Here is a 72,089-nt window from a genome sequence, read left to right as displayed (position 1 = left end):
TAAGAGCACTAATAACATACTTTATTACATCAAAATGCCATCCTTGAATACATATTACATCTTTTTATTTATGAGAAACCCCATCCTTAATGCAATTTTCCAATCTAGGGCATTTTCCCTACAAAAAGCATGCTATAAAAACTAATTTTAATCAAAATATGTACAAACAAACTCCTGAAAAGGTGCTAAATAGGCTTGCACTCTTTATTTCATTAATCACATGGTACATGGACCTTTAAATGAGTCAAAAATCATAAAGAATAAGAAGATAAGAAGATAGAAGATTGGGATTATATAGAAGTCTCTAGCACTTATTTAGATGAGAGTTTGAGCTTGATTGTGTCTCTCTACTAGTTAGACCATCGCCAAAATGCATTTTTGGTCCTTGAAATTTTCAAAAAATGAAATTGGCAGTTAATAGTTGGTGTCACCACAACTGATCCCAGATTTTTGGTGCACCTACACACCCTTCAAAATAATGCACTTGTACACCTTTAGAGGTGACAGGACAAAAATTGGCAAAATTTGTCTACGTCTCAAAATTTTAGTTTCCAACATCTAGGGTTTCTAGACCTTCCACCAAAATTATGTCTAGATGCACCGCTTTGAACTTTTGGATTGAGATTGAGATTCATCTCCAAAAATATCCAAGCTAGCAACATTGTAATACTAGTTCACTTCCAAAAATTGATCTAGAGTCCTCTTCTTCATATCTTGAATAGCTTCATAAACTCTTATCATAACCCAATTACTATTTGCTATATTTTATATACAATGGTATATTTTATCTAATTCCTCCATTTTATATACATCTAACAATATCTAGTCTCTTTGACCCTTGATGGTCTGCAACACTTTCAAGTTGTTGGTCCAAGTAGCCATTTCGTCCAACAACCCAAAATCTTCGTCAACCACTATAAATAACATGTTATCATTATTATGGATATTGTGAAGTAGGTTCATGTTTTCTTCTATAATTTTCACACTTCTATCCTCAAAAATATGATGCTATGTATTACAAGCATTTGGAAATGAATTACTTTGTGTCAAGGTTGAAGCTCATTTCTTAAGGGCACCTGCTAAGTAATCTCGGGATGATTAGGATAAATAGGACCCACTATCTCCTTCACGTACTCACATAATAGATTATTTTGTTTCCTCAACTTCAAAAAAAATTCCTCATCCTAGTCTAAGTGTTGGAACACACACTTCAGGCCCATGGTACTCAAAACTTTGGTTGTGTCTGTAGTGGTCTTCCCTAGTACTTTTTCCTTCATTTGGTAGTCTTTAGGGAAAATATCTTCTATATCTATAAGTGGGAGAGGACTGGAGATATGTGCAATCAAATCATCATTCTAGTTCTCCATGATGAAGTTCAGTTACTTAGGATCCCTTGGATGGGCTTTGGTGATCTTGATGCCTCTATCAATGCTTTCAATCCTTCTTCCTCAATATACTCCACATACCTCCTTTAATGAGTTGTGACTTCTCATCTTAACCATGTTGGAGTAGTAGCCATAGGAGATATATAGTGACCAAATGATGAATTAATCTGTAAATCTTGTCCTTTTCCCTTATCTCTCATCTCTTGGGCCTTTTCTACTCTTAGTAGTTCCACCACTGAGTTGGCCACTATAGTTCTTGGAGTTGAGGGTACCTACTCTATCACATGTGGTGTATGTTCCCTCATCCCAACAATTTTCCCTTTCTCTAAAAATTAATTTGTATGGAGATGCACAAAGTTATCCCCTCCTATCATTTTACTTTTAGGCTTTGTAATTAGAGGAGACAATGGGGTAGCATCCCACTCTTATACAAATACTATAGGTGGCGATGGTAGATTCCTTGGAGGTGGAGGAGGTATGCCCAATGAACCTTGTGGGATTGGAGCTAGTTGATTCCAATCCTTTCCCAATTATTCTTGGTGTGATGTATTCTTGATATCTCTAACTTCCAAATGAGTCCCTATGGGCATGAAGGCTAACTCTAAGAGATTGAATACATCTAACCATTGCCTTTTATAGATTTATTCCACCCTTCTTTCTCTAGGTTGGTGAACTCTTCAAGTTGAATTGGTTCTTCTTAGGTGGTTGGGGGTGTCTATATTGAATTCTTTCCTTCTTTCTTAGCAACCCTTTTCAAATGGGTTCTCTCATTTAGGAGATATTCAATCTCTTCCTCTTGTTTTATTATTCTACAGCTTGGTTGTGGTCTCTAGAATTTGGGACAAAGGAGTTCTTTTCTTCTTCAATTTCCTCTTCACCCTAACCACCACCATTTTAGTTCTACTCTTCTTCAAAACTAATGGTGATATCTTTAGGTTGGGCTTCCTCCACCTCAATAGCCTTTCTTTTCTTCTTTCCCTTACCCTTGTATCTATACAAGTATGCCACTTCCAATTTATTCTTATATACTATCTTTCGCCTAATTGGGAACATCTCTTAATATGTGGGTACTATGACCTTGGTCCCTTTTCCCTTCTTGGACCTCATAGATCCCTGTAGGGTTGGCATTAGGTATTGGCTCCAAGTAGAAAGGTTTCCTAACTCAATCCTTCATAAGCTAGATGACATGCCTTGTCCAATGTTGGATGTCATCGTTCTCCTCTCTGCCAATCTTTGTATTCATTATGGTGTGCTCAAATATTGTGTCCCTATCATAGAGAGGGTCTAGTACATAAAATATTTTTTTGTTCCATGCCTTTAAGGGTATTCAGTTGATTTTCCTTTCTACTAGCAAGAGACTCATCCTATAATAGTTTTTTATTTGAGCATCATAGTTATCTATGGAGTTCATCCACTGATCTTCAATAGTTGCATCTAGTATGAAATCCTTCCATATGATATGTTGGACCATCTTGATGTTGTCAAAATAAGGGTGAGACACTAAGTAATCATCTAAGGTGCATTGGTCCCACTCTATTTTGAAGTTATAAATGTCTTTCTTTTTCTTCACCTCAAAAGGCCCAATGGTGATTGGTCATACCCATGTCTTCGTATTTATCTTCCTTACTCTATCATAAAAATCCAATTGTCTAGAAATATTCAACAATATCAATATATTTGATTAATAGAAAGGAAGATTATTAGGGCATAGCAAGGTCCCATCTACCCAGATGTATGTGAATATATTGAATTGGATGAAGTATGCACCCATCTACATAATTATGGAAGCAACCTCCATAGATATCCTCTTCACATATTCTCCTTCTAGAAAATAAATTTTGACAAAAAAAGAATCATTTACCATTATGTATTCTAGACTCCTATCTAAGAGCTTCATGTATGCCAACTGAGGATACACAACATAGGGCCATGCATTTGCATCTAGCATACTTCCCCTCTTCACTAGTCGGGGATAGTTTTTTGGTCTAGCTACCAAAAAGTAGACCACATAAGAGGTCATGTAAAACAAAGGAATTGATTTCACTAAGATGAGCTTCTCATCTAGAGAGTTGTTGATAATGGTGCCCTAGTCAATCTGTAGGCCTCTCTTCTTAATGGTTTCTATATAATGGGCCATTGATATCTCTAAATAACCTACCATCAAGAGCCCCATGAATCTTCTCAGGAGGACTATATAGTAGCCTATATCACCTATCATCTATCCTAGTTTCATGTCCACTTTCCCAACTCTTCTATTAGGAGGGTATTGGCTTCTAATTTAATAGATTTGAAAATAACCAAGAAACTAGACCAATACATCTAAGGCTAGCAAAATCCTATGATGGACAGGGATTACTTTAGCAGTGAATCTTTGCCTTTTGGCGATCTCATCTAATAGGTCAATTGTCATTTGGCAAATATTTATCATATTTGGGTCCAACCACATCGTTGAATATTTATCATATTTGGGTCCAACGCCCAGGGTGGTCGCCCATTAGTTATCACATGATTGGTCAAAAATATCGGTGCAATTGCCAATGTGATATACAGTTTGGATATATTTATTTTAAACAATTCGCTAGCCTTTGCATGCTGTTTCTTATTGGCCGACGTTATTTTTCCATTACTACAACCATATTAATTTTTCCTTGGGTTGGGTGTTGCCAACCATTTTACCAACATGTGTCAATCACTCGCCCCATTTAGACAACCATTTCCTACTATAGGCTTGCATCGAAAGGTGCATTTCACCTGCATTTGACATTCTTGCTTGTTAATCCCACCTAATTCACCAACCTAGATTGGAGTATAAGAGATTATTATTCTACATAATTCTCTATTTTTCTGGTCTAGAGACTAGCATTTCTTATTGCTGCCAAACTTTTAGAGTTCTGAGTGCATTGGCCATTGACTCATGGACCTATTTTTTGTAAAAGAAAAGTGATTTTTAAATTATTTTGTAAGTGGTACTGGTTATTTTTTTAGTTTCACTGTCCAGTGTCCACTGGTGACTGGACATCTCACATGCTAAGATAGCCTATAGGTATTAGGTTTGTGAATTATATTGGGTAGTACCGTAGACTGTAGTACCCTTGGGCCTTTTTTTGAGAATGAATCATATTATTTTTATTATATGTAGTCTAAGTAGTTAAGTCTTTTGTTCAACAACTAAGTTGATATTTTTTTGCAGCCTTTATCAGTTTGCCATGTCAAACAAGAGGGGTTCGATCCCTGAAATCCAAGAGAGGCCACCATTACCAAAACGTAGAACCATAGTAGAATATTTTGGTGGTGGAAATGTTGGCAACCGACAAGATTCACAAGTTAGATCTCAAGTGGTTACTGAAAAAGGAGATTCATCACAAGTTGGACCCTCAAACAGTATTGAAGTTCAAGTTGGTGAACTTGATATCTCAGTCGAGGAAGAACTTGAACAAGATCTAGAGTAACTTCCCCTGAGTAGGGAGTCACAAATTGAGATTATAGAGTTGGAGTCAGTCCTGGACTATTCGGTTGAGAAAACCAAAAATGATTCCATAAATCAGGTTCATGCACAAAAGGGGAAAAAAAGAAAATTGGAACCGAAGAAAGATCGATCTTGCTGGGATCTGTCCAAAAGGAATTTTCAATTAGAATGGGTGGAAAAGTACTAGTTCATTGAACTAGTGCCCAATCCAAATGATGGTGAGCCTCCTGCAAAATGCAGATGTAAGATTTGCACAGAAATAACAAAGAAGGAGAAGAGGCTGCAGCTTGAAATTGATACCATAGAAAAGCATGTCGGTAAGGTTTACAAGAAGGAAATTATAGATGGAGTTAAAAAATCTGTGCTAACTTGGAAAACAAAGGAGAACTGTTTGCATATCAAGAATGCTGAAATATATGAGTTACACCAGCAAATGTGGGAGAAGCGTTCTGCATTTAAAAGGTTCCATTGAAGATTTCATTGGAAAAGCAACGGAAGTGCAAAATATGGGAAAAGTAGTTCAATTAGGTGTGGTATTTTATATATTGAGTAGAGGATTCCTTATGATGGACTACCCTACAATGACTGCATTATTGTGTCTTTTGAAAACTTGAAACTATCCTAACAGTCACTGGTCAGTAAACAACGAGTGGGAATGGGCTAAATGTCTTACATAGGTTGAAATAGAAGATATGAAGGAATCGATAAAAAAATCAGATTGCATTGCATTGTCTCTAGATGAAGTTACAACAATTGATAATACTTCCTAGGTGTGCATGCATGTTTATACTGTAAACAATCTTTGTCATCAACCATTTCTACTATCTTTTGCTAAATTGAATCGTAGTGCGACAACTGAAAACTTATATGAATTATTAAAGACTACTGTAATTGAATCTAGAGGTTTGGATAGCATGGAGATTGCCAAAAAGTTGGTGTGTGTTGGAGCGGATGGTGCTTCGATTATGCAAGGTCATAAAGGCGGTCTTTGTAAAAAGATCAAGAATGATTTGGCACCCTATGTTATTCCCATTCATTGCATGGCTCATCGAATGAATCTAGCTTTTGGAATTGTCAGCAATTTTGGTTGTGTCAAAGTTCAAAATGAGTCTGAGAATTTCAACACTTTGCTGCAGGACTTACTGATGGGAGGAAGCTTCTTAAAGACAATGATACTAGATGGATCTCTTTGGATGGACGAGCACATCAAGTAATGTCTGAATACCCGTCATTGCTTGGACTAATCCACTCTGTACGAAACAGATTCGCTCGACTATATTCAAGCGTAAATAATATTAAGGTACTCTTAACTTTAGCAGCTATTCTCCCCATGCTACAAGACATGAGAAATATTATAAAAAAGGTTCAACAAAGAGCTATGTACATTGCAGAATATAATAAGCTGCATAAAATGACATGTAGTAGCCTGGATACTCTGTACCGATTATTACCATTAGATGAAACAAAGTTTGCAAAGTGGTTAGAAATCTTAATTTGAACAATCCTGGGAACTTTTTACATATTGGTGCAAACGATGAGGTATATGCTAGGGTACGTGGAGTTGACATACCAATGCAGTACTATGCCCGCATCAACCCCAACAAAGTAGGAAGTGAAGTTGAATTAGAACCAGAGAAGGTACTTTCATGTGTTACAAGTGAAGCCTTCAAGAAGATCAAAGAATCTATGCTTGACTCTATCAAGTGAGTTTGCTACAATCTATCGTCAGAAATCAGATTCAAATTCCCTCCAGAGGAACTGCTGGAAGCAATGTCAATTATTTTTCCACAATATTGGTCTCTAAACAGTCCAACTGATTTTTGAAGAAGGATGACGACTCTGATTTAGCATTTTTTCACAACTAAAGTAATCAATGGAGTCACCATAAATGAAATTTTAGATGAAACTCGACTGAGAGATTAATCATACTCTTTTGCAAACATAATGAGGGAACAATATGCTATTATGGAGAACCCAAATGAAGAGGGAGCGGTAACAAAGCTTTAGAAAAACCTTGGTGAGAACAATCAATTGAGAGAGGAAATAACAGAATATTTCAAGCTTACCAATTTATGTTTGACAATGATATTGGGTTTAGTGGAGGATGAGAGAGTTTTTAGTACTTTGGGCTTCCTTAAGTCAAAGGTTAGAAACAAATTAGACAAAAATTTGGATAATTGTCTGAGGCTCTATAATTCTAGGTATGAGGTAGAAAGTTTCCCTTATGATAGGGCTATCAGCATTTGGAGAAAGCGATGTCAAAGAAGAGGGATTGTAAACATTTCAAACACAAGTGGCAGTAGTAGTGGCGATGGCAGTGGTTCATATCATGATATTGAAATTCAAAGCAATGAAGATGATGTTGAATTTGGCATGCATAGTGAGTCTGACGCTGACAGTCAATCTGAAGAAAACACAACAAACAATGAAATGTTATATGCAATAAATGAGGAGGATTTTGATGATAGTGATGCTGAGCCGGTCTAGGCAGAATGGCATCTATAGCAACTTCTCAACCTTCTGCATGAGTCAAGTAGTAGGCTAGTAGCTCATATCTAAGACTCTACCTACTAATTAATTATGTAACATGTTTGTAGAAGTTAATTTATAGCCTTCATTCACTGTCCCTTTATAGATGCTTAATTTTATTTATTTATTTTTGAACATGTTGATGTTACAAACTTAGTACTTACATGTGGAGATTTTCATTGATTGCATTATTTTAAAATGTTGAGATTTTCATTGATTCTAGTTTTTTCTTTAAGAAATTGTAACATAATGCATTTAACAGAATAAGCTCCATTTAAAAAAAATTGTATTATAATTTATAATTAGAAATCAAGCTGTAACATAATACATTTAACGATTGACAATTACAAACCATTACAACCCTTTGCAAATGACTCAATGTCAAATTGCAATGACTGTGAATTCCCTTTTGCAAATACAAGGGAGCAAAAATAGCTATAGGTTGGTTTGTAATTGTATATATGATCAGATGTGCTAGCTCTTGATTCCTAATATGCCATAGTATGCTACTATGCTAGTGCCTGGCTACCCAACTATCTTAATATGCTGGCTCTTGATTCCTGTAACAATTAACATTAAACAAAGTTGAAATTAAATCCAAAATTTGAAATTAAAGAGCAACAAGTAAAAAATGATTATAGTTCTATCAATTACTAAGTTTTTATAGTGTTACTACTTAGTTCCATCAACTATGACTGCCACTGATAGCAACAGTAATAGTTTGAGAAGATGACCCAGTTTCACTGAATTTCTTTAGGGCACTCCATTCTACATCATTTGGAAGCCCCATTTTTTTGAGGTTGTAGCTAATTAGTTGTATTCTTGTCAACAAAAATTACTTCTGAGAGATAGAATCATATGATAGGAGGAATCTATCTATAGCATCACTCATTGTTGACAGTGGTTTGATGCAACTTACAATTCCCTCCAGAGTGAATTCCTTAGGCAATTCCCCTAAATGAGAATTCATCCTGCCCTGCAACTTTTTCATGTAATTTTTGTTTCCAATGAATGTGCTTTCTGAGTTAGCAAGATTTGGTAATCCAACATTCAACAAGTTCACTATGGTGTTATTCATCTTCATCAACTCTTTGGAAGCAGAATTGAGCGATTCACCAATTTGCGTTACTTCTTCACAATGTTGAGAGACATTAATGGCCATTACATAGGCATCCAAGTGGTTGTTTATTCCATGGTCAGCCAAATCCCTATCACTAGATCTCTTTAGTTTATTGAGAACTTGGTCAGAAAGATCTTTTAAGGAACTGGTGAAGATTTGTCTTTTACCCTGAAAATCAATTTTTACATTTTCAAAGACAACTCTGAGATTGCTATTTAAATCAAGCCATTCAACCAAACCATCGCTGTTCGTCATTATTTTTTCCCAAATTTCTTGTTTCATAAGCTTAACTATGTTTATTATAGTATCCTTCACATGATGGTCTTCAGAAGAGGTCATTCTATTTTCTGCCATTACATTCTCCACCTTTTTCTTCATTTCAGACATCTCTTTTTCACTCTTTTTCTGCATTTTCTCTAGTTGCCTTTGCCAATCAGTTCCTCTCTTCCTCTCATCCTCCAATTTCTTCTTCAAATCTTGGATTTTATTTGCAGTAGTTACCTCTTTTTTATTGTTTTCTTTGAGCTCCCTTTTCAAATCATGGATTGTCTTTGAAGTGGACTCCTTTTTCTTCGCACTATCCAATTCCTTTTTCAAATCATGGAGACTTTGAGTAGACTCCTCTTTCTTCGTGTTCTCCAATTCCTTTCTCAAATCGAGGTTTTTCTTTGTAGCTGACTCCTCTTTTTTCTTTGCATTCTCCAATTCCCTCTTCAATTTGTGGATTGTGTTAGTGCTTGCAGTAACACTAGACTCCATTTTCTTTGCATTCTCTAATTCCTCCTTCAAATCACTGATAGTTTTTGCAGTTGACAACTCTTTTTGTTTCATATTCTCCAATTAGTTATTCAAATTGTGGATTTTTTTTGTAGTAGACTCCTCTTTTTTCTTCTCATTCCCCAATTCCTTTTGCAAATTAAAAATCATACTTTCCCTAAACTCCATTTTTTTCTTTTCCTTCTCCCATTCATCTTTCAAAATTTTATTTTCCTTGGTAGCAGATTCCAGCTCAGTTTTCAATTGATTCGTGACCTGTGCACTACTCTCTATAGACTTGAACAACTGTGCAGTAGAAGCTTTTTCATTCTTAAGTCTTTTTTGGCACTCATCCAAATCTTTAGTCAAATGTTGCACTTGTTCATTCATCTTTTCTTGCTGGACAATTGCCTCTATAGGAGAAGATTTCTTTATCCTATTTTGCAATTCTTTGAACCTATTGTCTGTTGCTTTCTCCTTCGCCTTCACATTATCAAGGTCTGAATGTAACTTTTCTATTTTCTTTGTAAGCCTTTTTTTTTCCCTCTCCACTTTTAGAAGTGTAGAGTAGACCATTTTGTTGCTCTCTTTTGATATATTGATTTTGTCAATATTTTTCACTTTTGACAAATTCATTTGAAGATTGGTAACTTGTATATCATTATGATTTATTACATTTTGTGGTGGATTATTATCTCTACCCAGGGGCATAATAGCCATGAAGTTCATCATTTCATTGTTTGGATCATATATTGGAAATATTCTATTAGAAGATCCCTGACATTGGGCAACTGCATCACTTTTCAAAGTCTTCATAATTTGCCTATTACTTTTGCTTGTCTATTCAAACTTTGATGCAAACTCGTTCAAACTAAAATCCGAGTTTTTTTGACACAATTGAGTGTTTGAAAGGTGAATTATCAACTATATTGTTGAATGCTGATGCTCCTCCATCTCCAGCTAAACTTACCCACCTACAACTGTATTTTGAGGATTGCCAACATACTGAAGATGGCCCATTCCAAATCCTAGCATTTTAGGACTATTTTTAGGGTTTTGTACAGAAGCCACTGGTGCATACATTGCTAAAGTAATTGCTGAAATTTCTTGCGGTGTAATTGTCATAAGTATTTGCTTTTTTGCACAAGGTTCATCCATGCTAGTGCCAGTGCTAGTGGGATCAACTACAACTGGATTTGAAGATTTAACAAATAATGTTTTGGGATGACCTTCAAAAGTAGAAGTATAATGTTTTTTACCCTTTTTAGACGAATCATCTTCAATCTCAAAGCTTCCAATGATTGGTTTACTTCCTCTTTTGGGTGGGTCTGTTATTGGAACTGGATTCCAAATCCCATCACCACTTGCACCAATGGCCCTATACCTGCATAACCCATTTTTTGTATCATAGTTGCTCCTTTACCATACGTTTGTTTAGTAGAATCACTCATTTAAAGTTTAATAATATCTCTACCCTTGGTTGACCTAGAATCCTCAATACCTTGAATGTCAGCAATAGACTAGAGTTCCTCCTATCTTTGAATATCACTGTCACTGCAACCCTCAAGTTGATATAGTACAGTTGGATGCTCTTTATCCCAATAAGTGCTAAAAAGGTCATCCTCATCAATTTCCTCAAAATTTTACGATGTCTTTGGTTCACCCAAATTTTGCCTCATTTTCCAAAACTCAGTTATCTTGGTTTGACACCACATTTTAGATATGCATGCCTCTTTAATTGCTTTCGGCATAGACTTCTTAGAAGGTTCAAGTTCTTTCTCGTAGAAATTTAAGTATGTTAGAGGCCCTGATTTGTGTGACTCTGATATGTGCAATGTCATAATTTGGGATGACAGTTGTTGCATTGAAATATTATTCTCTGCTGCATGTTTCTCCATCTCTTTCTTAACCTCATCCCACGAATCCTTGTTTTTTAACTTTTCTATCAATGGAATCTCCTGGTGTTGATATTTGCTCGCAAAGTTCCCATTGGCAATAAGTCTTTTTTTATTATGTTCAGTGGATCATAATTCCAGTGAATAACAAAATGAAAGCAAAAAAAAGTTACCAAATCATTTGCCACTTTGAAAGCCTTTCTCTCAAATGCGAGGCCTCCAATTGTGAAAGGCAAGGAAGGAAATATCGTTTTCTTTTGTTGTCCACTGAAAAGTTCATCTGTGCTCTCCATCTGCCTTACATATTCCAGTGCAAAAACCCTTTCTGTAACATGCATTGGAAGTTTGCAGGGTTCAACCATTGAACCATAAAACCTTAAGATAGTGTACTCTTCCATGAAGAACCAGTCAGCCAATTGAATCTAACTTCCCAATTGAATGCAATCTTTACAAGACACAAACAATCTAGGCATTGTAGTGCTTGTGATTTTTTGGTAAATAGGTGCCAAAAAGAAGTCTACAAAATGGTTGTAGTTTTTATTGTTAGCAGTCATCCTCATCTTATGTGTCCTCATATACTGGACTTGGTGTCTCTAATTTCTTCTGGGTTTTCTCATCAAACTTATAGACCTCAATATCAAGCTTGTTGTTCTCTGTCTCAAATATTGGGCGATGCTTTGCTAAAAGAAGGTAGCAAAAGTAACTTGTGAACCTAAATGTCTTCATCTTGCCTATAGCTGTACTTTGTTTAATCATTAGTAATTGTTGTTGCATAGATTCAATAATGTATCAAACAAAATCATATCTTACTACTACATTGTCAACTGACTGACCTTGACAATGGATATTATAAATCATTTCAAAAACACTGGCCCCCACTTCCTTGTTACTGTCCAATCCCAAGCAAAATGATAACAAAGAAATAGTATTTTGAACCCATGGCACAAAAATATCATACTGATAAGGAGGCTTATGGTCTTTGTCCAGTGTAACAGTAACACTACTAGTGGATGCTAAGGGTATTAAACCCTTAATATATGAATCTTGAAAACTTCTTTCTAGCTTGTCATAAGCTTGAGCTAGTTTATCCAAGTCAATGCACTCATTAGAGCTTTCTGTTCTAAACCCTAACCCTAGGTCTAACAGAGCGAAAAATTCAGTCTCATTTATTGATAAAATTTCCTCCTGAGTGTTTTGGTTTACAATTGCCTTTCTATTTTCATCATAATTTTGAGCGCATAGCATTACAATTTCAGGGCAAGGGAATACTTCGGGTGCAATGAGGTTTGCTAATCCAGTAACTAGAGCAGCTAGTTTATTTGTATATGCACCAATACTACTGTTATATTTGTAATAAATTCTCCCCTTCTGGGGATCTTTCCACTTACTAAACAATGAATGTCTAATTTCCATGATTCCAGAATCTCCATGGATAACGAGATCAAAAATATCATGACATTCATCGATGAAACCTGGGGTTTGTAACACTTGTCTGAGTTGTATAATGGTGTTCTTTTCCTTTATGGGTGCACTCGTTTGGGAGGTTTTTGAATTTGTTTTTCCCATGCCTGGCTATTACTGGTTATTAGACTTTAGACCCTATTCAAAATAATTGTAAAGTGTAAACCTAAGACAATTAAAATCAAGATTTTTATTGCTGCAAATCGCAATGGAATTTTTTTGAAAAAAATTAAATACCTTAAATTGAGATTGGATAATTGGTGTTGTCGTCTGATACCCAAATTTCACACTTTCAGTCTTCAAAAACCAGAACACAACTGCCAGTCTTTGAAAATTTAAAATTTGAAAACCCTATGGCTATTCTATCAGACTCTCATCTAAGTCATCTTATGTTCCAGAACTCTCAACTTCATACTCTAAAAAGGTAATACTTGAAGTTGAATAGTTGACATGAAAGTAATAAGAAATTAATGGTTTTAACTTTTATGTACAATGTACATCTAACCGTGGTCCGTAATAAATTGTCAAGACTCAAAATTAATATTAAATAATGTAGTGATGTGCATAAGTTACACGTGTCACGATTTCAGATGCATCTTGGCAGATGGGAAAGCATTCTCCAAATTGGCCCAAAATTCATCTCGGGCCGTCGATCTATAGACTATCAAATGGTTATTAAATTTATTATTATTACTATATTAATATATAATATTATATTAAATAATATAATATAATGATAATAATAATGACCATCTCAATCTGATTGATCGAGATTCATCCCGGGCCGTCGATGACTCCAGAATTATTATTATATTATACCATATAATATTTATATCATATAAAATAATAATAATATTATTATAATATAATATAATAATAATAATAATGACTTGAGTCATCGATGGAATTATTATTATTATTATTTATATAATAATTATTGACTCGAGTTATCGATGGTCCGGGAGGAATTTCGGGCCGATTTGGGAAATCTTTTCCCATCTGCCTAGATTCATCTGGAATCGTGACACGTGTCATGATTCCAGATGAATCTAGGGAGATGGGAAAAGTTTCTCCAAATCGGCCCAAAATTTCTCACATGTCACGATTTCGAATGAATTTGGGCAGATGGGAAAAGATTTTCCAAATCAACTTGAAATTCCTCCCAGGCCCTCGATGACTCGATGGTTCTAACTTATTATTATTATTATTATTTATATTTATATAATATAATAATAATATTTATATAATAATAATATTTATTATTATAATTATAATAATAATAATATTAATGACTCGAGTCATCGACAAAATTATTATTATTATTATTTATATAATAATATAATAATATTATTACAAAAATATTAATAATAAAATAATAATAATAATAATTTCGTTGATGACTCGAGTCATTATTATTATTACATTATATAAATATTATATGGTATAATAATAATATTATTATTATTATTATAATAATAAATATTATTATTATTATTATAATAATAAATATTATTATTATATAAATATTATTATTAATAATAATATAATATTATATAAATAATGATAATAATTTCGTTGATGACTCGAGTCATTATTATTATTATTATTACATTATATAAATATTACATGGTATAATATTATTATTATATAAATATTATTATTATATAAATATTATTATTATATTATATAAATATTAATAATAATAATAAGAATCATCGAGTCATCGACGGCCCGGGAGAAATTTCGGACCAATTTGGGGAATCTTTTCTCATCTACCCATATTCATTCGAAATCGTGACATGTGTCATGATTTCGGATGAATTTGGGCAGATGGAAAAAGATTCTCCAAATCGGCCCGAAATTCCTCTCGGGCCGTCGATGACTCGAGTCATTATTATTATTATATTATATAAATATTATATGTTATAGTTATTTATTATATAATAGAACATATACTATAATATAATATAATATAATTATAGTCATATGATATAATCTTAACCATATAATAAAATATAAATATAACCATGTAATATAATATAATAATATAATATAATATTATAATATAATATTATAATAATAATAATAATAAATTTAATAAAATATATAATGACCATCTCAGAAAATAGACTCAATCTGATAGATCGATGGCCCAGGATGAATTTTGGGCCGATTTGGAGAATCTTTTCCCATCTACCCAGATTTATCTAGAATCGTGACACGTGTCACAAAATCCACAATTATCTAAGATGGTCATACTCATTGTTATTATTATTATATTATATAAATATTATATGGTTATAAATTATAATTATAATATATTATATTACAGTATAGTATAATTAATTATATTATATGTATATGATATGGTTATAATTACAATTTAAAAATATAGTTGCAAATGCTCTATTTTTATTCATATTTATTATTTAGTTTCAAAATTAAAATATAATATAGTTATAATATCTATAAATTATTAAAATTTAACATATATTGAAAATTGTGATAATTGTTTATAAACTATTCTTCATCATTTAAAAGATTTCATAATGAAAAAAAAGTTAGGAATAGGTGACAAGATAGGTATGAAATAAAAATTTGACACATAAATTTGAAACAAACTTACAAAGTCGTAGACTAAGAAGAACAACGATTTGAGATTCAAGAAGCCAAAAACTATTGTTTTCATTGATAATATTTTAGACTGTACAATGTACATAATATTGATTCATAGCTTACATATTCAAAATAGCTGATTAAATCACTAATTAGCCTGGTTTTACTATTTCGTAATTTACAAAAAAGGGTAGGGCCCAATCCAAAGAAAAATACAGAAATCTTGAAAACATTTTTTTGGCAAACTTTTGCCTTAATCAAAACATTTTTTTGCCCCAAAGGGCCAAGGGAACAAGGAACACTGAACAAGGAACCAGGGAACCAGGGAGGCTGGAAGCATGAGCAAGCTGAGGGGCCAAGGGATTGAAGCCTTTAATCAGAAAGGTCTTTAGTTTCGTTCGTGAGGAATCTATTGGAGAAGATGATGTCACTGAACTCGTCCAGCCATGTGAAGTTCATCTCGCTGATGTCATCATCCAACAACAACCATTTTCATAGAAAGTCCCTTCCAATCTGCGCCCACTTTTGATGGCGAGTCAGTTATCGTTCGTTCATGCCGAGCAAGAAAGGATGCTTATGTATAATGCACCTTATGCCTTCCTCCCAGCACTTGTCTGCTACATCTACAAAAGGGATGCCAATACTTGGCCCCGGTACCTGCTCGGCCAATACAATAATTTTGACATCATCCTCTAAAAATGTTTCTTTAAAAATGTTATGCAGAAGCATCAACATGTTTATTTGCTTGCCTCCAAGGTCGAGAAGAGACGTGAGGAAGCAGAAGGTAATATCCGTGGACACACAGTACGTCTTATCATTTCTCAAGAATTCATGGCCGAGTACCATGGATATAGCATGACAGATAAAAGGACTTCGGCCATCTACCTTGCAAACCATGGCAAGGACATTATCAGGCATTTTTCCCAGAAAGGGCTTTTCAGAGCCATATCAGTGCATTTCAGGCGAATTGGCGTATCCATGACTACGATTCGAGAAACTAAAAACTCTGCAAAGTGCAACTACAAACCAAATTCAGATTGAAGAAATTAGAATATGAGAAATGATATTGAAAGAGGAATTGAAGAGCCTATTTATTGGCAGACTACAGTTGCATCTAATTCTTTGGCGTTCGCGATCTTCCATATCTTATCTTTTCATATTCCTATTAATTTTCAAGTGTGTAAAACGTCAAAATGTGCTGACATTAATGTCAGATAGTCAATAGTGCCCAACATGATTAATGATTTCCATGTAAACTTTTCACGTGTCTCCATTCTGAAAAATTACGTGCGACTCCAAGTCTTTTCAAGCGAGAGGCCTTGAGATGCATCTACTATCGTTGATCTCTAACTAATCAACAGTTAATAAAACTATTGTATTTACTATTAATGTACCAAAAGTGATGATAGTCGACTTAGTAATTGTGACACTGACGTAATGATGTTACGATATTATTAATAACACACCTAACATAGTACACAAATTGAAACTTGAAAGCGACTACTCAGCAGTTAGTATAGTCACTAACCAATACATGTGCAAATTTCACTTTCAAATTAAACAATTTTTCAGTTTACCACTAAAGATTAGCCAAGACCATTATTATTCATTTTCCTATAAAACAAGTAATTCACCTCTGATATTATTAATTCATTTTAGGCAAGGGAAAAAATAGCCATCATTTATATATCTGTCAGTGAAAAAAATATTAATTCGCCACATTTAAAATAATTTTTGCTAGGGCAAGAAACAAATCGCCAACATATAATATTTTATTTCCCTATATGGAACAAAAAAATTGCCCTTGATATTAAAATTTTCCTACCCCCAAGATGTTGGATTCGCCAACATTTTAGGCTTTTTTTTTCGGGAGGGGTTTCTTAAAGTTATCCCTGATGATGGATGCACTTGACTGTAATCTTGGGCCAACTATAAGGTCAATTCCTTATTCTTCTTTAGTCTCTACAAGACCTAGGTGGGACAACCTCAGATTCTTTATATGGTACCAATATAAAGGCATATAACTAAATCTTAATAACAGATAAAACCCCTTAATCTTCTATGTTTATGCAAGCATTCATGGGTGAAATATCTAATAAGAGAGCACATGAACCTGATAAACCAAGTTAGGGAAAAATATTTCAACTCTTAAACATAAAGAGAAATATATTCGATTGATAATTTGGATGTCGTCATAACCAAGGTATGCAATAGCAAAGAACATGCACCATCCAAGTTGAGTAGTCCCTTATCCATTGGGCAACAACTAAAGCTTAACATACACATGGACACCTAAAGTATACTTGTATATTCAAACATCTGATCTATCTATATAACTTGTAGATAGACATCAATCTTCATAAAAAATCTCATACTTATGGTAATATACTCTTGGTGTAACCTACAATCCTATCAATGTAAACAAGAATTTAAATGTATCTTTGATCTAGACATACAACCTTAAAGGACTGCAAATGAATTTAAGCTCTTCATTCTTAAACACAAAATATTGTAAATAATAGAAAAAGGAGATGAGAATTAGAATGAAACTAAAAGAAATAAAGATAATGCATTAATCTCATTGAAACCAATACATCATCTGTATGTCAAAACTTAGAAAATACACAAAAAGATGACTGTGAAATTTGAAATGCTTCAAAAGAAATACAATAGTACTATTCATAATAGAGGAACACTGAGAATGGTATCACAACAGTTAGGAAATTCTCCAACTATGGAACCTATCTAATCTCACAATTCTGAGAAAATCTCAAAAAATTGGAACCCTTACAATGAGCAAAGAAGAATATATAGAATAGAATATATTTCAGGGTCTAGAATTTGAATTTGACATGTGTCCCACTGAAAATGTCTTCAATTTGATGTTGTTGAAACTAAACTTCTTCATCTACTTTTAACCAAAAACCATAAATGATGTAGAAATATCTGATATATCTCATTAAAACAATTAGAAAAAATATCTTATGGAGAAAATATTAAGTACAAATCAAATCTAAGATAGAGGTTCAAAATCTGATCTTGGCATGTCACTTTTGCCTTTGCCATGAAATCAACTGTGTTGTTGACAAAAACACTTGATTACTTCCAACTATTCTCAAAACCATCAAATCATCCTTACAACTACTAATGAAATCTTTGGCTAAATTTGATCCTTATTTCATCTGAAAACACAAATTTTCAATTTTCACTAAGAAGCCCTCGAAATCACAAAACCTCCTATAGCTGCTTCTAATTAATACCTGTTCAAAAATAGATTGCAAAAATGAAAAAATCATCTCTTTCCAGTTTCATTGATATATTACACTATATATTTCAAAAAAAAAATGTGCCCCTATGATTGATTTGAAAATTTAGCTCTAGGGCCATGAACAGAGCAATAAAATAAAAAATTTAAAAATATATATACTCGAAACTATATAAAATCTTAAAATAATTCAAATCTATGAACTATATATGCATTGAATACACTCTGAAAATTTTTTTTTTTTTTCATACTTCCTAATTCATGGATGCCAAGTTTTGAAATCTAATTTTCTAATATCACAAATGGGCCCAACTTTACCTTATGCATTTGAAATATTTTAGTTATCGTAGCATCTCCACCTAATTTTTTGTCTTTCACGATCTTAAGAATTTTGTAAGATCCCAGGCCTCTGAACTTCAACCCCTCAACCATACAAAATTCATAAGATCACAAGTCCTATTATCCCCTCCTCTGATCTTATGTCAAGGGGTCTGACTCCCAACCTTCTGACAATGATGTCCCTTCATAACTACAAACATTTTCCTTAACAATTTTATGAAATCTTCAATATTTCACCATGTGTCTCATTCTCCTCCTTGCATCTATTTGGTCAAAACTTCACTGACCTCACCTCTAGCTAGTCGAGTGGGCCACTCTAACCAAGTAGTGGCTTCCATAAGCCCAACATCCCTTAAGACACTAGTCCCTTGTGGGACGAGCTAGTTAAACATTCAAAAAAAATTCCAAGTTCCCAATGTGGGATTAATACTTAAGCTATTGCCTACTGCTACCTTCAACTACGAAGCTCTAATAGTGTGACTTCATTTCTTCCATTTGCATGACCAACTTATATACTATTTCTACCAACATGGAGATGGATGGAGCTCTACACTCATTCACAATCTGTAGTTTTTTGCATCTACAAATTCATACCCCTTTAGCACCTCTGCTCCTCAAAAACAAGGCATGGATGTAGCTGGAGTTCTTTTACAATGTCACCTCCTTTATTTTTTGCCTTTCTTGCATGGACTTCCTTCTATCTACTACCATGGACACCTTTGGTTGCAGCTAATTTCAAAATTTCTTCAACACAATGTCTCCCACGTGATGCCTTGGAACTCTCATGGATTTGCATATTGATGCCTTTGCCATGACTTTTCTTTCTCTTGCAATAGAGCCTTTATTTTGCAAGTGGACTTTATTGAGATTTGCTCCAGCTATGGAACCTTGGTCTCCCTCTTTCCCTACTAATTTTTCTTGTAGACGTGGATGTTGTAGTGGTCTCCCCTACTGATGATGTCTCTCTCTTGTAAGCAATGACTTCTAGATTGACGCAACAATGTGGGAGAGAGTAGATTTTATGTAGTATTTCCATTTCTCCAAATGTGGTGATCCTCTCTATGTTCCTGGAATTCAAAATGATGTAATCTTCTTTCTGCATGGAGATTCTAAAGGCTATGGGCCTTCCTTTGTAGTGGGTGAATGTCAAGGGATGTGATTTTAAAAAGTATTGGTGCTGATTGCCTTTGTTAGAGACTTCTTTCTCTCTTGCATGGAGAACCTTTTTATTCTTATGCTTCCTCTTTTCGTGCTATAATTATGATGTTGTCCCTTACCTCCTTCCAAATCTTCTTCACTCCCTCATTATGGATGTGGAGCTCCTTATGTTAATTGATATTCTATCATTAACATGGGCTTGCAAATCCTCTTGTTGTGAATATGGGCATCTTCCCTTTTGTAATCAGTTCTAAGCTCTACCTCTGAGTCACAAAAATATGTTGCTAAAGTTTAATTTGGGCACCACAATATGATCCAGAAAGTTACAGGGTGTCAAAGCCAATGGAAACTCATCTCATATTGTTTGCATCATATCTAACACCACATACATAATTGATACATGATGTTGATAAATGCATATTAGATATTATCCCTCTTCATCCTTTTGAAACAAGATGATAAATATATAATATGAATTATAGTGATTAAAAATATTATATTATCTCCTTTGAGACACCTTTAAATTCCCTTGAGCTCTATCAATCTTGGTGGATTTAGTCAGCCCCAAAAGTGGGTCTAACTAAAAAAAAATTATTTTTGAACAAATGATACTGCAAACTGATCCATTGATCATTTTGAACTATCTAAAATAAAATTCAAACACAAATTCACCACTGAATACTTATTTTAAAACATTTCTGCACCACTGTGAATTTTGTGTTAGGAGGCCTATTGCGTAGCTTTAAAAGCTAACAAAAACACCTAGCTAGGCCCCAAAACTCTAGATATCTTATCTCTCTAACATATTCAATAGGCTTGCCAAATCTCATCACATGAAAACACTAGGGTCAAAATATATCGACCTACAAAGTTGCTTACTTAAAATCACCTACAAATAAACATGTCATAAAACTAAAAAATGCATTTGGTTTTGGTTTTGAAAATTGGGCAAACAGGCACTTGAGGTTCTGGAAACTGGGGTATTGGTAGACACTAACATAAAGAGTATGAATCTCCAATTTGGTCTCATGATGAATGATTGGAAAAATTTGGCAAAGGTTTGAAGTTATAACATCTCAAACTGGGGTACCGACCAATCTACACTTCATGACACCTGTAAAAAAATTAAAATTGCATTCAGAATCACGTTTGAATACTAATCAAATGGATTTTTCATAAGCTCAAAATAGGAACATAGAAATTATCTAACCCCTCAAATATGATGCAAAAGGAAATCTCTTAGTATGGTCAACTAGGTCAAAGTTATAATTGGTCAAACAGGGCCACCTAGAAATATTAACAATATGTAGATTTACAATAGAGGCAACTAACCAACTTTGAGACATTCAAAATCTAGTCAAAACATGTCAAAATGACTTGAAACTTGAAATGTAGGTTCATTGGTATGGATACTAAACATCCTCAAAGTGTTGAGTCATGAATCTTAACTAGGTACTAAATATTCAAAGGAAAATTGGGCCTCCGATCACTATTTGACACTTTGGCAAAAATGCAGAACTTGAAGACAACTCAAAATGGAACCTTGTAGAATGAATCATAATGTCAGTTTATCATTATAGAACACATGTAAAAGCTGAATGTAAGGTGTTAGAAACATAAAACACCACCTAGGCCTTGAAATGATAGCTAGTTACATATGTACGAAAAGCATTCATAGGGGGCTCAAAGTAACTCAAAATTTGGAATGGATTCTTAAAACGAGAATGCAACTTTGAGTGCCATTAGTGGTTCTATTTGAGGATGAATGCCCCTTGTGAGCATGGAAAGAAAATATATCTCTAGAGGAAGAAAACCACTTTGACAAAAAAATTCTTTGAACAACCTACTGAAAGCAAGGAATCGATTCTAACTGGACAAGAGGATGGCCCCAAACTGAAAACTTCTCAAAACTGCTTACTTTTTTCATATACCTAATTCTCATTGACATCTCTCTGGGGTAGGTTGGTAAAAATTTTTCCATCAGTTTTACCAAACAGATCAGAATTCTTAGTTAACTCTGTTGGCAAAACAAAATAACTTTTCTGACTTTCATAGTGCATACTAGGGACATCTTTAACATAATACTCTCTATCAAAAGAAGGGTTGGCATGCTCAAATATACCAAGATCAAACTGATAATTGTCTTCAATAGATGAATTATGCATGCTATCACATTTGGGAAAAAGATTAGACCCACCTTGAAGATATGTATCTCTATATATAGTCAGTTGACAATTAAATGAGTATTCAGATTTGTACTCACCAATGTCATCCATGTCAATGTTTGAAAATAATCTAGGGCTCTCCATTGATTCTTCATAATCAACAAATGAATCAATCAAATTAAAGCATTCATCATAAAATTCCTTGCAAGGTGGGGGCAGATTTTCAATAACCATTTCATCTAACACATCACCATAATAATCACAATTGAAATTTTGATTAGTATATTCACTATCACATATGGAAGAATAACAATTTGATTTGTTAAAAATGGGTAGATCCTACAATTCCCCCTAAATAGATTATTGTTGGTCCCTACTATTCTATTATTTTGCACCAGCAGGGGGCCCCTACTATTCTAAGGCTAGGGCCCAGGCTAACCTCCGATGAGCAATATTTTGCATGATCGAATACTCACTACATAAGCCCCACATTATATAGGTGATCCAAATATATAGACGTAGGAGCCCAGTTATATGGATAGGGGGGAGGGGGGGGGGGGGGGGGGGGGGGGGGGGGGGTACTTTCTATAGGTGTTTTGAATTCAAACTCAATAGTTAGTTTTCTGGTATACGTTTACCATGGCATGGTCCGCTATTTCATCCCCCCAACCCCTATAAAATGAGAGGGGCTAAATGTTGATGCAGGGGGAGGTGGTCTTCTAAGAGCATAATACTGTACTCCCCTTAGAATAGTAGGGCATGGCATCTACTACATAGCAACTATGGACTTGGACTCAGACTACTAGGGTGGAGAGATGGGACGTATTTTGATAAAAAAAATGCTATTGATTTTGCAAGCACAATGCAGAGGACTATGACGAGGAGGATGACATTACAATAGTATGATAGTGTGTCACCATTAAAATCATCCTCAACTAAATCTGAAACCTCCATGTCCTCTTCAAACAATGGACTGATAACTCCATGCAAGGGTCCTCTTTGAACTTCTTGACAAAAGATGGGTTCATCATCATCAAAATCTTCATTATATAAAGCATTAGTATAAACCTTGAAACCATTTTTGACATCATTTTCATGAAAACCTTCAGCATGTATAGGGGAAAAATCAAAATCATCATCATCATTACTTGAAGACATAAAAATTACTTCATCAACTAAGCATGCAAAAAATAAATCAATATTACTTACATCATCTTCACTAAGATGATTCAAATGACTTACCCACCAATCATCTCTTATTTTATCACTAGGTGTTGTTGCAGTAACTGTAGAATAACTTATATACTAATTATTACAATTACACACAACCCCATGGAATTCATCTACACAACTAGGTAATTGATCTTTGTAAATAATCTCTCTGTCATCATATTGTGTAAATAATTCCTCTTCAAAACTTTCAACTACATGCTGGTTTATACAACTCAAAGATGGAATTTTACTTTTATTTTCAGATGTAGAAGAAGAAACTATACTTTTACTTGGATAAGGACACTTACTTTCCTCATTGCTCTCTTCTTCACAATTAGCATTAGACTCATATGAAGATAAACATGTAAGATCATTTTCCTCACTTTGATTCAAGTAACCACTCTCATCATCTTCTTCAGATGACACCTCTTGACTATATACCAAATCAACAACATTGTTCACATCACTTGAAACACAACTTTCAGCTTCTTCACCCTCATAAAACTGAGATGAATGCATTGCAACTTCACGATTAGTTACATTCTCAACACAAAGAAAATCATCAATTGGAGAAGTAAAATTTGAAATTAAATCTTCTATGTATAACTTATCAAGTGAATCAATCTTTACATCTATTGCTGAAGTACTACAAACATATGCACTTTGTTTGGCAAAAACAATATTATCTCCACTTTGAAACAAAGAGACTTCAACTTCAAATTCACATTCTTTTGATTCTAAATTTTTAATAAGATTATCTATAATAGTAGGGGAATGTATACATTGATCCACATCTAAATACTCAACATGATACTACTCTTTATTTTTGACTTCATCATGCAGGTAGGCACCCTTAGAGAAATGACTCCTAGTAAGTCCATACTTCAAATTATTTTCAATATCCATAGCAATCATAAAAGCCCTTAGTCAATAACTCATTTTCTTATCAAATGCATCAAGATAAACTATTAGACTCACTTGATCATCTGGTCTACATTTCTCAGAGATCTCATTCAAGGTTCTTTCAAATATGATATTAAATTTAGGAAAAAGTTCACCATTCTCAATATGAATCCTTAAGAATTTACTATATGAATCAAATATGCTTCTCATTTATCCAAATTTCTCCATGAAGGCTGAATGCAACTCACTCCAAGATGAAATAGAACATGCTGGTGAAAAGGAAAACTAGTCTCTAGCATCACCTTCTAACATTTGAACAAATAATTTTATGTGCACATCCTCATGAGCAATCTCATAGTTACACATCAAGTCACTGAACATTTGAATATGATGACTGGCTGAAACAATATGGTTCCCATTAAATTTAGGCAAAAAAAAATTAATATCATTAGGAATGACATTTGGGAAACCTTAGATACCATTGAAACATAATGGTATGTATCTCTTGGTAGAAAAAGATCTATGATTTTGGTCAATGGATTGCATACTAGGTAAAAAGAAATCTACCATGTCTTGCAAACTTACAACTCACCAAAATAAATTTTAGAATTTATAGCTTTAGTAGATCTAAAAATTTGTCTACTAACTTAATCTCTAACATACTCCAAGATGTAAATACATTTTCTAAAACTATCTTTCATAGAATATGTTGAGACGCATTAAACACTTCTACTACTTAGTGTTGAAATATCAGGTGATGGAGAAACTTTCCATATAGCTTACTTTCCTAAAAAAGAAATCTCAAGAAAGTGAAAAATACCTTAAACGTGATGCTTGAAAACTTCTTCAATGTTGTGAACAACAACAGATTCAAATCTTGTCTTGATTTAGTAACTCTTGCATAACATCACCCATTTTCTTTACAACTATTGCCAAGGGTCTGAGATAACTTTTTCAAATTTGCATTCCAACTATTGCAACCTTTACAATACCCTTAACTTCACAATTGCACTAGTCCAGAGATATAATTTTGAGTTGCCACTCACTAAGTGAGAAAAGATTTTCCCAACTTGCACAAAACAACAAGCTAATCCAAAATTTACAACAGGTATCTGAAAACTTACGCACAACCTTGGAATTTCACAACCTTAACAAAGAGAAAGAAAACTTATTCTTGACCCTTCAATTCATAGTAGTCACTTTGTGTTCACTTATCTGTTACTAATCCTCAAAGATACTACTGTCAAGAATAAGGCAGAACTAAGAGACACAAATCTAGCATACAAAATTGAATATGCACAATATATTAGAGATTTTTAGCTCTTTATTAGAGATTTAAAACTTGTGTCCTAGTATAGTCACTATTTTTTTGGCTCTTGATTTAACAGATTTGAAAATAACCAAGAAACCATACCAACACATCTAAGGCTAGCAAATTCCTATGATAGATGCACTTGACTACAATCTTGGGCCAACTATAAGGTCAGTTCCTTCTTCTTCTTCAGGCTCTAAAAGACCTAGGCAAGTGGACCTCAGATTCTTTATATGGTACTAGTGTAAAGGAATATAATTAAATCACAATAACAGATAAAACCCCTTAATCTTCTATGTTTATGCAAGTATTCACTGGTGAAATAGCTAATAATAGAGCACATGAACCTGATAAACCAAGTGAGGGAAAACTCTTTCAACTCTTAAACATAAAGGTAAAGAAATTTGATTGATAATTTAGACCTCAACATAACTTGGGTATGCAACAATAGAGAACATGGAGCCTCCAAGCTGACTAGTCCCTTATCTATTGGGCAACAACTAAACCTTAACATACACATGGACACCTAAAGTATACTTGTATATTTATACATCTGATCTATCTATCTAACTTGTAGATAGACATAAATCTTCATAAAAACTCTCATACTTATGGTAATATCCTCCTGGTGTAACCTACAACCCTATCATCGTAAACAAGCATTTACATGGATCTTTGTTCCACTAGAAAACTTATCCAAACATACAACCTTAAAGGATTGTAAATGAGTTTAAGCTCTTCATTCTTAAATAGAAAATATTGCAAATAATAGAAGAAGGAGATGCGAATTAGAATGAAACTAAAAGAAATGAAACTCTTGCATTAATCTCATTGAAACCAAAACATCATATATATGTCAAAACTCAAAAAATACACAAAAAGATGACTATGTAATATGAAATGCTTCAAAATAAATACAAAATTATTGTTCATAATAGAGGAACAATGAGAATGGTATCATAGTAGTCAAGAAATTCTCCAACTCTAGAACCTATTTGGTTTCACAATTATGAGAAAATCTCAAAAAATTGGAACCCTTACAATGAGTAGAGAAGAAGAATATATAGAAGAGAAGATATTTCAAGGTCTAGAATCTAAATTTGACATGTGTCCCATTGAAAATGTATTCAATTTGATGTTGGTGAAACTGAACTTCTTCATTTTCCTATAGCCAAAAACCATAAATGATGTAGAAATATTTGATATATCTCATTAAAACAATTAGAAAAATATCTTATGGAGCAAATATTAGGTACAAATCAAATCCGAGATGGAGGCTCAAAATCTAATCTTGGCATGTCACTATTGTAATTTATAGGTGGGAAGATTTACTTCTGAGGAGGGGGGGTGAATTAGAAGTAACTAACTTTAACCTTTTCAAAACCTTTTAGCTGATATCATTCACATGCATCTAATTCATCTAATAAACATAAAAGTAAAGACATGCATGAAAATAGATAAGACAAGATTTTGGTAACACAGAAACCCTCCAAAATGAAAAGGTAAAATTGAGGTGGGAATAACACCCACAAAGAATCACTGTAGCAATATGTAACTATTCAAGGTTACAAAGTTTGACCACTTCCAATGTTCTGCCTTGTGAAAGACCTATCTTGTCAAAGACTTTACACCCTGTTAAAAGTGGCATGGTTAAAGGATTTACGAACACTCTCTTGGAATGTTACCCTATTAATGGATTTAGCACCTTGTTTAAAGGCTTACAATATGGATATTAAACCAACCTATCATCATAGGATTTTCATTCCTAATACAATGGCTCAAGAGTATTAGAAAATCTTGACCTGATGACTTGCAATCTTCAATTGTTGATTCCAGATCCTCATTCTGCTCTATCTATTATGATTCTTACTTGATTTGATATGTCTCTTCTTAAAATTCTAATACTCAATTCTTGATCAACTAAATTTTGTAATGTAGTTATTCTCTTTCTAAGTCCTTTCACTTCTCTACACTTCACTATAATTCACCCATACACTCTCACATCCTTACACAAAATGGGGTTTCGTCCTCCTTTTAAAGGCTTCAAAGACTTAGGCTTAGGTATGAATCTATGATCAATATTCATTCTTCATTTCCCACTCAATTCTTTCATTTTCCCTATTGGTTGCATACTTTCTTCTTTTTTCTTATTAGCTGCATGTTGATTACATAGGTAATGCAAAATATTTGATCTTATCTTCAAGATCCTTTGAGATTCATCCTAATTTGGCTCAAAAAATGGTTTACATCTGAGTTTGTGAAGGCACAAACTCATATGTTGATTCTATGTTACTCAACACTTACTAGTTTCTAATGCTCAACACATATAAGAATTCTATCTCACTTTTCTCCTATGACAATTCTGTTTCGCTTGACATCTATACTTTTCTCGGCACCTATAGTGACTCGGCATCACTTATCACTCAACAATTGAACTTCACTCGGTACCTAAAGTTCACTTGGCACCTATTGAATCTCTGACTTGACACACATTATAGCTCAGCTTCTGTATTATACTTGGCATCAACTAAGAATTGGTTGAGTGTGCTGACACTCAATTGTCAAAACCAATTTGAGACCAACAATCTCCTCCTTTGACATGAGTGGAGAAAATACTTAAATAAACATTATGAATCTAATATCTATGAGTATACTACACATTTTATTCAACATATGTAGAAGACTTCAAAAACTTGTTCAAAAATTTTGTATACCTCTAAATTTTGTAACTCCCCCTAAACTAATGTGTCAATTCTATAAGAAAAATTCCACTCCTACAACCAAAGACTCTTGTGCTAAATTTGTCTCATGTTGATGTGTCTGATACTCTTTGTCTTGTTTGTATTCTATATCTATTTGTTTGTACTCTTTCTTTATTTTTGCTCCCTCTTTCACATCTTCTTGTAGTTTTTGCATCCTTTTGGCTTTATTCCCTTATTACTTCCTCAAAAATTGAATATCTCTCCCTTTGGGTATTCTTTATTACCTCCATCAAAGAATGTATTATCTCCCCTATTCTTATTATATGCAATAATGAATATGTCTTCAAAAATGTGATTTCTCCCCTTTATTTCACATAATGCTTATCTCCCACTTTTTGACACTTATGTCAAAGGGTCCTAAGAATGAATAGAATATTTAGCCAAAAATGTTTTATTTACCTCCATTATCATCTTTATAGAAGCATTCCAATTTTTTAAGGCAATTTCCAGTGATTTGTGTTGGATAGTTGCCTCTACTGCAGGCCTTCTAAAGTAGAAAGATTGGGATCTTTCTTTATAACATTTTCTACATAGGCCATTTCCTTATGTAGTACTTCTAGGTGTGGGGTAATAGTAGATTGAATTTGTATCAATTTTGCCTTCAAATTGGCCTCTTCTACTATCAATATAGCTAACTCCTTCTAAGTGTGAAGCGTGTTTGGAAAATGCTTCTCACTTTGAGTTGGATCTTTATGTAGCTATGTGCTAGAAATCTTAAGATTATATTCCAAGCTCAACATCCTCTGGCTAGTTTCTTGTGTAAAGAATGATGAGTCACACAATTTTGAATATAATTAGAATATATTCTCAAGTATTGTTTTCACTTTTTCAACCTTTTTGGCTAGCTCAACTTGTGACAGTGCTATCTCACTTGATATTTTCTCATTAACTTTCATTTGAAATTTCTTTTTAGACCATTCTAATAGTTTAACATTTGTATCAAGGTCTTCATTTTGTAACTGGTCCACTATGTTGGATAGTTTCTCCATGATGGGCTTTGTTTCATCAAGTACAGGTAAGCTGAATGCATCAAGGAATATGTCTTTGATTTCCACTAGTGCTTGCTTTTGTCTATACTCATTTCTAAGTATCTCCTACTTCTTCTTCCTCTCAAGTGCCTCTTGCACTTCATTTATTTGAGCCAGGTTCATTGTTTAATAGTCATAAGTAGGTATGACTATTTCCTCATCAATTTCAGGGTCTCCATAGTGAAGTACCTTTGCTACCTTGGTGGAGCTTGTGCTGGTGCTGAAATTTGCAGTGGTACTGCATCAATGCTTGGTTGTTTGGTAGGAGTCCCTGAGGTAGGCAAGTTTACCAGTGTCTAAATTGCCTCTTGCTCTCTTTTCTTAGGGGTTTTCTCCTCTTCCGTATCTTCTTCTCTACTTCCATGATCACTGATAGTGATTTGAGGAGGTGCACCTTGGCTTTGTGCTATAGGAACATCTTGTCTTGTTTTCTCCTTTGTTGGCTCCTCAATAGTTGTTGTTGCTATGACTATGTGATCAACCTTAGCAGTTGTATCCTATTCTACTTGCTCTTTTGGTTAATCTTCTATATTTGTGGGAGGTTGTGAAGGTGGTTCTTTTTTGTTCACATTCTCCTTAGTAATATTTGCTACAACCTTTTTCAATTCTTCCACACTCACCAAAATAGGATTTGTGCATAGTTGTGATTGCAATGTGATTTGGTGAAGGATCTTTTTGAGATCCTCTATAGTTAATGGGTTGATGTTCTGACCTATAGTGTCAGGAACATCCTTAATAATTATAGTTTCTATAGGTGTTGTATGTGGAGGACTTGGTGGTGGCAATTGGATGTCTTGGACACTCTATTTTGGCTACTACTCCTTAGCTGTTGCCTCTTCACCTTGTTGTGTCTTCTCCACTGTTATCTCTTTTTTTATTTCTCTCCTTCCTCATATTTTTCATTTTCCTCTTCTTCCTCATCATTTCTTCCCTCAAAGTAATCTTCCTACCTTTCCTTGATAGTAGTCAATTCGTAAATTAATTTCCACATTTGTGTGGATTTCTTGACAACATCCTCTATCTTATTCTATAAGATGCTAAAGGCTATGTATTTGGGTGCAAATTTGCTCCTATGTTTCTTAGTAGACTTAGTTATTTGACCTTTTATAAGGTTTGACATCACACAAGCCAATGTTGACTCCCTTATTTCGTTTTCCATATTAAGGTAGTAATGTCACTTATTCTTTGCAATGGAGCTTAGCTCCTTAGGCATAGAATTATCAAGTTCAAGTGGGGTGGTCTTGAACTTAGCTAGCATAGTGTAGATGGACTCTTCCACTATGTTTTTTTCTTCTCTTGTCACTTTATTAAAATTAATGATCTTTAGACAAATTAAATCTACATTATCTCTAATGTTATCACAAAAATTTTCCAAATTAGACTTGGTAGAATTCCTTACCAATCTAAATTGATCATTTTCAGATTCTATCTTTTCTTCATCTGACTCTAGGGGTGCAACATGTTTTCTTCTTTTGTTTTGTTCTATAGGCCCTCTTTGCTCTGTGGCTTTTTGCTTCCCCTATTCCTTTGCCACTTGTGTTGTTCCTTAGGTGTCTGCCCTTGTGGTTGGCTTGGTTGGGCTCGGCTTTGTTGCTTTCTTCTTCCCCTTGGGCTATGCAACTAGCTATTTTTGTGCTTTTCTCTTCTTTGGTTCAGCCTTGGCTACTTTTTGCTCTGAACTTTCCTCTTCTCATCTTTTGCTTCTTCACCTTCTTCTTCTTCTAAAATGCCCTCACCAAATTTGGCCATTAATTTCTTTACAAGTTTATCCTTCTTCTTCAGTGTGGAGGTAGTCTTTAACTCCATATCCACCTTTGACCTAACCACATCATAGGTTCCAAAATGTGGTGCACTTTTGTCTACTTTCTCAGCTAGTAGTGCAGTTATAGCTATTGATTCCTCATCTATATTTATTTCATAGCCAAGAGGTCATAACCATCTAACTCTTGGTATAGTAACTTGAATATAGGTGTAATCAATATCTACAAGAAATCATACATCATTTACATGCTTCTCTACCAATAAAATTGGTATCCTTAGCCTTTCCTTCATGGTTTTCTTGAAGCCTTCAAAATAGCTAGTCATAAGAGTCTCAAAATTAGCTCCCATTTGTTCTATATATTTATTAACTTGAGCTATGATAGACCTATTTTCTTTCCATACTACTTTACCAAAATATGGAAAGTCATTCTATACATAGAAGAATATGCAAATCAAAATAGCATGAAACTTGCACTCTGCTACCTTGGTTCTCCTTATTGCTGCTAAATTTTCATTGATTTGTTGCAATTACAGTTCTACAAAATCATAAGTATGATCATTTTTCCCTAATTTGTAGCCCACATCCACTGCAATGCAAGGCACACTATTAAGTCTACTGGATTGGTAGAATTTGTGTGCAATAACTCTAATATCAAAGTCAAAAAGAGGGTCATGGATGGTGTCTATTGTCATTCCTCTCTTGTTCTAGTTGGCACTAGTGTTCTTTTCAATTGCTTCCTTAGAGTCACTCCTAAGGGTCTTTGACCAATCTAGGGTTGAGTACCCTATTACTTTATGTACAACCCTTTTTGTAATTTTCATTGGAACATCCTCCAACCATAAGCTTCCATCATGTATCTTGCTAAGCACTAGCTTGATCCATTTAGTCTTGAAAAATGTAGGGAATTCTAAGGAACACGTCAAACCCTTCTTTTCAATAATATGATGCTCTTCTTTTAACACTCCATTTTCACACAATCTCTCATAGGCTTCCCTCATCTCCATGTCTCGTATGGCTCCAATTTTATAGTGGTAACATCTTCTAACATTCTAGACCATAACTACCTTAGGAGGTATGATAGATAAGGCTCTAGCTAGGTCACTTTTATATGCCACTTCAGGGATTGGCTAGAAATTAGGTTATTTTACTTCATTGAATACTAGCTGAACCTCAAATGTCTCTTTCTCCTATGTCTTCCTAGAGCTAGAAGCCATTTGTGCGATCTAGGGTTTGAACACAAAGAAAATATGAAACTGTGTAACTCGACACAAATTTAAATATCTTGAATTTGATGAAACTATGTTGAATCACTATTAAAATCAGCTCAAATGCTGGATTCTCTACTTTGAAGTCATTGTGCACTCTTTTTCATCTTTTCTCTTCATTCATGATGAAGAAAAAAAATTTAAAACATGATATTATACTGTATTTTCATAGCATTTAATGCTTAGTACATTTACAATTGTTCACTCAGCTTCTTAAGAATTTTTGCATTACTAGACTTCCATTGTCTTTTCACCACTCGACATCCATAGAAGTGACCCTCACTCATCTTCAATTGAATTTTCTTCTTCACTTAGCTTCTATTACCAACTCGGCTACAACTGATCATTTAGCTTCTACTAATTCTGACAATCAACTCAACATGTACTAAGATTTTATTCGGAATTTGAGGGCAACTTGACAACACTCTTGAAATTTTAACTTTGCATCTCTAATCATGTTGATCTCTTATTTTTTGTAATTGCTTGTTTAGGAACTAATGTATGATAAAGCTCTGTAAATCAATCCCTCATGCCTCCTCTTTTCTTAGTTTGATGAAGGGTGACCACTTGACCTTTTAGGTGAAGTGATCCCTTCATTTGATGTGATACTCCCATCTTTCTTCTTCCATGTCTTATTTACTTCTCCTTTGATGTGTTCAACATCTACCTTCTCTTTTCCTTTGTTGACCTCTGAGTTGGGTGTCTTTGACCTTGTTGGAAATTTTTGCTAATATGACCAATCTTCAAACAATTGAAACATGTGGATTGACTTAGCCATCTATTGTAGTTTTGACTAAAATGTGTCCTTATGCAATTTTTCAGGAATGTGTCCATATTCCTAAAAGTAATGACAACTATACCCAGTGTTGTAGTCCCAATTGTAGTGATTTCCATGGTTATTATGCCTTGCTAGCTGATTAGGTGTCCACATAGGCTTTGATTTGTACTCAAAATCTCTATGTCCATACTTCTTGCAATTATAACAATGACCTTCAAATCTTGGTGTTCTAAAACTCCATGCTTGTTGCATTTATGATAGTGACTCACATTCTTAGGTTTGTCATGCTAATGAGCATTCTTTCTCCTGCATATATTAGAGGTATGTCCCTTTTTACCATAGGAATGACATGTAGGTTTAGTTTTCTTACCTTTGTTACTCCTTTCTTCTATAGTCTTGGATGACTCTCCTTCTTCAGTGCTGGTGTATCCTAGTCATGAAGTATCATTGCTAGCCCTTGGTGATTTTAGTAGCTACTCAGAGTACTTGATGGCCTCATTGGGTTTTTTAAAGCTCTCTGCAATCTCCTTCTCTCTTTTCAGATCATTTTGTAGTTATTCATTTTGCACCTTCAGTGTAGAGATCTCAATGTCCTCAATATTCAGTTCATGGTGTGCATTCATCATCTGGCTTAGGGTGTCTAGCTACATGTTTGAAATTCTTGCAAGCTCAATTGAATTTTCTTCTAGTCTATTGGAAATATTTCTCTTGACTTCTTCTAGCATGGCCTTATCTTCAATGGCTCTTTTCTTCTATTATGTCATCTCACAAAGCATCATGGCTTGTGATTCTTGCTCAAGCTTGAGTGTTCTAATTTCTTCTACTTGGGCTCTATTCTTCTCCATTAGGTCTGGTATTACTACATCAAACTCTTTGGAATCTCCATTTGAAAATAATTTTGAGGTGTTAAACTCCTTGCATTGTGTGTCATTCTCAGCTATGGTAATCTCTATTCTTTTCTTGAAGGATTTTCTTAGTTCCTCCCTGGCTTCTTCCAAAGTGTGTAGAGCAAGTTGTATATCAATTGCCTAATTCTCTATGATCTTCCTAAGTTTGTAGACTTCCATTTCTAGATCTTTTCTCCAAGCTATAAGGATCCTTCTTATGAGAACTTGGCTCTAATACCAATTGTTGGAATTTACAAGTGAGAAGATTTACTTCTGAGAGGAGGGGGGTGAATCAAAAGTAGATAACTTTAAAATTTTCAAAACCTTTTAGCTAATACCATTCACATGCATCTAATTCATCTAATAAACATAAAAGTAAAGACATGCATGAAAATAGATAACACAAGATTTTGGTAACCCAAAAACCCACCAAAATGAGAAGGTAAAATTGGGGTGGGGATGACACCCACAAAGTATCACTGTAGCAATATGTAACTATTCAAGGTTACAAAGTTTTACAACTTCCAATGGTCTACCCTATGAAAGGCCTATCCTATTAAAGACTTTACACTCTATTAAAAGTGACCTAGTTAAAGGATTTACAAACACTCTCTTGGAATGTTACCTATTAAAGGATTTAGCACCTTATTTAAAGGCTTACAATATGTCTATTATACCAACCTATCATCATAATAATTTCATTCCTAATACAATGGCTAGAGAGTATTGGAAAGTCTTGACCTGATGTTGTAATCTTCAATTGCTAATTCTAGATCCTCATTCTGCTCTATTTGTTTTCATCCTTTCTTGATCTAATATGTCTCTTCTCAAAATTTTGATACTCATTTCTTGATTAACTAAATTTTGCAATGCAATTATGCTCTTTCTAAGTCCTTTCACCTCTCTGCACTTCACTATAATTTACCCATACACTTCTCACATCCTTACAAAAAATGAGATTTCATCCTCCTTTTAAAGGCTTCAAAGACTTAGGGTTAGGTATGAATCTATTATCAATATTCATTCTTCATTTCCGGCTCAATTTTTTCACTTTTCCTATTGGTTGCATGTTTTCTCCATTTTTTTTATTGGCTACAAGTTGATTAAAGAGGTAATGCAAAAGATTCAATCTTATCTTCAAGATCCTTCGAGATTCATACTAAGTTAGCTCAAAAAATGGTTTACATCTGAGTTTGTGAAGACACAAACTCATATGTTGATTCTATGTTACTCAACACTTACTAGTTGTTGATGCTTGACACATATAGGAATTCTATCTCACTTAGCTCCTATGGAAATTCTGTTTCAGTTGGTATCTATTCTTTGCTCGACACCTATAGTGACTCGACATCACTTATCACTCGACACTTGAACTTCACTCAGCACCTGAAGTTCACTCAACATATATTGAATCTCTAACTTGGCACACATTATAGCTTAACTTATGTATTATACTTGGCATCAACTAAGAATTGGTTAAGTGTGCTGACACTCAATTGTCAAAACCAATTTGAGACCAATAGTCACTTCTACCTTTGTTGTGAAATCAATTGCATTGTTGACAAAAACACTTGATTACTTCCTATTATGTTCAAAACCATCGAATCATCCTTACAACTACTAATGAAATTAAATCTAATGAAATTTTGGCTAAATCTAATGTTAATTTCATTTGAGAACACAAATTTGCAATTTTCACTAAGAAGCCTCTTGTAGTGGCTTCTGATTAATACCCACTAAAAAATGGATTGCAAAAATGAAAAAGTCATCTCATGCCAATTTTGTCAGTATATTACACTATATATTTCAAACAAAAAAAGTGCCCCTATGATTGATTTGAAAATTCAACTCTGAGGCCATGAATAGAGCAATAAAATGAAAAATTAAAAAATCTATATAGTCAAAACTATATAAAATATTAAAATAATTCAAATCTATGAACTATATATGCATTGAATACTCTTTGAATTTTATTTTTATTTTATTTTTATACTCCCCAATCCATAGATTCCAAGTGTTGAAATCTGATTGGCCAATATCACAGGCAAGCCCCACTATACATTATGCATTTGAAATATTTTAGTTATCATAGTATCTCCACCTAAATATTTGTCTTTCATGATCTGATGTAGTTATCATAGCATATCCACCTAAATTATTTCAAAGGCCTCTGAACTTCAACCCCTCGACCTTACAAAATTCATAAGATCATGGGCCCTATTATCCCCTCCTCCAATCTTACACCAATGGGTCCGGCTCCTAACCTTCCAACAATGACATGCTATCATAACTCTAAACTTGTTCCTTTATCATTTTATGAAATCTTCAATATTTTTCCATGTGTCTCATTCTCCTCCTTGTGTCTATTTGGTCAAAAGTTCACTGACCTCACCTCTAGCTAGCTAAGCAGACCCCTTTAAGCAAGCAATGACTCCCATAAGCCCAACATGCCTTAAGACAATAGTCTCTCGTGGGATGGGCTAGTTAAACATTCAAAATTTTTTCCAAGTTCCCAATGATGGATTAATACTTAAGTTATCTCCTGCTACTACCTTCAACCGTAGAGATTTGATGGTGTGGCTTCATTTCTTCAATTTGCATGGGCAACTTATATGCTATTTCCACCAATGTGGAGATGGATGGGGCTCCACACTCATTCACAAGTTGTAGTTTTTTGCATCTATGAATTCATACCCCTTTGGTACCTCTATTCCTCAAAAATGAGGCATGAATGTGGCTAGAGTTCTTTTACAATGTCACCCCCTTTGTTTTTGGCCTTTCTTGCATGGACACCTTTAGCTATGGCTAATTTCAAAATTTATTCAACACAATGTCTCCCATGTGATGCCTCTCCCACATGATGTCTTAGAACTCTTGTGGATGTGCATATTGATGCCTCTGCCATGGCTTTGCTTTCTCTTGCAATAGAGCCTTTATTTTGCAAGTGGATTGTTATTGATATTTTCTCTAGCTATGGAGCCTTGGTCTCCCTCCTGCCTTGTTGATTTTTCTTGTAGACATGGATGTTGTAGTGGTCTCCCCTACTGATGACGTCTCTCTCTTATATGTAGTGACTTCCAAATTGACACAACAACGCGAGAGAGAGCAAATTTTATGTAGCCTTTCCCCTTCTCCAAATGCAGTGCTACTCTTCATGTTTGTGGACTTCAAAATGATGTAATATTCTTTCTGCATGGAGATTCTATAGGCTGTGGGCATTCCTTTATAATGGGTGAATGCTGAGGAATGTGATCTTAAAAAGTGTTGGTGCTAGCTACCTTTGTCAGAGACTTCTCTCTCTTGCTTGGAGAACCTTTTTATGCTCGTGCTTCCTCTTTTTGTGCTATAATTATGATGATGTCCCCTACCTCCTTCCAAATCTTCTTCACTCCCTCATTATGAATGTGGAGCTCCTTATGTTAATTGATATTCTATCATTAATGTGGACCTGCAAATCCTCTTGTTGTGAATATGGGCATCTTCCCCTTTGTAACTAGTTCTAAGCTCTACCTCTAAGTCATGAAAATATGTTGCTAAAGTTTAATTTTGGCACCACAATATGACCCAGAAAGTTACGAAGTGCCAAAGCCAGTGGCAACCCACCTCATATTGTTTACATCATATGTAACACCACATACATAATTGATACCTGATGCTAATAAATACATATTAGATATTATTCCTCTTCATCCTTTTGAAACAAGATGATAAATATATAATATGCATTTTAGTGATTAACACTATTATATTCTCTCCTTTAAGAAACCTTTAAATTTCCTCGAGCTCTATCAGTCCTAGTGGATTTAGTTGGGCCCAAAAGTGGGTCCAACTAAAAAAAAATGTTTTCAAGTAACTGATACAACAAACTGATCCATTGATCATTTTGAACTATCTGAAATCAAATTCAAACAAAAATTCACCACTGAATACTTATTTTAAAACATTTTCATAACACTATGAATTTTGTGTCAAAAGGCATGTTCCCTAGCTTTAAAAATTGACAAAAACACCTGGCTGGGATTTGAAACTCTAGATGTCTTGTCTCTCTGACCTATTCAACAAGACTATCAAATCTCATCACATGATGACATCAGGGTCAAAAGATATTGACCTCTAAAGTTGCTCACTTAAAATCACCTACAAATAAACATGTCATAAAATTGGAAAATGCATTTGGTTTTGGTTTTGAAAATTCGGCAAAGGGCACTTAAGTTTCTAGAAATTGGGGCATTGGTAGACACTAACATAAAGAGTATGAATCTCTAGGTTAATCTCATGATGAATGTCTAGGAAAATTTGGTGAGGGTCTAAAGCTGGCTACTTGGATTTGTAGGATTGGAAACATCTATAAAAAGCTATTTTTATCAAATGGAGTGGCCACTGGGAAACTGTACAAATAGATTTGTCAAAGTTTACAAACTAGAACACTTGAAATATTTTGTTAGTATAATGTAGGGGTACAATACATTTGATCTTGGAAATCACGGATTTAAAGTTATAACATCTCAAATTGGGGTACTGGCCAATCTACACTTCATGACACCAATAAAAAGTTTCAAATTGCATTCAGAATCACATTTGAAAACTGATCAAATAGATTCATCATAAGCTCCAAATAGGAACATAGAAAGTATCTAACTCCTAGAATATGATTCAAAAGGAAACCTCTTAGTATTATTAGTTGGGTCAAAGTTATAATTGATCAAATAGGGCCACCTGGAAATATGAATAATATGCAGATTTACAACAGTGGCAACTAACCAAATTTAAGACATTCAAAACCTAGACAATACATGTTGAAACAACTTGAAGTTTGAAATGTAGGTTCATCAATATGCATACTAAACATCCTCAAAGTGATGAGTCATGAATCTTAACTGGGTACTAGATATTCAAAGGCAATCCGGGCCTCCAATCACTATTTGACACTTAGGCAAAAATATAGAACTTGAAGACAACTCAAAATGGAACCTCACATAATGAATCAAAATTTTAGTTCATCATTATATGATACATGGACAAGATGAATGTAGGGTTTTAGAAACATAAAACACCACCTAGGCCTTGAAATGATAGCTAGCTACATATGCACAAAAAGCATTCATAGGGGGTTCAAAGTAACTCAAAATTTGGAATGGACACTCAAAATGGGAATGCAATTTTGAGTGCCATCAGAGGGATCTTAGCAAGAAGGTATCTCTCTTACACCAAGACTTTTGCCTCTCTCTCATGCCCCCTATATTAGAATGAATGTGCCTTGACAAGTGCACCTTATTAGGGTGCGCAAGTGGGTCTGGTGTGCACATGTGCCTTTTTCAACACTTAAGTGACTTTTTTTTACTTTCTTAGCTTTCTAATGTTGAACAACAATGATTGAATACACTATTGACCCAACTAACTAGAACAATCATTCTCAGAGGTGCTTAGGAGAATTATTTTCTCTATCTTAGAAGAAGAAAGAGAGGGTCCCCATTTTTTACTTGAAAATGGGGTGTGTGTTGTGAAGCCATGACAGTTTATCCAGTTAGTCAAAGGAGAGATCCACACAAATCCTTCTCTACTTGAAGACCAAATATGGATCTATTGACTAACATGAGGAAAATTGAAATCAAGATTACTATTTTCTCCCTTGGAAATTAAATTTTTTTATCCTCAATAACATTGAGTTTTCCTACCAACCATCCAAGGAGGAGCTTTAATGTTTCTAAAAACCCTATTATTCATCTCTATCCATAGGCCATACAAAGACAAGGAAGAGATAACTACAACACAATATTAGATTTAGAACACCTAAGAAGACATTCAATAAGAAAAATAGTCAATTAAGTTATTTGCCTAAACCCAAGACCAGTGTTCCAAAATAACTTTCCAAACATCTTGGCTATATTGACAATGAAGAAACAAGCCGTTCACATATTAACTTTCCATTTTATAAAGAAAACACCTATTTATGAGCTGAAATCCTCTTTTATTCAAGTTATTAATAGTCAAAATTTTATTCTTATAAGTCAAATTCACCTAGCTACCATTCCTCCAATAGTCTATTATAAAGACCAAAAGAGTTTTATAGTTTTTAATAACCTGCTAATTAACAAAGAAAAAGTCCATAGGAACATCCAACAATCTTCAAAAAACTTTACAATATTTTCATTCCCCACTTTCCATCTACTACCCATATCCATGATGCCCTTAGCATCCTGAACAAACTTCCAAATTGAAGATGCATTGAGATTAGGAGGTGGTGATACAAAATCCTGAATAGAAAGGGAATTAAAAAAATATTTATGTTTTGAAACAAGGATGCATTCCTTGCTATCTTCAAATACTCTCAAACCCTAGTTAGCAAAGAGAGCTTTGTTCATAAGCTAGATAGGCATGATCCCTAGGCCCCCTTTGCATTTTTTTGGCAAACAAGATCCCAATCCAATAAAGAAAATATATTTCTATATTTACTACTAATCCATAGAAAAGTCCTCTAAATCTTCTCAATACAATTAGCATATTTAGCAAGAATTTTAAAAAAAATTAGAGCATAAATAGGGAAACTCTAGAGGCAATTCTTAAGAAAAGAACCTTTCCTTGCTAAATAAAAAGGATTCCTTTCCAACCAACAAGTTTTGGCATTAAAGTTTAGCAAAAAGAAGTGTTACCTTTATTGAATCCAATTTTTAATAAGTATGTATTTAATCTTGCATACTGGACTCTAGGGGATTTCTTTAATCCATATAAACATTTCCTTAATTGGTAGACCATTTTTTTATTATTATCAAAAGTAAATCCATTTGGTTTCTCAACATAAACTTCTTCCTTAAGATCTCCATTTAGAATTTATTTTTTTAACATTCATTTGATATACCTTGAAATTCTTGTAGGTAGCATAAGAAAGAAACAATATAACTTTAATTATAGAAACAAGTGTAAATTCCTTGTCAAAATATATACCCTCCATCTTTGAACATCCTTTGTAAACCAATCTTGCTTTATTTCTGACCACTTCACAATTCTTCTTTAGTTTATAGCAAAAAAAACCATTTAGTTCCAATAACATTTTTTTCTTGAGGTTTGGGAATGAAAATTTATTTCTTGTTCTTTTCAAAGTTTATCTTCTCTCATAAATTTTATCTATTTATCATCTTTGCAAGTTTCATTAATTATTTTACACTCAACTTGTGAAATCAAACAAATTTTATCTCTAAAAATCTTTCCTCTAACAACAACTCCCTAATTTATATCACAAATAATATGATATTTAGTATGATTAATCTTTATATACCTTAGAGTCTTCATTTCATGAAATTCCATAACCATAGTATAGTTGTAAATCTCTTCATCCTAATCTATATTTTGATTCTAATTTTGGTCTTATGTGATACATATCTAATTATCTTCATCTTAATTTGAATCATTTGTTGGCATAACTAATGAAAATTTCTTGATGCACAAGTTTGATAGTGATTGGTCAATTATTGTGTTGTTATTGATGCCAACTTGATAGTTTGTGTTGAACTATTTATCAAAGTCCAAGTTACTCATTGTGCCGGTGAAATATCAAATGTATTATTCATCTATGTGATGAGCTAGAGTGTGTAATTAGTATGAGAGTCTTAGAGATATTTAAATTTTTTGTATATATAATCTCATATACTATGTATCAATATTAAGTGATTTGTGATTGATTAAAGTGAGATAATTTAATCAATTTTATTAGCCTATTATAGTTAGTGAATGATTTGATTGTTTTATCAAATTTTTGTTTCAAGTGATAAAATCTAGGATTTGTGATGGTTAGTTATTATGTTATGGTCAAAGTTTTGTTTGATTTAGTTTACAAGAAGTCATATTTGGATCAGATTGAACAATGTGTTGACCCACATGCATCTTTTTCATGAAGAATCAAAGAAATATTATGTCTTGTCATTGATGGACAAAAGTATATGTTTGGAAAAATGTGTGAAAACTAGTATAGAGGAAGAAGGGAAAAAAAATTCTATAGTTACCAGTCATGAGACACAACAACATAAACTTTGGCACACCCACGTTGGTACAAGAAGTCATAGATGGATAACAATTGATCCAGGTCATCAACCTAATGCGTCACTACTGATGTGACAGAAGGTAAAAGAAACATATATAGTGCAACTAGGAAAGGACAATAGACTGTTATTATTTCATAAAAATATTGGCAAGAATACAAGTCTAGACTCTAGGCATAGGGTTTACAAATCTTCTATAATCAAAGAAAGCATGGAATTTGAACTTTGAATTCAAGAATGCGTCGGAGAATTTGGCCATGGAAAATCATGTCTCACATTGATAGAAGGATATATAAAATAAAATCAAAGAAAAGTGGTAAGAGTAAATATTAGAGTTGTTATGAGATTCACTACTATAGAAGAAGGAGAATAGAGAACATACATTTAAGGAAGATAAATATTATAGAAACAAGTGTAGTAGAGTGAGGAGAAAAATAACTACAAGATTTGTAGGAAACCAAGGGAGAGGTGACAAAAAAGGACTTACCAAGAAAGAGAAAAGATTAGTACATATTCAAGGCAATAAAATAGAGATATACATAACAAGAAAGTGCTACGCTAAAAGGTCAAATTACTTGGAATTCTTTCTTATTAGTGTATCTATTTGTAAGCTCCTAATAGGGCTAGCTTCATTAGCAAGATTATTGTACAAATCCTTGAAAAAGTTGTCTCTTAGAAGGAGACTTGTAAATCCTTTAACTAGGTAGCTTTTACAATTTTTTGTGACTCTAACTAGTTGCAAGCATTCCTAATAAGATACGCTTCCAAAACAAGCACTAGTAGCTCCGAAGATGACACCGCTTTACATGTATTATAAGGGCTAGTGGGTATGTTATCCCCACTATTGTTTTCATGCTCACCTCAAAGTTTTCCACATATAAGATACTTGTATCATCAGGATGAATGTTTGTGTGTGTGAGTTCACTTAGTGTTATTTTATTGCATTTATCATGATATTAGAAATAATTAGAAGTTTAATCATTTTTGTGGGCAATATTGATTCATCCCCCCTCCCCCCTCTTAGTACTTATTGGGACCAATAATTGGTAGTAGAGTGCAAACCCATGTTACATTAAGTCTAATAATTTGAGGGAAGTTCTAATGGTGTTGCTATGAAGATAGCTAGAGGAAGCCTTGGACACCATTGTGGACTTGAAAGAAAAGATAAGAAGATCCTTAAATAAGAGGAAGAAGTTAATGCTAAAGCTCAAAAAAAGTCAATATGTCATCAAAAAACAACACATTGGCTCTGGAGAGTGAGAGGAATCCATCTCTAATTTAATGAATAAAATAGAGAAATTGAAGGAAATTGTTGCTCAACTCAGAAAGGAGAAAGACAATCTAACCAGAGAAGTAGCTAAAGCTCAAGTTGAGTGAGATGCTTCCATCCTAACAAGGGATGAATCCATTGCAGTAGAAAGGAGAGTGAGTGAGATGAAGACAGAGGCAACTAGCCACTCCAATATGGAATAGTTCATGGAATTGACTAAGAAAGTGTTCAAGTTTACTAAAGAGATGAGAAACCCAAATTAATGAAATGAAAAGTTAAGGAGATTCAATGGGAGCTCCAAGAAGATTTATGAGAAAATATAGGCTCAAAGAATGAACAATTGAACAACCAATCTTGGTTATCAAGGTGACATCAAGAAGAGGATGGACAAACCTCTAGAGAAAAGAACTTGAAAAATGGAAGATTAGGGAGCATGTCTCCAAAAGGTAAGGGTACTGCCAAACCAACCTATAGTTTTTTTAGTAAGAAAGGACACACATTGGATTTGTGTTGGTTTAAGCATATTATAACTATTGAAGAATGTACCCATGAGCAATACTACAACAATTACCATCTCTATGGCCATACAACACAACAATGTATTTATGATTTTAATGAGAAAAGAATAGCTAGGTGTTGCTATTATTGAAATAAGTATGGACATAGAGAAGAAGACTGTAGAACAAGAGCCTGAGATAATCAAAGGTCTCCAAAGGCAATGAGTCCCATTAGAAGGGGCATGTTTCCCACACTGATTATTTTGGCCTATGAAAATAAAGGCGTAATGAAATAACATGCACAATAGAAGAAATAATATGAAATATTATATAATTACGTGATAATAATTGTGAGTAAATGGACACTTCGAAGGGGCAACCTCCAAATATCTCCAATGAGAACACACTTCAAAATATGATGTTGAAATAAGACTCACGACCTCCTATGTAATACCTAATTATGTTTACGTTGAATAGACACAACCCTACATAACACCTAGGTGGATCTACCTATCCAAAAAATAATATAATAGTGATAACATGACTTAATTAAGGATTAAGATAGCCACAAGTTTACTATTCAAAACCCTATATACAACAATATTAAGGGTGTAGCATGCCCCCTCTCTTGAAAGAATCATTTTCCCCAATGCTAACCAAGTATGGATTCTTTTGAATGATCTCCTCATCCTCCCATGTGGCCTCTTCAACTAGTAAGTTATTCAATTGGATGAGATATTGAGTTAGGATTTTTCTCCTCAATTTCTTCATGTGTGTTTGAAGAATGCACTCTGGTTCCAAAATTATTCTTCCTTCTTCATCAATTTTTGGTAGTACTATTTGAGTAGGAATATTCTTCCCAATTACCTTCTTCAAATAAGAAACATGAAAAATTGGATGTATCTTTGTTGTTGGTGGAAACTCAAGCTTGTAGGTGACACTACCAATCTTTTGCATGATTTGGTATGGTTCATCTTGGAGATAAGTTATTATTCTTTTTCTATTGCTTCATTAAGATTTTTTTATAAGGCTGCAATCTCAAGAAAACCCAATCCCCAACTTCAAAATTTCTTTCACTACGATGTTGGTCCACTTTTTGTTTCATTCAATTTTGTGCCATAGCTAAATTCTCCTTGAGTCCTGAAAGTACCTATTATTGATGAAGCAAATGGTCCTCTACTACCTGAACCTTTTGTGACACCTTTAATGATGTTGTGATAGAAGGAGGATGATATCTATAAAGTGCCAAAAATGCAGACATTTTTTATAAGCTATGAAAAGAAGTATTGTACCACCATTCTACAAGAGGTAGCCAATCTACCCATTGAGATTGTCTTTTTGAAGTGAAACAATGTAGATATCCTTCCAAAAAATTATTGAAAACTTAGTTTGTCCATTTGATTGGGGCTGGTATGAAGAACTATGAGCCAATTGAGTACCTAAACATGAGAATAAATCTTTCTAAAAGTTACTAGTAAATATAGGATCATGATCACTAACAATAACCTTAGGTGTACCATGTAGCTTTTGGAAATAGATGTAGTATAGTGGAAATAGTGTACTATACTTGCTATAAAAGGATGTGATAATGCAATGAAATGTGCATATTTAGTGAGGTGATCTACTACTACCATGATGACATTGTGACCTTTAGATTTGGGAAGCCCTATGATGAAGTCCATGGATACCTCTTCCCAATGTTGGTTAGGAATAGATAAAGGCTAGAAGAGACCTGGTGTCTTAATTCTTTCCCCTTTATTTCTTTGACAAATAGTATTTAGCCACAAATTTTTGAACATCACCTTTTAGCCCTTCCCAAAAAAAATCTTGCTTGACCTGATGATATGTCTTCAAAAATCTTGAATGACCACCAATTGGGGACTCATGTAGCTCTTTGACAATCTTGTGTTTAAGAGTGGAATTCTTGTAGAGATACAAGTGCTCTTTATACCAAAGAATATCTCTCTTTAAACAAAACTTATCTGAACTACTAGGGTCACTTTTAATTTGCTAGATGAGATTACTTGTTGCAACATCATTTTTCCACTCTTCTTTGGCTTCTACCACCCAAATTTCTTGTAATATTGAAAGGGCACACAATAAGGCTTCATTTTTTTCATCCTTCCTAGAAAGTGCAAGCCACAATATTTTTCTTCCCTTTCTTGTATACAATTTCAAAGTCATATCCCAGCATCTTAGTTACCCATTTTTGTTTCTCTTATGATGATACTCTTTATTCCAAAAAATATTTTAGGCTATCATGATCTATCTTAACCTTGAAGTGTCGACCCATTAAATAAGGCCTCCATTTTTTAATTGCATAAAGGATTTCTAGCATTTCATTCTCATAAATAGGTTTGATTTGATTTTAAACTTTTAATTAATGACTCAAAATAAATTGGTTGACCTTCTTGCATGAGAACTACTCCTATCTCATTTCGAGAAGCATCACATTCCACAATGAATTCCTTGGTGAAGTCTAGACTAGCAAGCACTAGAGTTGTACACATAGCCCTCTGCAATTGCTCAAACAATGCATTAGTAGATTCATTCTAATGAAAAGAATCCTTATTCAATAGAGTGGTAAGGGGTGTTGTTATATGACCATAATTCTTCACAAATATTCTATAGTATCCTGTTAATCCCAAGAAACCCCTTAGCTTCTTAATAGTTTTTGGAATAGGCCATTCCAAGATAGCCTTAATTTTGTTAGGGTCCACCTTTACTCCTTCATGTGAAACTATGTGTCCCAAATACTCCACCTCCTTAAGACCAAAAGCACACTTGGATGGCTTAGCATAGAGTTGATGATCTTCAAGTAATTGTAATGTTTGATCTACATGCTGCAAATGTTATTCCCAAGTCTTGCTATAAATTAATATATCATCAAAAAATACTAACACAAACTTTCTTAAGAACTTCATAAAAATGAAATTCATCAAACTTTGGAATGTAGATGGTGCATTGGTAAGATCAAATGGCATCACCAAAAATTCATAATGACCCTCATGAGTTCAAAATGTTGTCTTACAAATATCTTCCTCCTTAATTTGAATTTGGTGATAACCCGATCTAATATCTATCTTGGTAAAATCCATCGCTCCATTTAATTCATCTAGAATATCATCAATGATTGGAATAAGAAACTTATCTTTAATGGTGTACTTGTTGAGCACTCTATATAATTTAGAAACATGTGCTAAGTTTTATCCTCCTACGCACCAAAACAATAGGTGAGAAGTAAGCACTTTGACTATGCCTGATAATTCCCACCTCCAGCATTTTATCAACAATTTTTTCTATCTCAATTTTTTGTATGTGTGGGTACCTATAAGGCTTGATGTTTTGTGGCTAGCTCCTTGGAATTAGTTGTATGGCATGGTCATGATCCCTCTTAGGAGGAAGTGCCTTAGGCATATCTCCAAGAATCACTGAGTGATGATCAATTATTGCTCATAAATTTAGATGAGTAAGAGCATTAGATTGAGAGACTCCTAATGAACATAGCTAGGCCACAAATCCATCCACACCTTTCTTAAGAAGATTTTTCTTTTCATGAGAGCTTACCATCTATAGGGATTTTTCCTTCAATCCCCTTACTTTTTGATTGAAATTGCATGAATAGTTCTTGAAAGTTCATCTCAATTGTTCCCAACGTAGTAAGTCATTGTACTCCCAAAATAATAGTTTTTGCACCCATGGATATTCTGTACAATTGTGTATCAAGTTGATAATCTCCCATGGATAATTTGATGCTATGAAACTTCCTTGAACAACTAACTATACCCCCATCTGCAATAAAAACTTGAAATTCTGGGGTTGGATATGGAAAACAATTTAGAAGAGTTTCCAAGTTTTTGTTGATGAAATTATGAGTACTACCTGAGTCGATCAACACTATTACTTTCTACTTCTTTAAGAAACCCACTACCTTGAGAGTTTTTGGCGTAGTAAAACTTGAAAGTGCATGACAAGAAATTATTTGTTGAGAACTAACTCCCTATTCCTCATCTGATATGGACTCGTCTTCTTCTTCTTCACTTGGACATTCAATATAGAACAATTTCTTTTCACTACATTTATGTCTTCAACTATATTTTCTATCAAAATTGAAACACAACTTTTTTTCTCTTTTCTCCTTAATTTTTTTTGGAGTCAACCTAGTAGGTTGAGGAAGAGAAGGTATTGAATATCATTTTTCTCTTATCACATTAGTCTCTTGCTTTCTAAGAATAAAGAAATTCTCCTCTACCCTACATGCCAATATAAAAGACTCATTTACTAGGCTACGGAAAAACATGCGTACCTCATGTTGAATTTGATCCTTGAGACCACCCAAGAATAAATCATTCAAGTTCTCCTCTTTAATTTTATCTACTCTTAAGGATAGATTTTGGAATTTTTGAATATGATCCTTAATAGATCTTATTTTTTGAAGCTTAGCAAGTTGGCTAAAGATATTTTATGTCACACTATTGTTATATTGTGCTTGGAGTTCTTCTACAAAAATTGACTATGACATAGTGAGACCCTTTTTTCTCCTATGAGTACAAAGCCAACGATACCAAATGAACTGATTTGTTTCTAGATATAAGGAAGCCATTGTGACCTTTTGTCCATATGGGATTTGATGGACTTCAAAAAAAAATTCCATTTGATTTATCTATGTTAGAGGATCCTTGCCATCAAATTTTCGCATATCCACCTTTGGAAAAAAATCCTAGATCCCATAGAATTAATATAATATGTATCATTATTAGTCAACTTGAAGGTTTCAACTTGATTGCATCAAAGCTCCTTCCTTGTTTCATCCATATAGGTGCTTAACATGCTTCATATATCTGATATATCTCCTCATAGGTCACATATCCCTCTTAACTTCTTCATCGAACTTACTTAGTTCCTCAATGGGCTTATTGTCCTCTATTGTTTCCCAATCTTGATCCGAGAATTTCCCTAGTGTGGTAGCATTCTTTTTACCTCTTGTTGAAGGCCCTGTCATGATGGAAACCAATATTTTTGAAATAAATCAAAAATGAAATGTAAATTCTCTAATTTATTTATTTATTTCTTACTGTAACTTACTAGGGCCAAGATACCCTTACAAGGAAAAAATCCAATTTTTTTGTTAGCAAATTTTCTCCCTTGAGAGAGAATTTTTCTAATTTTGGAATATCTTGCTTATTTTTTCTTCAATTTCTCCATGATTTGTAATTTAGGCTCCTCTGATATTTATTCAAAAACCCAATACAAGTTATACTCCAATTTGGTAGGATGTGAGAGATATGAAGATCTCAATAAATTGTGTAGAAATAGTAATTTTGCTATAATTTGCTCAAATTTACTCCAATTCCTTTAAATATTGGATTATAGATTCTTTAATATGGTATTAAAAAACCCTTAAAAAATCTTTCAAAATTTTGCTAAAATCTAAAAGTTATGCTCTTCCCAAAATTGCCTTTATGGTGCCAAGATCATGCTTTGATACCACTTTTAATGAAATAACTTGCACAATAGAAGAAATAATATGAAATATTATATAATTACTTGATAATAACTAAGAGTAAAAGGCCACTTCATGGGGGTAATCTCCAAATGTCTCCAATGAGAACACAATTCACAATATGATCTTGAAATAAGACTCACAACTTCCTATATATACCTAATTATGCTTAGGTTGAATAGGAACAACCCTACATAACAGCTAGGCTGACCTACTTACCTAAATAATAATATGTTAATGATAACATTACTTAATTAAGGTTTAATATAGTCACAAGTTGACAATGCATAACCCTATATACACCAATATTAAGAGCGTAGCAAAAAGTCATCCTACAAGTCAATGCAATTTGAGGATGAACACAAGAAACAATGCCAGACCATTGAAAGGTACTAGAATGACATGTTATATCTACCAAAAAATAGGTAATCTTGCAAGGGACTATAACTATAGTAGAAGACAAGGGATTAAGTCCCCAGTCCAAAAGAAGAAGATCACAACCATGGAAAAATTGGAAAAGAAATTAGCCACCAAGTAGATGAAGAAGAATGATGTGGCTAAAAAAAAGCTAGTTGAGGTTGAAGACTCATTGGTCAGTGGTGAGACCTCACAAACTAAATAATCTATTGAAGCTTAGAGAGATTAAATGGAAAAGGAATATAATGAGAAATCGGTCCCCTAATTTAGAAATGGTAGTCATAGATATGAAGAGAAGGAGTGTTGACTTTGAAAGAAAGTGTAACCTATTGATGGAAGAGCAAGAAAGTAAAAAGTAACTATTACAGAATAACTTGAAGCATTAGTGTGATGCAGTGTAAGGTAGGATAATCTCCAAAGGAGATGTCCTAGCCCCTAGCAAATAACCACATGGTAGAAGAATAAATAATAACACAAATAATTAGATCTAAAATAATTTCAATTCTCATAATATTTACATCCAACATGCTTGACTATAAGGCCTTTTGCGTTACGACCAAATACATAAGAAATTACAATAGTAATTATGCATGATCCCTCAAGATCCAAGCCCATTTTTAGCTAGTCCAAATCCACACTCTAGTATAAATCTCAGAGGAAGATCTCAACTTGTTCTCACAATCCCACCAAGTGTTGAGCTGTCATTTTGCATGATTCTTAATGAAAGGAATTCTTTTGAACCCCTCTCTTGAAAAGTTAATCTAAGAATCAACTCCAAGGTTTCAAGTGATCTTGTGACCTATTGGAATTCACTAAATTGAAGATAGATGTGAATGTTCATGAGGAGGCCTTTACTGGTTCTAATAAGTTTAGATAAGATGTAAAATCCATTCATTACTTCAAAAGAATAAAACACACAAAAAATAAAGTATGTTTATGTATTTTCTATTTTTATGATGAATGCAATCTAATAATGCAACTATATAAATTCCTAGCTTATTCAAGGGGTTAGTAAAGAAAATAATGAAGATAGGGTGACAAGAAGTTCAAACAAATAACATGAAAATAAAATCCTAATGGACATAAGTTACGAAAATAACACGTTTGTGAGTTAAGCCTTCAAAGAAATTGGTGGGTAACTAATGAAAGTAGGAGAAACACTTCCTTAATTCCACTGATGCAATCATCAATGGGAATTTTAGAAACCATGAGATATTTCACTTTTCATAAAATTGCAAGGCCATGGAAAGTGTGCTCATGTGAGACAAAAAGTTATGTAGAAACAAAATGAGTGATCTCTTCTCGAACTAAATATGTCAGTAGAATTGTAGAATCATAGAAAATACTAGAATTAAAAGATCACACAACTATAAATAATGCAATAAAAATAATTTTCAATTACATTCAATGAACACACATTCACAAAACATAACACATTTAGGCAAGAATCAGTACACTCCAAATGCGAGCACCAAAAGCATAGATTATTGCAAAATAATAGCAGCCCCAATTACATATTAAAATATTATATTTATAAGAAATCATCTCCTCAATTTGTGTTGAGAATGGGAGATATCTTCATGCAATCATATGCTTCTAATTTAATAAACAAACTAATTATATACAAATAAACTATCTAACTAGTGCTTAGTAGGACTCCATCCATTTTCATATCGTTAATTGGATGCATGAGCATTTACATGTCATAAAACAAAGAAATTATGAGAGAATAAGAAGAAGAGAGCCATGAGTTGATTTGGAAGTGTCTAGAAGTGTCAAAAATAGAAGTTCAACCTTCATTGGGCATCTGTCAAAGTTAAATTGTTGTCAGAATACGTTTTCGGTACATGGAAATATCTAATTTTGGAACTAGCAGTTAATAGTCAGTGCACCTTCAGAAAAGTGCACCTTGGAAGAAGAAAACCTAGTGCACCTGTGCACCTCTAACTTCTTCAAAATTCTTCCAAAAAATTGTTGTAAAAAGTGCACCAATGCACCTAACACAGCTATGTAGCAGCACACCTCGGAGACCAAAAAATGCAAAATTTCAGCGAGTGTCAAAATTGAAATTCTAGCATCTAGGTTTTGTTCCCCTTTATACAAGAGCTATGTCTGGGTACTTGCCCTTGAATTTCTCAATTATTTTGGTGAGCTATGCCACATATAGTAAATCTAAGGCATTCTATTTATCTTTGATCTTTTGCCTATAATTATCCACCTCAATACAGTTTTTAGAAAATCCCCAAGTTTTGTATCAAGCTCTAGCAAAGCCTATTCTATCCTAAATGCCTATTGGATATCATCATCATTTGAAACTTATCAAAAGTTTTCTAGAATCTCTCAACCACTACCTCTACGGGTATTAATTTCTCTTGCGCATCATCTTCAAAAATGTCCAAGCATGCATCACTATAGTGTTTCTCAAGTTCCAAAATTTGCTCTTGGGATTTGTCCTTAGGTGGTGGATCTTTGCATGTAATGATTCTATTACTTTATTACTATTTGCTATCTTTTCAATCCAATCATCTAATTTATCCAACTCCTCAACTATATATACATCCATTAACATTTGATACCTCTAGCCTTTGATCACCTGTAATGATTGTAAATCTTTTCCCCGGTATGCACCTCATCTACAAGACCAAAATCTTGGTTCAAAATTGCTACCATTTTATCTACATTCTCTTGCATGAGATGTAGCAACTTAAGATTCCCTTGGATGATGATTTCACCTTTTTCTTCAAAACTTTCTCACCATTGCTGATAGGTACTCAAAAATGGGTCTGATTGCACTGCTCCCCTATCTCTCCTTTGAATTGCTACATTTAGAGTCTCCTTAGGGTTAGCGAGATCTAGAGGGCCAATAACTTTGCTCAAAAATCCTTTTAGGATTTCATTCTATTGTCGAAGTGTTATCAACTCTGCCCCATCCTGTTATAGGCTCCTAAAAACTTCCTTCATCCCAGTACTAACCATCAACTTTGTAGTTTCCAACATTGGCATTCCAAGTTGATAATCTCTAGGAGTTAGTTCTTCAACATTTGATTCTAGAGGAGGGATAGCCACATGAGCAAAAAGGTCCTGATTCTAATCACTCATAATGAAGGCTAATGGTCATGCATACTTAGGAGGTGAATCAAGTTTCCTTAATACTTCTATTAGTTCCATTCTATCATCCTCTTCAGTAGTGAACTGTTGTTTCTTATTTCTGATTACTTCTTTTTGGAGCCACCTTGGGACATGCTACACTGGGGATATTCCTTTTGAGGATGAAGGAGTCTATTCTTCTATTCTCTTTCCCTTATCACTTCTCTTTGGGGTCTTTTCCTTTATGAAGGATCCTTTTCTATAGTCCTTGTATCAAGAGAACCCACAATTCTCACCTCTATAACCTGGGAAGTTTGTTGAGGCTATTCACCTATTTTTCTCTCTTATGATAGTTCATTGGTGGATACTTGTTGTGGCTCTCCTTTAGGTTCTATCTAAGCCTATTCAATTTTTGTTCCTAGAGGAGGAGGAGTTATTGATCCCTTGTCAACACAAAATGTGGCTTGTAGTTGGGATTCCAAGACTATCTTAGGTCCTTGTGATTCTGGGGGTATTTGAGTCCAATTCTCCTATTGAGGTTGATTGGTTGGAATATCTTGGATCTTATCCCCAACCAACTTAGTACCTACAAGAATAAAGTCAAAATCTAACATCTTAAAGACATCAGTCTCCTCTACACACTACTCATCAATCCATTGTTGCATCTCATCCTCTGGTGCAGTATTTTGCAAAGGTTCGTCTGGGGTTGATGGAGGTATAGCTGGAGAACTTCTTATCTCTTCATACTTTGTGGCTCTAGCTAGCCTAGTTCTCTAACTCAATGGAAAATTATCTTCTTCATCCTCCTCATTCTCCTCTTCTCCCTCTTCTAGAATAGGTTTAGGGATAGATGTGAAAGGGATCACCTTCTTAATCACCTTTTGTCTTCTTTTCACCAGAGTCCTAATCTTTCTTCTTTTTGGTGCTGAAGGAGATGCCTATTCTTCTTGATGAGGAGGGGAGACCTCTTCAATCTCAAGCTCTATCTCAATCTAGCTTGGTGTAGCTGGTGGCACATTGAAGATCAACCTGGACCTGTGGAGTTATAGTATCTTCTGACCCTTGTACATTTTCTTCTCCTTGCAATGGAGGTGTGGATTTCACCTTCTTCAGGCTCAACTCTCTAAGGACCAATCCTTTTCCTCTTGCCTCTTCCTTTTCCCTTCTAAGCTCTATAATAACCAACAAGTTAGTCAAGTTGGTGTACTATTTTCAGCCTTACTAGCGACTAAGCTATAAAAGTAGGGACAATGACTTTCTTCCCTCTACCTTTCACTAGATGGGCTTGTGCATGAAAGATAACCATCTTAGGAATTAGATCAAGATTAAATGGTTTCTTAATCCAATCCTATTCCATTTTAATGATGTGCCTCACCCTATGGTTGATATCAAAATTCTCTTCTCTACCATCCTCAACATTCATAATGGGCCTTTCACGAATCGTATCCCTATTGAACAAAGGATCAAGCAATTTTGTAGAGTCTTTCTTTATTATCTTCAATGGAATCTTTATTTTTAATGCCTTCTCTTCCAGGTGCAAATTCATCATACAATAATCCCTTATTTAGATATTGTAGTCATTTTTTGTGTTCATCCAATGATCCTCAATAGATTCCTCATGATTAAATGCTTTGCCAATCAAGTATTGCACTCTCTTGGTATTGTCAAAATATGGCCTACGAGAATTGTATTCTTCCAAGGATATTGATCCCATTCACACTCAAAAGATAGAATGTCTTGTCTTTGATCCACCTGAAAGGGTCCTCTAGTCATAGGCTATGTCCAACATATTTTATGTTGCTTTCAAACTCTATCATATGCAAAAAAGAGTTGTCAAGAGATCTCTAAGAGGACAAGTCTATCACTAGGATATCTAAGGAGATTCTTGGAGTTAATAGTGGTACCCACCACCCTCAAATATGTGAATGTATGAAACTAAATGTAGTAGGCTCCAACTAGTGAAATTTGTGCAACTACCTCCTTTGATATTCTCTTTCCATAATCTCCTTCTATCAATTGGATTATAACAAATATGAAAGCATCATTAACAATTATATATTCCTTTCTCTACTCTGAGAGCCTCTTCTTTACCAATTGAGGGTATGTGATATATATGCATGCATTTGGATCCTACATGTTGCCCTTCCTATAAATCCCTCGATAATTTTTTGCTCTCGCAGCCAACAAGTATACCAAGTATGAAGTCATGTAGAATTTCCTTTGATTCTTCACTGCCACCAACTATTCACACAAATTCTTTCTTTATTGTTTCAATAAAGTTTACTATGAAGATGTTTAGATGTCTAGCTATAGACAAACCCATAACTCTACTCAAAATTATGATCGAATATCCAATGTCATCAATCATCTATCCTCTAGTCATATCCACTTTGCTAGTTTTCTTTCCTAAAGGAGTCTTCTCAATGAGGTACAAAGATTGAATGATTTTAGAGGCCTCATCAATGTGTTTCTCATACCACCTCTCTGCCTACTCATAGGTAAGTCTGATGAATTGATCTTCCTGTGGGAGATGGAACACTTTCTCAATATTCTTTGGTCAAATATTAAGAAAAATCTCTCCAATTATGTTCTTCACAACCCTTTCCTCAGGGACAAAGTGTTCTACAAGTGTCATTATAAGCTTCAAAGATTGTATTGACACTGGGTATGAGGCTACATTGACAAGCTCTAATCTAATGAGTGCAGAGACCATCTAGGACCTCTTATAGTTTATTGCAAATCTTTAATAATTCCTCCAAGTTTGTATGTCCAAAGTATATATCTCTAGTTTCTAAGTTTTCATCTTGAAACCTTGATTTCATTGGAATGCCCTAGAACTTAAAGACCACAAGTTTTGGTGCCATTTTATCACCCAAGGAAGATGATGAAGATGCCATTGAATCTACACAAAAAGTTTCCCATTAGTTTAGAACCAATCCTCTAAAACTAATTTGCATGAAACCCTAGAAACCAGATGGTTTGAAAAAACACCAAAAAAACTAGTTAAAACACCTAACAAGATTTTTTTTTTTTAAATGGCACATCAAGTGCACCAAGTAGGTGCACCTAATGTGAAACACTTTTTTGTTTGTTCTTTAAATTTAAGTATTTTGCACAAAAGGTTAGGTGCACATTAGTGCACACCTAATCTCATGTGCTTTTAAATTTTTTTGAGTTTATTATGGTAGACATGGGTGCGCATCAGTGCACCTAGGAAGTGCACTGATGTGCACCCAAATTTCGGTGATTTTTCAAGTTTTTCAAGTTTTAAGTAGGAATTGGTGTGCATCAATGCACCTAAGGAGGTGTGTTTATGCACACCAACCTTAACGATGATTTTGTGTTTTTCTTTTGTAGGGACGGGGATGTGGACCTTACAAAATAGGGAGTTACATCTAAGGAGGATGCAGAGTGGATAGAATGAACCAAAGTGAAGTGAGAAGGAAAGGGACTCCCCCTATAAATAATTTTTAAGACTTTGGCACAACTATGCCAATTGTGCCCCCAATGTCATCTCAAATAAGTTTAGCACAATAGGCACATCAATTAGGTGCACCTACTGTGCAACTTCTTTGGAATTTTGGTTTATTCTTTGTAAGAACTTTGTCTTTTGATAGCTAGGATTCCTAGAAAAGGCCTAAAAATGAACTAGGACTTTAGGTGAGACCTCAAATAACTCAAACCCTAGACTAGGGTCTTGAAAAATCCAAAAAAAAAAGTTGTAGGCCCCATTTCCTTAGAAATGGGGCATGCATTGTGGAACCACAACAAATAGCCCCAACAAAAGGAAGAAATGAAAAAGGCATTTCTTCATCAGAAAACATTCCTTCAAATGTGTCAAACACCAACTAAATCTCAAACATTCCAAGCATACTTTGAGTCACTTTGCAGTCATAAACCTCAGAATTCTTAAGCACCCAATTTAGTGTGTGCTCGGTGTATTCATTTCCTTCAATATCTCAAAGTGCAGTCTATCAAAACTTTCAGACAACTCAAAAATAATCTTCCACCCCATTTGTCTCATTCACCAAGAATCTCCATGAAAGCTATTTTTTGATCCTTTATTTGACCAGATGAGAGAATTAGTTTGAGGGCTCTTCACAGGTTGTCACCTTTTTATTTGAATTTCTTGGCAATCCTTTGAATACTTCCTTCATGTAGTTCATAATGTTGCCATTTGATTCTTCAATGAAGCAAATGTTTTGGCATTAGATAGCTTACTTTGAGTTCATATCTTAGATCTCTTAGAATACTTCATTCTTAACACCATTTTTTAAAAATATTTTTCTTTTGTATCCTAACCACGCATAGACTATATGGCCAAGAAATTGGGGTTGTTTCTTGAATTTGATCTTTGGTGAACATCCCTTGCATTCCTCTTTTAAGAACTCTTTAGAGACCCTCACGCCAAACAATAGCCTTAGAAATTCCTTTGAGAAGACCCTTTTATTTGAACTAATGGGGCTTTTATTGTCCCTCATTGTCTTCAATCTTGGTTTGACAACATCTTTGATGATTGATCTTTAAATTTGGAAAGTGTTGAGAACTTGTTGGTCTACAATCCAAAGTTCAAGACTAAAAGTTCTCTATTACTACTAGTAACATTCGTTCCTCAATTGGTATAAGACACAAAATCATCAAAATGTTTTAACGAAGAAATATCTCTTCTTGAAATCAGAACCAAAAAAGTAGTTAGTAAGATATAAAATTTTGATTGCACCTACACCCTAGATTGACACAACTTTGAAAGAAAACATGTGACTAAAAGTAAGCACACAATTGAAAATCAAACACACTTGTAGAAATGAAATCTATCTAATTTTTTTAATTTTTTTTAAATTTAAAGTTCTTCTAGGCTTCAAAGTAATGTTTCAAAAATTTCCCATTGGTGGGCAATAGAAGCTATTCCCTTGTAAGGAACTTAGCTTAATAGTATTTTCTCCAAGAATTTCTATGATCTGATAGGGACCAATCCACAAGCATTTAATTTTGGTTTGGCTACCCTAATTTTCTTTCACCTTATCCCAAAGAAGAACAAGGTCAAAAATTTTGAAGGATTTGATCATGGCCCTTTTGTCAAACCACTCTTGATGACAGCTTGATGTTTAGCCATGTACTCCAATGAAGCTATCTATTTTTCATCCATTTCTAAAAGATTCATCAATCTAATTTATACTCTATTAGCATCTTCAACATACCCACTCATGAATTTCAAAACAAGAATCTTGAGATTAGGTGAGAATATTGGTTCTTGTCCATAACCAAGAAAATATGGAGATGTCCCTAAAACATTCTTAACCCTTACTCAATCTATCCATAGAGAATATTTAAGTTGTGTATGCTAATATTTAGGATTCTCCTTCAATAAACATCTTATTACTATGATCAAGTTCTTGTTTGTTGATTCTATAGCACCATTCTCGTGTGGATAATAATTTGAAGAGAACTTGATAATGATCCAATTTACAAATTCTCATTGACTCAAGAATACAAATGCAAAAGCTGATCTATTATCACATACTAGGGCAAATGGCATCCAAATCTAGTAACAATGTGTTCTTCTGGGAACTCTACTACCACCTTAGCAGTGCAATATTTGAAAGTCTAAGCTTTTGCCCATCATGTACAATAATTAGTGGCTATGAGAATAAAAGTGTGTCTAGTTGATGAAGGTGGATTAATTGGGCCAATGAAATCCAACCCCCACTTTATGGAGGGGTGTATCTCAAACACTGGTTGTAATGGCATCACAAGGCATCTTTCTCTATTAGCAATAGTCTGACAAATATGACATGAACATACGTGGTCAAAAGTGGCTTTGAATATTATGGCTAGAAATATCCCAATCTTAAAATCATATGAGAAATCGCTTCTACTAAAACATGCCTAGTACCATACTTATTTTGAAATTGTTCTATGACTTCTTTTATGTCCTCGCATCCCAAGCACTTCAAGTAGATTCATTCATAATTATTTTTGTACAACTTTCTATCATGTAGCATGTATAATTCACACTTCATTTTGAGTCCCCTACATTGTGAGCTATTCATTGAACTAGGGTATTGATTTTGTAAAAGATAGTTTACAATATCCTAATACTAGACATCCATCACTACACCTTGACCAATATCGGCTTGAGATACAACAATCTTCATCTGATCTTCCATATTTGTTTCACTATCAAATCTTAACTTCTTTTCATCTTCAATTTGGTTATTTGCTATCATTTTTTATAACCATTCACCTCTAAATAATCTCATAGGTTTGATCTATAGATCAAATTCTTGTAGTATCACCATCCATTTCCCTCATCTTTCACCAAGTTCATTTTGTATTGGTAATGTCTTTAATACTAGATCAGGTACAATATCATACACCTTGTTTCTCAATATGTAATGGCAGAACTTCTCAACTGCTTTGATTAAAGAAAAAGACTATTTATTAAGGTTGGAATAATTCAACTCGAAATTTTTCAGAGGGTAACTCATAAAAGAAATAGGTCTTTCATTTTCCTTTTCTTTCTTCTAGGTTAGGAGCCCAGCACATGAATGTTCTAAAGCAAAGGAATATATCTTAAAGGGAAGCTCATAGTTAGGACTTATGAGTATTTGAACCATAATAATGGAAAATTTGATATCCTTAAATGATTTCTTAATCTCTGGAACCCATTTTGTTTTAGCCCCCCTTCTTGAGTAAATCATTAAGGGGATGAACTATTTTTGTGAACCCACTTATGAATTTTTGCATGATATTTATCTTATCAAAGAAAGACTTAAGTTCTTTTCGACTGTGAGGTGGTGATAATTTTAGATTATCTTATATTTTATCAAGATCAATGGAGATTCCTTCTTTAGAGATAATGTGACCTAGGAGCTTTCCTTAGTGACCCCAACTAAGCATTTCTTGGGATTAAGAGATATATTGTATTTACAACATCTGTTGAATACCTATCTTAGATCAACTATGTGAGCGCTTCAATCCTAATAGTTAAGTCATCCATGTAGATAGCTATACACTTGTTTATTAGTTTCTTAAAAGCTTCATCCATGGCTCATTGAAATGTAGCCCCTTCATCAATTAGTCCAAAAGGCATTCTCCTGTAGGAAAAAGTTCCCCATTTAGTTGTGAAGGTCATCTTTGACCTATCTTCTTCATCAACTGTTACCTAGTTATAACCCAAATATCCATCCAAGAAAGACATCATCTTTGAACCATTTACAACTTGCAAAACTTCATCCAATGAAGGCAATGGATAGTTGTCCTTTTGAGATATGAGATTCAAATTATGAAAATATATGTAAAGATGAATTTCTCCAAAAAAATTTGCACAAGAACCAAATTAGCCACCCATGTAGAGAGGTGCATGGGGAAAATTATCTTGGCATCTAGTAACTTTTTTACTTCCTTCATTATCAACAGTTCAAGGATTTGATTAACAAGTCTTTACCTTTGTCAAAAAGGTTTTCCATCAGGTTTGAGTGGAATTTCATGCATAATAATCTGGGGATCGTATGTCTTTATTTCTTCATAGCTCCAAGAGATGACATCCTTATATTCTATAAGGAATTTGAGTATGTCTTCCCTTTCTTCTGCATTCCATGATTTTTCGATCCTTACCATTCTAGGATCATCATTAATACCTAAATTGTACAAATTGCAATCCTGCTATTAAGTGTTGATTTGCCACGATAAAAAATGTGCTCCAACTCAATCATCCCCTTAGGAATAGTGTTAGTTCTAAATTTTAGGATACCATCTTCATCTTCTAGTTTATTGTCCTTAGGTTTGTCATCTAGAGTGTCATCAATTTTTTGTCCCTTAAAGTGTCCATTGCACATAATAAATTTGAGTTTATGATGATCATCCTGAAAGACTTTAAAGTTTGTGGTATTGTTAGGAATAGATGAAACAACAACCAACTCAACTAAAAATCATTTCAATTTAGTTCTCTCGATTGGTTGTAATGCACTAGCTAAAATGGTGAGGGAATTTGCTACTATGTTTTCCCTTCTTAGAATGAATTTTATATTTAAAGCTTCAAAATAATCCATCAAATCCCATACTCTTTTCCTATGAGCCAACAATCTCTTATCATTTCAAGTGTATACTAATTTCACTTGTCGTATGACTAACTAAGAATCTCCTTTGACTATGAGAGTTGTAACTCCTTTATTGGGTGTGAAAAGAAGTCCTCAAATCAACACTTTGTATTCTACAACATTATTAGTACATATAAACTATAGTCAATATGTTTCATAGAAAGACTTACCTTTCGGATTGATCAGCTCAATACTTGCATTGGCTCCTCATTTGCATTTAGAACCATCAAAGCAAAGTGTCCAAATAAGGTTTTCCTTGGAATTTCTAACCCTATTCTTATTCATCCTTAGCTTTTCCTTTACTTGAGCCTAGAAGGATTGTCTCTTGGGTACCCATTGTAGTCTCTCACAGGGTGGACTTAGTGATTTTCCATTATTATTCCTCGATACTAGGAGTGTATGTTTTTCTTGTTTGTCCTAAATTTCTCCTATCAACTCTTTAATTTCATCCACTTTAGGTTTAGGATGGACAACTATCAAAGTCCATCCTTGGCCTTTTACATACCATATTCTTCTTTAAACTTTGATCATTCTAGATGGAGGAGAAGTCAAACCTCCATCATCTAAAGAAGTATCGTTGTATGATGCATTTAGATCTTCAAATTCCTCTTCAACTTTTTCAATAGAGTTAGACATGTTTATAGAACTTTGGTTTTACATGGGTTCATCTTTTGGATCATTTCCTTTCTTTACTCCCATAATTTGTGTTAACACCTTAGCAACTACTTCTTGACATGATAAAAATTCAAACTCTAAATGGCTAACTTTATTCAATTAGCAAAATTCTTGGAGGAGGATATTGAGGTCAGCTTCTCCTCCTAGACATTGTAGATTAGCCATCATGTTGTTTATGAGTTGTGTTACAACCTCATCTTTTGGGGTTGAAATCTTGGATTCCATATCTTTATCATCTAATATTTTGATTGAAGTTATCAAAAACCATCATCGTGTAGGAGCCCAAATCTATTTGTAAGAATGCTACCTCATTCAAAGCATTGTATTCTGTAATCATCTTTTTTAACTTTGACTTTGCATCTATCTTGATTTGATTGTTCAAACTTTTCCATGGTAACAAAAGTTGAATAAAATCTATGGAAAACCATCCCCTTAGGCATTTGGTCCATTCTCAACTTAGTAGCAGTCCATAGGTTTTAGGAACATCTACCACATGTATATTAATGATAGGTTGAATTCAAGGGTAAATTGTCAACTGTATACGGATATCTTTTAACACACCAATGAATTTTATCTCTCTTTTATCCAATTGTATCACTATCTGATTAGAAGGCTATGGAATAAATCCCAACCTTTATGCTATTGACAGTGGCATAATATTACTTGAGGCCCATGAATCAATTAGCAACACCCTAGAGCTTAAAGACCATAGGTTTTGGTGCCATTTTCTCACCCAAGCAAGATGATGAAGATGCTATTGAATCTACACAAAAAGATTCCCATTAGTTCAAAATCAATACCCTAAAACTGATTTGCACAAAACCTTAGAAGCTAGATGATTTGAAAAAAACACTGGAAAACCTAGTTAAAACCCCTAACCAGATTTTTTATTTATTTATTTTTTAAATGGCATATTAGGTGCACCAATTAGGTGTGCCTAATGTGCAACACATTTTTTCCTGTGCTTTAAGTTTAAGTGTTTTTCACAAAAGGTTAGATTTTCATTAGCACACCTAAATAGGTGCACTAATGCACACCTAATCTCATGTGCTTTTAAATGTTTCCAAGTTTATTATGGTGGGCATGGGTGTGCATCAGTGCACCTAGGAAGGTGCATTGATGCTCACCCAAACTTGGTGACTTTTAATTCTAAGTTTTAGATAGGAATTGGTGTGTATCAATGCACCTAGGGAGGTGTACTAATGCGCACAAACCTTAATGATGATTTTGTGTTTGTCTTTTGTAGGGACTTAAGGATGTGGACCTCACAAAATAGGGAGCTATGACCAAGGAGGATGGAGAGTGGATGAAATGTACCAAAGCAAAGTGAGGAGGAAGGGGAACACCCCTATAAATATGTTCTTTGACTTTTGGCACAGTTGTGCAGGTGTGTAGTTGCACCAATCATGCCCCCCAATGCCATCTCAAATAAGTTTAGCACAATAGCTGCATCGATTAGATGCACCTATTGCACAACTTCTTTTCCATTTTGGTTAATTCTTTGTCAGAACTTTGTCTTTTGATAACTAGGTTTCCCAGATAGGACCTAGACATGAACTAGGACTTTAGGTGAAACCTCAAAATGAATCAGACCATAGACTAGGGTCTTGAAAAAGTAAAAAAATAAAGTAGGGGGTCCAAACGATAATAGTAAGCAACCTCCTTTTTTTCCAAGCTGCAGCTACTAGCCCTTCTCAAATCTTATCCAAGATCCAAGTTTAAACCACCTCACATTTGGCGCTCTGTCCACACATTCTAGAAATCTTCTCTCACTCAGCTACTCTATCTTCCATGCTCTTCTCCAAGCTTTATCCCACAATCTCTATGACTTATTCCATTGATTTCATCCCCAAAAGACTCCACAAGACTCCCTACTTATACCCAACTAAGCCACAAGTTAGCCTAGCCCATTACAAGTTAAAATAATCCCTTACATGCATAAGCCACAAGTCAACCTAGAAAGTTACATTAAATAAACCCTCACATTATATAAGCCCTCTAGCCACAAGTTACATTTAATAATGCCACCTATTAAATGCCTTTTCCCTCTTTTCTCCATTTTTTATTAATTTTAATTTTTTCTTCTAATTTTCATCACTTTCTCTCTCCATTGTTTTTTGAAAAAAATAAAACTAAATTATTTCACCCTTTATTTTCTGATTCAAGATGCTCCTACATCATAATGACATTTATCATTAGGTAGGTGAAAATAATTTTTTCACCATTTTAACTCTAATGTTACAATCTTGTGACATAAACACAAGGATCAAGAATCATTCAACACTTTTACACTATGAAATCACATGTACCTTCATATTGCAAAACCCTAAGAGGTTACAAGTGAATATTGCAAGAATATCATATGTGAGAAGAATCCCTCATAGCAATCAACAAAGAATCTTGAATCAAGAAAAATAGTGGTTGAAGAGATCAACAAGGTGAACCTACTTGATAATAGGCAAAGCATTCATTAGGAGTACCAAGGAATCATAGCAAAAGGGAAGGATGTTGAAGATGAAATGGTACTACAATTCATTAGGAGTACCAAGGAATCATAGCAAAAGGGAAGGATGTTGAAGATGAAATGGCACTATCATCTCTACATGATGATCCCCTACTCATAGAAGATGTGAGTGCATATATTGAAGTCAAGATACAAGATATCAATGACAAAGAGATAAGAAAGATGTATGACACACTATGTTCAAAAGGATCCATAAAGGAAGACCATAAATATTTAGTGGATTCTAAATTAAGAAAAATGATGAAGATACCCAATTTCTTTAATGAGAAATGTGTGGCAAAAAGACAACACAAGATGGATTAGGTTGCACTATAAATGAAATTCCAAATCCTAAATTGAGGTTCATGGCCATGGTGTTGGGTTATAAGATGTGCCACACCAGTAGGAAGAACTATGTTCCAAGAAACATTTCTTACAGAGTAGTTTGAATCATCTACAAAGGGTTGACCTCTATGAATATTTGCATAGGAAAATAATGGAAAGCATTGGGAAAATAATGAATGAGAACCACAACTAGATTCTAAGTTTACATCCATATTGGTATATATCTTTTTCTAGCTAAGGGGAGAAGTTCTTAGATCACTAATAATCAAGTAGGGTGAAGACTAACCAGTCATGGCTTAGATAGGATAATTATACATGAAATTAGAAGGCAAAGGAAATGCTATACCATGGGAATATTTCAAAGGTTTCAAATAGGAAATGAAATAGAGAGAATGACTACTCACAAGTTTGGTGGAAAGCTACAAGAAATAAATTTTGTTTTCTGGTGAGGAAAAATAAGTGCATTGTATGCTCTACTCAACCAAGTGCTTTATGGTTGAAACCTTTTATATATGAGGTAAGAGATGAGAAGGCCAAGTTTTATATAGAAAACCTATTAGCCTCAAAATTAATCTCTATACTACTAGGGTTTGGTACTCACAAAAAGATAACAAATGGGCTAATTCTAGAACAAAAGGCACAACAAAGGCCCACTCCACAAAAAATAACTAGAGTTTGGGCACCAAATACATTTAGAGTAGTGTCATCCAAGGTAATGAATGTATCACATATGATTTTTATTTCCAATAGAATAACAAGGTTAGAGAAAGAATTCAACAAAACAACAAGGTTAAAACCTATGAGAAGACCTTCAACATGAAACCAAGAACAATTAAAAAAAATGGAAACCTCACTCCTCCAAGTAGCTTCAAGTTGAAGATGATTTTTCCAAGTGATGGAGATGTGTGCTCAAGTTTTCCTCAAGAATTCAGTGGATGGGAGATGGAAGAGTGGAATGGATGTGAATTTGAGCATGGTAAGTGTGTATTTGATTACTTTGTTCTTTACAAGAGCATTATAACATTAGCATAAAGAATGGATATGGATTGTAAAGGGAGAGGGTTCATTTATAGGTCAAGAGGGGTGAAGATTAAGGGACAATATGAAAGGATGGAGGAAGGATGAGGGAGGGATAAGATGCAAGGAGAGGGAAGTACATAGAATTTACTTTCTCAAATCCATAGCCTTGTGACAATTATCACAAGGAGAGAGGATGTGAGAGGATGGGAAAGTGTAGGGATAGAGGAGTTATTAGGGGGTTGGAGTGTGTAAGAGAAATATAAGGGAGTGTAAGGGATGTGTAAGAAACCATTAAGTTTCTATAAGATCATTTAATGCATGTGGATTGGAGTGTAAGAGAGGTGTAAGAGATGGGATGGGAAGGTTGACTTTGGTGTGGGTAAAGCTTTCTTACTTAAAGTTGTGAGAATGATTAGGGTGAGGATTAGGCTTGGATTGGAGGGGGATTAGGAGGCAAGTGGCATGTTAGAGGAATGCAAGTGGGTTGGGTAATTAAATGAATTTAATTTGTTAATTGAATAGGATTAGCATGGGTTGGTTTAAGTTAGAATTAAGGATTTAGGATTGGGTCAAGGGTTAGTTAAGGGTTGAGGATTTGATTTAAAAAGAATTATTTAATCAAATGGGAATTTTAGATTAAATTATATAGATATTATGTATTTATTTAATTTAATAGAAGAATAAGTATTTAATTGATAATTAGATTTTTTACTATCATTTATTTTATTAACTGTTCTATAGTTAATTAAATTAAATACTTAACTAGGGGATGACATTAAATTAATTAAATATTGCATACTTAATCGGTAATGCATTAGGAGATGTCTAAATAGGATTAATTAAATTATGTAATAAGGTTTAGGTGTCTACACTATTTCAAACAAGCTTGGAGCTAAATGATGCAAAGAAGATTTTATAAAGAAAAAAGGTTGTCGTAGTCTTGAGAAGAAAGAGGAGACTAGACTATGTGATACCCCATAAAAAAGGTAGCAATGAAAGAATATGATTCTCAATAGCTTCTTGAAAAGTATGAAAAACTAGGGTGAGTAGGAGGACTCAGGTTGGCCAGAAGAGGGGATTAACATGGACTCATACTCTCATTTTTGGAGAATGCAAAAAAGGGAATTAGTTACACAATTTTAACCATGGGTTAAGAATTTAGAATTGTGGGGGAGTGGGGGGATTGGCTTTTAAAATGAACCCTTGAGATGGTGAGTGTGGCATGGAGTTTGGAAACTTTAGATACTTTCGGGACTATAGGATTTATAATATCATGATTGTAGGATTGATTGGATTGGTTATTTGGATCAAGTAAGTCATTTTCAGCTAGCAAGATTTTGAAAAATGGCTTTGTTTCTTAGAAAATGGAGGGGGGATAAAATCAATTGAAGCTTGAACATGGGGTACTCCAAAGGGGAGCACCACCACATAGTTGAGAAATTAATTTGATATAAGAATATTGGAGACTTGCCAAGGTTATAAAGAACATCAAGGTCTTGTCACCAACATTACATAGGGTTGACTCAATACAAACACACAAGGATTGCCCTAGAATCACACACGAATCCTTGAGGAATTAGAGTGGAAATGATATTGGGTAACCGATAGGAAAATTATATCCCCCAAGTGCATGATCCAACCATAAGTAAAAATCATATGTTTTGAATATGCAAGGGTCACATCTAACTAACTCACAAGCAAAAAAGAAAATGACAAAAGATTTGGTCAAGACCTTGGTGTCAAATTGCCTCATTCATATCACACCATGATATAAAATATCGTGGTGACTTTAAGGAGGAAACAACCAAATCGCTTGGAAAATATACTTTAAGAACCAAATTTAAAATATGGAAAAGAAAATAAATTGAAATAAAATGTAAATCCATGAAAAATGTGACCTTTTTCCAAAGAGAATGGTAGGACTAGATATTGCTAGACCAAGATCAAATGGGAGTAAGGATGCATTCTACAAGAACTATTAGTAGTATCTAGGACTATGATGAGATAGAAAGCATAACCTTTAGGACAACATTTTGATGACAAAGGGTCTCATATAAGCATTTGCTAAAGTACTTAACCAAGAGAATTGCAAATTGTGGCTAGGAATGAATTGGCATGAAAAATTAAGATATATTCAATGGGACTAAGCTAGGGACAGGCTCTAGAGGATTCATAATAGATTGACCAAGATATTTACAAAAGGGCTTATTTTACAAAAGCTCAGTATAATAGGATAGTAGAAGAAATCTAACATGATACAATTGGAAAAGAATAGGATAAGGATATAGTGGACCTAATTTAATTAGAATACAACTAGGATAAAGAACAAGATGAGGTGATAGAGTGGATCAGACTAATAAAGTATAATAGAAAAATCTCATGATGAGGAGATAGTAGCAATGTGATATAATACACTAATTATAATATATGGGCATGATACATGGACATAATACATGGATATTATACATGGATATGATACATGTAGGACATGACTATGATAAAATGTGAAAATTACATGATATAATACACTTCTATGATTCTATTTCCAAGCTTAGGAATTGGGATAGTGATACATATAGTATTGCGATGTGATGTAGGAACACAATAGGCACATGGGGAGATGGATGATTGGATATGGTGAGAGGGTGGGAGGGTGTGTATCATTAATAGATAATGGGAAGGCAAAGAACACATAGCACCTATTGCTAGGTTTTCACCAATATATCTATCCAAGGTACTATTTTTGCATTTTTTAATCTCTTTTTTATTTTTATCACTAGGTGTCTGAATTGCTAGGTTTCTACCATTATGAATATTTTTTTTAGACACTTTTAGAATTTTTTTGCTTTTTTTTCAAGATTAGCAAGATACACTAAGGGGCTTAAGTCTAGAACTTCTTGAGGTGAATTATGTTGCTGGGATCCTTCAAAAGTTTAACTTCTAGAGTTTATTGCTGATTGCTCCTGAGCCAAAATATGTTGTAATGTATAGGCCTAGCCATGTGGGCGGGCCATGTGTGCTCTTTGAGGACCATGTCACCTACTTGAAATTGGCACAAATGAATATTTTTCTTAAAATTGTGCTTGAGTCAATTTTGATAGACTATGAGATGGTCATAGAGATGTTTCCTTATTTCATCCTTTAAATCTAGCTATGTGAGTCTAGCAACTTTGTAGTTTTTATCTGATACTTGTCCTCAAAATGATATGCACAAGGATGGGATTTCAACCTTAATAAGTAGGATTTATTCAACACCATATACCAAGGAGTATGGAATTGTGCTTGTGGATGTTGGAATGAGGTGTGGTAAGCCCACAGGGCTGGATTGATTTACAAATGCCAATCACAGCTAGAATCATTGATAATTTTCTTAAGGATTTTAAGTAGGGTTTTATTAGTTGCCTCAACTAGCCATTAGCTTATGAGAAATATGCATTGGAGAAATGGTGGTGAATATGGTGGGAGGTACACAACTCTTCCATATTTAGGTTTTCAAAATTACCACTATGGTCTGTAAAAATGGTAGCAAGGATAGTGAAGCAACATACAATATGATAGAGGATGAATTTGGACACTTGAACTCTTGTCACATTGGTAAGTGGGACTACTTCAACCCACTTGGTGAAGTAATCTATGGCCATAATGATCTATTTGTGTCCTTCAGAAGGTAGGGTTAAAATAACACTAACAAGGTCAAATCCCCAACATGGAAACAACCATGGTGGTGCAATGGGTTGCAGATCTTGAGTTGGGGCCTATATCAAGTATGTATGTTGCTGACAAGGTAGACCCCTTTTGATAAAGTCACAAGCATCATGTTCAATAGTAAGCCAATAGTTTCCATCTCTCAAGATTTTTCATGCTAGGACTATACCACTTGTGTGAGCACCACAAAGTTTGGAATGTACCTCTTTTATTATTATTAAGCTTTGCTTTGGTCCAAACACCTAGAGAGAGAATCATAATAGCCTTGATGATATAGGGTATTGGCTACAATTGTATAGTGAGATGAATTATGAATAAGGTCTTGGCATTAGGTTTGTGTGAGGTTGGGGGAGATGATACCATCTTTGAGGCAAGCATAAATGTCATGGTACCATGGAGATTCAGGACCAACCAAGATGCATACATGTGTTGAGCCCTTATTTTCATATGCAGGTTTGTGTAGTCATTTGACCAAGAACTCATATTGTGTATCTTTCTAAGGGATTTCCAAGAGTGAGCCAATAGTGGCCATTATATATGTAGCTTACGTGTGTGAGTTTAATCTCAATGAAGTGTTTCTCCAGTTGGTCAACCAATTCTTTGTAAGGTAACAACTTATCATCCTTTGTTTAGTATTTCTTTAGGACCTACTTGATGACCAATTATGAGTCTCCAAGGACCTGTAGCTAAGTTATGTTCCATTGATTCTATCATTTTAGCCTTGTAATGAGAGCTTCATATTTTGAGATGTTATTGGTGTAGCTTAAAGGCTTTGGAGATGTAGTCACCTTGAGTGGTAGCCAATAATATCCCTACTCCTAATCTATGAGATGTATATGATTTGTCAAAATATAGTTTCCATGATGGTTGTTCTTCTATGATGCATAGGTGTTCATTTGGAAATTACATAACCAATGGATAGGCATTGACCAAGCAATTTGTTATGGCTTGTCTCGTGATTATCTTTCTGTCAACATATTGGATGTTAAATTCATTGAGGAGCATGACCCATTTTTTAAAGTGGTCATTGATGTTATGTATGATAGAATATACTTCAAGGGTCCAATCTTGGAGATGAGTTAAACTATGTTACTCAACACGTAGTGGCAAAGATTCTGAGTGGCAAAGAACACTGCCAAGCAAGCTTTTTCCATTGATGTCTAATAAGCTCATAGTTACCTAGAGTTTGAATAATGTAGTATATGGCACTCTCTTTTCCATTTTCATCAAGTTGGGCTAAGAATTCCCCTACCACCATTGGAGTAGTTGATATTTATAGTATTAATGGTCACACTACAACTGGCAAGACCAAGATAGTAGGATAGGCTAGGTATTGCTTGATCTTTTCAAAGCTAGATTGACATATAGGATCCCATTTGAAATTCTAATCATTTTTTAGTATATGTGTAAATGGTTGACATTTATCTGCTAATTATGAGATGAACTATGTGACTAATTACATTTTTCCTTGGAAAGTGTGTAGTTTTCACAATGTCTTTGGAGAAGGCATGTCCATGATGGCTTTAACATTTTGAGGGTCAATCTCAATATACAATACAATGAACCCTAAGATATTTCTAGATGTGATGCCAAAGACACATTTCTTTGGGTTAAGCATGAGGTGACTTTTTGCTAGATGATCAAACACTTCTTCAAGGTTAAACAAGTGGTCCATGGCATTAATGGATTTTACCAATATGTCATCCATGTAATCTTCAAGAGTTTTATGGATGAGATCATGAAATATGACCATCATAGCCCTTCGATATGTTTTTCCTATGTTATTTAACCCAAAAGGTATCATTTTGTAGTAGAAGGTCCCCCATGGGGTTGTGAATATTATTTTATGTTGATCTTCTTCTACTATCTATATTTTATTATACCCAAAGAATTCATCCATGAGGAACAAGAGTTCATGCCTAGTTGAGATCTACCATCATATTGATGTTTAGTAAAGGGAAGCCATCCATGGGACAAGATTTTTTGAGGTCCCTAAAATCCATATAGATTCTAATATCCCCAAAAGGTTTAGTGCCCAATACCATATTGGAAATCCACTCTATGTAGTCAATTGGATGAATGACCTTTGCTTCTAGCATCTTTTCTAGTTATGCTTTAACTAATAAAAGGACCTTACGATGCATCTTTCAAATTTTTTCCTTACTGGGTTGACATTTAGATCCACTACCAAGTGGTGTACAACTAATTTAGGGTCCAATCCTGGCATATCTTGGTATGACCATGCAAACCGATTGATGTTTTCTCATAGGACCTTTATGAGAAGGTCTACTTGGCCTTGTAAAAAGGATGTTATGATGTGCATGATCCTAGGATTTTCTGTTAGACTAATGTTGACCAGCCTTATTTCTTCAACTAGGATAGATGATACTTATAGCCTATGATCCTATAGGGGAAGAAAGAAATCTCCATCCTCGCGCACCTTAGAGAGGTTTTCACCATTGGATATGTCCTTTATTTCTTTTTCATTTTTTTATTGATTTGATGGTGCTCCACAAGAGTTTTCACCAAGGGATGCCTTTGTTTTTTCTTTTTATTTTTATTTTGTTTTCTCTATTTATTTTTATGAATGGAGATTTCATCCTCTCTAAAGTATCCTTTTAGGTTCAATTTGTAGACATAAGTTGATGGTGGCTTTGGTTTCTTGTGTGGTGTCTTAGCTCCCATAAGTCTTAGGAGTACTTCCTTGGTAGGGAACTCATCAATATGGAGTATACTTGGTTGGTCCCAATTAATGAGTTCTGGGTGGGTGAGGGTAAGGTTTATGAGTTTGATGAATAGTTCATAGAGTATAAAGTATCCTAAGGATATGATGTCATTATGGATATTGTCGAAGGATATCTTTTCAACTTC

The sequence above is a fragment of the Cupressus sempervirens genome, chromosome 1 (genome assembly GCF_028749045.1).
Source record: "Cupressus sempervirens isolate cs-2001-9-10 chromosome 1, ASM2874904v1, whole genome shotgun sequence".
NCBI lineage: Eukaryota > Viridiplantae > Streptophyta > Pinopsida > Cupressales > Cupressaceae > Cupressus > Cupressus sempervirens.
Note: the sequence above shows the minus strand (reverse complement) of the source record.